Source organism: Chrysemys picta, chromosome 13 (assembly GCF_011386835.1).
Source record: "Chrysemys picta bellii isolate R12L10 chromosome 13, ASM1138683v2, whole genome shotgun sequence".
Lineage (NCBI taxonomy): Eukaryota > Metazoa > Chordata > Testudines > Emydidae > Chrysemys > Chrysemys picta.
Window position 1 is genome coordinate 41502814 of NC_088803.1, and position 72089 is coordinate 41574902.

Here is a 72089-nt window from a genome sequence, read left to right on the forward strand (position 1 = left end):
GCTCGATCAGGTTTTTCTCTTTTCTCTCTTTCTTTCTTTTTTTTTTTTCCGCCACTTGGGGCGGCAAAAAAGCTGGAGCTGGCCCTGGCTGCCACAGACTTCCTGTATAACATTGGACATGTCTTGTTAGTGTTGCCAGTTCTTACAATGTTAATGTGAGTCTCACACAATTTGGTGGTTTTCTTAAAGCCCCTGCTCTTGGAGGCAAGTGGTGAGAATCTCAGCTTTCATTTTTTAAAAAAGTGTATTGTTTCTAGCTCTCATGGGTGTGGAGAAAAGCTTGAAGACATGACCAATATGTAAAGGCTCAAACATCAGAAGGAAATAAAAAATAAGACATGTATTTTTTAAAAACATCTCATGATTTTAGGGGCCTGATTCATGTTTTTGATCACTTGGGGTTGGCAAGACTGCTCTTAATCTCTGTGCACCAGTTTCCCATTTGTAAAATTGGATAATAATACTTCCCTACCTCCCAGGGGTATTGAAATTTACTCATGTTTGTGAGGTGTTCAGATAGATACTATGATGATTATATAATTACATAGACTCTTGTGATTAAGGCTTTTGCAATGTTTTATGTACTTGTTTTTTTACCTCTCTCTTATATAAATTACTTTTTTATTTCAGCAAGGAGTAAAAGAAAAGCCAATCATGTGTCAGCTGACTTTTATGTTTTTGCCTCACACAGTAGTATGTTTACAGGAAATGCCTGCTACAGAGACAGTTTTGTAGCTAGACGTAGTGTCAGATTTGACTAACATGCTCACATGATTAGGTTTACTAAGTGAAGATACAGATGACACAGTGATGAGAGACTTGCAAGCAATCAGGTTTTTGCAACATCAATTAATCCAAGAAGCGATTTTATGCTGTACCTCCTTACTGATCGGTAACCATGCATGAGGTTACACGTCCCCTCCCCCACCAAGAATGTGCCTCCCTGCTGCATTAGTAACTATCTCTTCAACGCATATTCAGTTACCAGTCTCCCTCTATAATCAGCAGCAGCTTTTTTTTTGCATTCTAGTAGACTAAAAGGACTGCAGTCGTTCAAAATGCACTTTGTAGGTATTTTAATACTTGTCCAGAATGTGTAGGTTCAGTTACATTGTGTAGTGAATTTAACATGAATCATCTTATTTTTATCATGCAAAATAAACGTTAGTTTGTTTCTTTCAGTGAAATACACATGCTGTGAATGAAAATGCATAATTTCAAGTACAGGCAGGTATGTTTATAATACCTTTTCTGTATATTTGAAGCTTTACATTTGTCTTTGATTTTTTTTTTCTGGTTAAGCATGAACTTTATTTAACAGATTTGAAATATTCAGTGTCCTCTAACTTCCTTGTTTACTTATCACAATGTACAAGACCTATGATATAGCAAATGCAAGCAAAGGTTTGCTAAACATGTTTACTTTGCGATGGTTACAAGCTATCATATTTCTTAAAATATTTGCTATTCTAGCAAACTCAAGCTTTTGACCACCCACCTATCCCCCAAAGCTTTCTTTCTGCAATGGCAGCACTCCACTGTGTCTGCATATGTTCTGTTTTCTGCTGAGTTGTGTTTTTAAACTGTAAGATATTTGGGGCCAGGAGTCTGTTATTTATTCATCACAGAGTACCTGTGCAATTAATACAAATAAATTGGTAAAATGTAAATTATGCAAAAAAGGCTGCCTGAGGAAATATGCTAAATGGAGATTATAAAACCACAGCTATTGCCCAGAATGCATTCAGCTATCAGTACCCGAGACACTGATAACTTTTGTTATTGGTCAGATTCCAATTTTTCTTTTCTAGTATCACATGGCCTTTACTCTGGATATCAAGAGTCAGATCTGGGAACAAACTATTAATCCCGGCTCTTCCTTTTTGTCTGATTAGTTTGGGGTTTACAATCCTCTTTGTTTATAAAATCCTTTCTTTTGTCTGTAGAAAAGCAAGAACATAAACATGTTTACAATTACATACCTCCATTTCTTTAAAAAAAAATGTAATATTAAGGCCCAATTTCTGAAAACACATGCTTAACTATGGGACTACTCACATGCGTAAAGGTAAGCACATGTGTAAGTAGTTATGGGATCAGGGCCTAACACATTACTGGTTTCATGGGCCTGTACATTGAAGTTCTTTATTTGTCTGCAGAACAGAGAAAGCACAGTGCAGATTTCTTCATGACATCCCACCAATATATGTGTAACATTCATAACAAAAGTAGAAGTGAAAAAGTCCATACCAAAATTCCAGATCTGAACAACCCTGAATAATGGGGAGGTTTGCATCTGGATCCACATCTGAATTTTGCAGCTCATATCATTCTCTAAGTGAAATATAAAACTACTTAAAATCAGTTCTTTTTTCCTCTCTTATTATGTACTGGAAAATGGATTTGTTTCCATCAAAAAGAACTGTTGAGTTAAACTTGTGGAAATTTGCTTTGTTTGCATAAAGAGACTCTTTTTGTGGTCAAAATTTCATTTACATCTACAAGAATATGTACAACATAAAAGAAGAAATGATGGAAATAGTCACACAAAATTTCACAAAACTCCCCAGTTCTGGAAGAACCACCTCTGAAAATGGAAAAAAAGTGCTGTAGTTATATTTCATGGTACATTCACTCTACATTCGAAGGCTGAAAATGCCAAAAAAAGCAACAATTACTGCTAATTCTGATTGTATTTTTGTGATATGGGCTGAGATCTTTAGGAACTGGACCAAGGACACCAATTAAAACAAGCAACAAATATATATCTACTTTAAAATAGCAATAAGGGAGAGACTTAAGATTATGTAAAAAGAAGAACAGGAGTACTTGTGGCACCTTAGAGACTAACAAATTTATTAGAGCATAAGCTTTCGTGGACTACAGCCCACTTTGTTAAATTTGTTAGTCTCTAAGGTGCCACAAGTACTCCTGTTCTTCTTTTTGCGGATACAGACTAACACGGCTGTTACTCTGAAACCTTAAGATTATGTGTGCATATTAATTTAGAGTTAAGAAAGTATTCATTTTGTAAAGGTTCTTTAGGTGTAAGATTACACAAGGCTATATGAGATGCAATCCCTAGAGTTAGACTCAATGTGGTGAGGTTTTTAGTTTTACTCTAGAAAAATATTTACCTTAGAAGCTGCCCTCTTGCTCAATTGAAATGCCACTGCAGTATTTATTGATAGGATTCTAGGTCAAAGAGGATGGGATGCAAGAGGCACTTTTACCAAAAAAACCCAAAATAATAATAACTTTCACAATATAAAAAAATTAATCATCTGTCTTTCATAAACTAGAAGTGGCTATCGTGTTAATTTGTAAACTGCTCTGAGATCCCACAGAATGAAAGATATTATATAAATGTAAGATGGTATTGCTCAATCCTGAAGAGGCATTACAATTCTCATAAGCCCTCAACATTCTTTCTCCCTGTAGTCTCATAGCAGAAAGAATTCCCTGGGCTCTATCTTTAATTATTATTTTTTTCTTCTTACAGTCGCTGCTGTCCCTTCATCAGCACCTCTGTCTCAGATCTCCAATGCAGCAAAATTCCTGGTGCTTCTGAACATTTTGAATGCCTTGCAGTTGGTATGACAAAAATGTGCATTTGAAAGGATATAAAGAGATGAGTGACTGTTTAAAATGGGGCATTAGCATGACAGTTGACAAAGCCTTGGTATATTGTTGGATCCCACTGGTTTCTAATGCTTGTTAATGAGAACAAGTATTCCTTGATCAGAGTCAGAGATAGTTGCCTCAAATATTCTTCACATAGACATTGGATGTATTTCACATTTTGAAAACATTGTATATATGTTCATATACCTTTTGCTTCAGAACATTTTTGGTTGTTTTCTTTGGTGATTGACTAGTGACCTGAACCTTTTCCTGTACTTTTGTTGTGTTTACTTGATTTTTCCCACCTTCCCTGTAGTTGCAGTAATAATGCTCTGGCATGCATGTGCAATCCTGTACAGCCGGAGATCTCCAATAAAGAGCCTGACCTTGAGCAGTGCTGAGCATCGGCAATGCCATTTAGGTCAAATTACTTTATTTGGGCTCTGACCTCACTTAGCTGCTCCGGGAAGCTCTCAGCAACGTGAAAGATTAGGTTCAGTCTCTTGGCCGAAATTGCCGATTTTAGCCATAATCCCTGACAAAATCTCACTGATATGGGCCCAAATCTCCCACACAATTGTACAGAGTTGAGGCAAAATCTGCACAGATGTTGTCAGTGGTCCCAGCTGATTTCTGTTACCCCAGATCATATGCAGATACTTATGAGAGAAAGATAGCACAGGAAAATCTTGCCAAATTACAGTAAGTGTAGCATAATACTAGGTCCTGTTTACACAATAGCTAGGTCTTTGCTAGTATTTGTCTTCAAACTTCTCACCCTTACACTACCACTGGCAGAAGACAACCAGTAGTGTCAACAGTAGGAGCTCTAGTATAGACAAACAGTAGGAACAATAGTGTAGATTGGCTGCTGGCATTAAAACTCTAGAGGCCACCAGAAACTTGTCTACACTTATCTGTTCTCACTATTGCTATCAGCAGTGGCGTCAGCATGAGAACAAGGCTGGGAAATTTGCAGGGAAACGTTAGTGTAAACATGGTTGCAGTGGTGCCAGCAAGAAGCTGTATACATATATGCATGGACCAGATTTTCAGCTTTTGCAAATCAGCGCAGTGCCATTGACTTCAGTGGAGCTACACTAATTTATAGCAGCTGTGAGTCTAACTCAGGGTTCTAACATGCTTAGAGAGATTTTTTTTTTCTCATGAACATAAACCTGTGTCTGTTGTCAGGAGCCCCAATCCTGCAATGTTGGGCAGACTCCCATTGCATGGAGCCCGGACTACGCGCAACTGCAGAGATCCTCCCACGGGGAGTTCATTCCGGGACTGAGGCTTAGCATGATTCAACAAGGGTGATCTCCATTCACGTAAATAATGCTTCAGGATTGGGCCCTTAGGGTTTTGCTGCAAATATGGCAAGTATATTGAATAGGACTACATTCTGCCCTCAGCCTACTCATGTTAGGCTGTTTTTCAGAACAATCTATGGGCAAAATTTGCCTTCATTTAGCCTTTTCTGTTAAATAAACATATTTTAAATGGACACCCATGTCAAGTATTGTCCCAGATTTAGGTTTTTCTTAAGATAAGTTTTGGAGAAAACCTACCAACATTGGAAATATTTCCATGATTTCAAAAAAAAAGGAAGGAGAAAGAAAGAAATGTTTTCTAACAAGACCTTGAGGTGTTACACTAATACATGAGAGCCACAAAATTGAAATTTATCCTAGGGATTATATATTTTTGACTATATACAAAGATGAAGGTAACACATTTTCCTGTCTAACTGGTGATAAATGAAAATAAATAAATAAACAGCATGTACGGTGAGTGAGATAATATATTTTATTGAACCAACTTATGAAGATCTTGTCTGAACATTCTTGTCTGAAGAGCTCTGTGTAAGCTTGTCTCTCTCACCAACAGAAGTTGGTGCAATAAAAGATATCACCGCACCCACCTTGTCTCTTTAATATCCTAGGAACAACACTGCATACAGTATATATGGAGAAAAATACATTTAAAATGCAAACCTATTTCAGTTTATTCATCTAAAATATTGTTAGTCATAGCTTACCTTGAGATTTTAAATGTTTCTAAATGGGATTTTTTTTAGCCTACAAATGTTCCTTTGAGGTTTTGACATCAAATTTATCCCTCCACTATCATAGTCATTGGCACCATCAATCCAAACTGGATCATGGTATATGCATAAGAGGTCTAATCAGGTGCCTGATGAATCTGCTTATGGTTGACAATTCAAGAGTGACAAGCGTGTTACAAATTATACAGCTCCATGTGTTATCTGAGTTAGAGTCCAAGATTACAGAACACTGCTTTCTTCTTTCTCACTTTGCTTCCATCCTCTGGAACAAAGCCACTTCATGTTGAGCTACACCCAGTGCCACTTATTCACTCCAAATTGGATGGGATTCTGTGCACGCCTCACAGCTTTCTATATTGATGTTGAATGACTTCATATCATTTTTACATGTCGTAGTACTGCCATAAAGGGCAACCCTGCTTTCTAGAGCCATCCTGAATCTCGCTGTACAAAATATTCTTGGGGATAGACGTCTCCTCCCATTCTCCTGACATGAACGAGCCATCGCAACCTCCTCTTCTTGATAGCGGTTTCTAAGTGTGTCAGTCTTGTGCGCTCCAGCACTCTGTGTTTGGTATTTTGTCTTCTCACTTTATTTTCAGAATCTTACACAGCTATTTCATGTAGAAGCTGTTCAATCTGCTAATGTGGCAATGATATGTAGTCATTGTTTCTGAATCATAAAGCAGGGATGACAGAACACGTCTCGTAGATTCACATCTTAACCTTTGTCTATAGTTTGCTGTTACTCCATGCCCGGTTCTGTAATAACCTAACATTCTTAGCTGCTTTTCCAATTCTATTAGTCAGTTCAGTCTGAAGGTTAAGATTCCTGCTGATCGTATAACCCAAGTAGCAAAAGCTGTCAACAACACCAAGAGATTTACCCTCCAGAGTGACATCGGGCACTGGTTTTTCCACTCCTTGGTACATGATCATAGTCTTCTTGAAAGTAATTGTAAATCTGAATCTCTTGCATGATGTAGAAAATCTACCCAAGAGATTTTGCAGGGAAGATTCATGATGGGCAATCAAGGCCACACCATCTGCAAACAGGAAACTTCTCATAACCGGCTCTTTCCCCTTGGCTTTCGCTCTAAACCTTGCGATGTTGAACACGCCTCCATCTAGTCTGGTTTGAAGATAAATGCCTTAATTTCTGTCCTTAAATGCATGAAGAAGCAGGAATGAAAGGTAGATGTCAAAGAGCCCGGGGGCTAAGACACACCCAATTTTGCCCCATTGTTAATGTCAAAAGCATTTGGTTCTATATTTTCATACACTACAGTTGCCCTCATACCTTGATGTAAGGAACGAATGATGTTCAACAGTTTGCGGGGGGACAACCCAATTTCTTCAGAACAATAAAAAGGCCCTCTCTGTTGACCATGTTGAAGGCCTTTGTCAGATCGATGCAGGCTATGTACAGTGGCATTCATTTTTCCTCTACACGTCTCTTGCAGTTGCTTAACTGAAAATATTATATAAATGGTGGAGCGTCCTGAGAGAAAACTGCATTGACTTTCAGGACAGAATTAGTTATAATGTAAAAGTCAGTCAGTATTATATTCACACAGTTCTGGTGGCTGTGTCTGTATCTAGGAAGGCAAGTCATTTATAAAAATGTCCAATTCAAAGGCACCAAAGTTGGATTATATATAATACCTGGAAAGTACTTGTGCATGCATACTTAGAGGGGGAAAAAATAAAAAGCATAGTGTGTCAACTGTGTAATGCAACAGCTATTGGTATTGTTGGAAAGCAGATCTGGCCCATCGTTCTGCTAATATCAGACTTTAGTGACAATGTCCTTGACTAACAGATGCAGCTATATCTTTATCAAGGGCTTCTGGTGACATTATAAGCCATGAGAGTGAAAAAATGCTTCCTGCTTCAGACTTCCTGCTTCTTCCGCAGGAGCAGCACAGCAAAGTTTGTCACAGGCATTATACCATTTTCATATTGTATGGTAAATTTAAACCCTTTGAAGCTGCACCACAGAAGACTAGAAAAGCTGGTAAGTTGATAATATACAGGGACATTGAATAGTGTTATGTATGTACATCAGGGGTCGGCAACGTTCGGCATGCGGCTCGCCAGGGTAAGCACCCTGGTGGGCCGGACCAGTTTTATTTACCTGCTGAACCGGCAGGTTCAGCCGATTGTGGCCCCCACTGGCCGCGGTTCACCGTCCCGGGCCAATGGGGGCGGCGAGAAGCCGTGGCCAGCACATCACTCGCCTGCGCCGCTTCTCGCCACCCCCATTGGCCCGGGACAGTGAACTGCGGCCAGTGAGGCTGAGATCGGCCGAACCTGCCGGGTCAGCAGGTAAATAAAGCTGGCCCAGCCCACCAGGGTGCTTGCCCTGGCGATCCGCGTGCCGAACGTTGCCGACGTACATTTACATAACGTCACTGACAAATATTGAAAATTAACAGTAAATGTGACTGTTTTATTAAGTGTGAGAAACAAAGTAATATGTTCAAAAGTGGGAGATATCAAAACTCACGCATTGGACATGCAAGCCCGGACTTTCAAGCAAAGCTGGGAATGCAATTGAGTATTCCAGATGTATGTATACATGGGCAACTCCTTTGTCCATGTAACTCTCACAGTTGTGCATGGAAACCAGGTAATTGTACATGGAAATAACTAATTGGGTATATTTGCATGCACCATTACCTGTTCTGTACTTATGGTAATCTCGCATGCAAATCAGTGTACACCCAAACAACTAACTACGAAAATGTGGTCCTTTCTCTCCTTCATTTTGTGCCTGCACCATCTCCAAAAAGATCTAAGGTTCTATATCCTATTATTAACCCCTATACAGAACTTCCCTTTGAAGTAAGGAGATCATATAATTTTCAGACTCCCTTTGCTATGCCAGTTTTCCATGACCCCATTCTCTTTTCATGCTGCCCTTAGGGAGCACAGCTTCTCTGCAGTCCTCCTCTGTCCACTCCTACCCAGTTCTGTTGCTTTTGGAGTTTTTATAGACTTCCTTTCCACACCCTCAGTGCCTCCAGTTTGCTACTATTTGGGCCTATTTGCACCTATGCAAAAGGAAGAGAGGAAGCACGCTGTTTTTCTCTGGTTATGTATTGAGGGTAATTTTTTATCACAAGCTACAGTAAATACACTTTATTTGTATGTAGGAGTGTGTGTGTGTATACAGAATATGGGATACATGAGCATTTAATGATTGTCAATAACCATTTTATGGTAGTCTCAATTCCCATAGCCCCAACAAAATACTGGCAATAAAGAACTGCCATGTGCAGTTCTCCAGCTGTCACCGCTAAGCTCCTCATCTCCCCTCCAGAGTACAGCCTTCCTTTGGGGGTTTTTATGTGTGTGTGTGTTCTTTTTCTTTCTTTCTTTCTTTCTTTCTTTCTTTCTTTTTTTTTATGCTTTAGAAAGAAAACTACTATTTGTTAAAATTAAAAACAAAGAGAGAGAGAGAGAGAATCTTAGAAAGGAAAGTCACAAATCCCAACTGTCCTGCAGACATGTGCTCTTTTCAACACAGGAAACATGCAAAGGTTCACAGAGAGTGGCACTGGTTGGATTGCTCTGAGAAAATTAGGTTAAACCACATGCTAGTAGCGAAGGAATTGCTTCAGTAAATATATTTGAATATAATAATAATAAATGGCTATGTAAAATCCATGATCATGTACTAGTCTCAAGATACACCTACCCCAGATAGCTACACCTCAAGATACACCTACACCTACCCTAGATAGCTATCACTTAGTTTCATAAATATTTTCCTTGAATAAATTTCCTTATGAGGAAGGAAAACTTCTCTGAACTGACCTAGCCTTTGTTGATTTGGAAATCTTTCAAGGGACTAAACAGAGTTTTGTGTGTGCGCGCATAACTAAACAAGATTTGAACAGTAGGACAATAGTGACAAGTATACTTGGTTAATATTCTAGACCTATGTATTGTTTATTATTATTATTATTATTATCTCCTAGGAGTCCTAGTCATAACCCTGGACTCCATTGTGGTGGACACTGTACACACAGAGACAAAAAGAGTGTTGGATTTAAGAACAGGCCGAAAGGTAAGTGAGTTTTGTGGGGCCTTTTAGCTTTATGCAGGAGTGGCCCATTTATAGAGCCACAATTCAATTAGTGTGGGGTAAACCTTAACTAAGATACCACACCATTTAGTTAAAATTTGTGGACAACTGTAACAACAATAGAAGCACTTGTGCCTAGAGTTCAAAGGGCTTTACAAAAGGAAGGCAAGTATTTCTATCCCTGTTTTACACATGGGGAATCTAAGGCCTGGAGAGATGTGTGGCTTGAACAAGGTCTCTCATCAAATCAGTGGCAGAGCCAGTAAACCGAGCATAGAAACCCACTGAAGCACACTGCATAATCCTTGCACATTTATAACCTTCTAAGGAACCCAAGCCTCATGTCAGTTAAGCCACAGGAAGAATAGCATTTGGAGCAGCAGCACAATGGGATCATCCCTACATAAGGAAGCAAGTACTAAATAGTTTGGGGTCAGGGACATATGCATCATTTCCCCTTTACGTAGTGCAGTTTACCTAGACGATATAGTGTATCTTTTCTGCACTTCTGTGTGCAGGTATCTCCTTTTTAAGGGGCAGGGTAATATGGCTCCAATTACATTGAACTTCCAGGGAGTAGCATTACCAGGGGCCAGAAATGTTAGAGGCACAGAATCTCACTGGTCTTCTGCCGAGCCCCTGTGACCACACAGATCCATGGGATCTGTTGGCTTTAGGGGAGGGTCCCCTGGCCTTGGGGCAAACCCCGTAATCCCCAAGCAACAATCAGGCTGCAGGAGGAACCAAGCAGAGATTTCCTTCCCAGGAATGTCACCAACCCTGAGCTTCACTGCCTCTGCTTGACTGCTCTAGGCTAGCACAGAGCAGGGGATGATTCAGCTCATTCCTCTGTTTAATCCTGCAAAATGTTCCCAGTATACCAGGAAGTGCAGAGTAAGCCATTTCTTACCTGAGGGTAATCAGGGTGTAATCAAGAATTTGGCCCACTGCTCTGGCAATAGCAAAATAATTCAATTTTAAAAATAGGGTACAAAAGATGATAATATTTTAGATGGAAAATTGAGGAAGATTTAACCCACTGGGGAATTTCTCTCTTTTTGGAAGGAAAATCCATTAAAAAATGTCACCTCTCCACATTTAACAAAAAAAAAAAAAGTCCTTAGATTCTTCATTGAATTTGCAGAGACCAGCAATTTAAAAGACAAACAATCTGTACAATATCAGGGGGTAGCCGTGTTATTCTGTATCCACAAAAACAACAAGGAGTCCGGTTGCACCTTAAAGACTAAATCTGTACACTATTATTTCTAAATAAATCTGAGCTGCTAAAAGGACAGTGGATTGACCTGAATGGATATATTTATAATAGTTCAACAACAGAGCCAAATCCTGTTCACATGGCTTAGGAAATTCGTCCCAGTAAAGTGGATGGATTTGGCCATTGCTCATTTAAAACGATACAAAGTAATAAAAATCAGAAGCATAATGGTGCTTCAAAACCAGAAAGTCACTGAAACAACATATCTGTTGACCCAAGACTACGTGAAGATCGTTTTAGTTTGATTGAAATCCTAGAAATTCAAGTGCCTCAGTGCAGGTTTATTTTAAATAACACATTTTCCCAATAGACAAACTGTAAACACCACAGAAGTATTTACAAAAAAAACAAAAAAACCCACCAATCACCACCACCCAAGGTCAAATGTCTCCACAAATTGAAAAAATTCAGATCTAGTTCACTTGTAGCGTTTTCCTTTCCTTTATCTTTTAATTTGCTTAATGATCTAAGAGAAACAAACATATGCACATTTAATTAGATTTGCAAATCAAAGGTGACAGTTGTTTAGTAACCTGTATTATTTCTGCATTGTACAATAGTAAGCTAGAAAAATACAGGCAAATTTATTTATTGACTGTTTCTGTTTGCAAGGACAGCCAATGTTACATTGATCTTGCTATCAAAAATACTGTAGCAGGGGCAATAACATTCAAGTGTCAGTGTCTCCACATAATCACTATTCTTTCTCTCTCTGCCCCTGTGTGACATCCTGCATCTCTCACAGAATATGCAAATACACCCATCTCTCAACCCTTACACACACCCTTCTCATGCCATCAGGAAGGAAATTCATTGTTGTAGATTAAAGAGAGAAGAAAGAAGAGACCTTCCTTTTTACTTGACATCTAGGTTGCTTCTTTCAGGAACAGTGATAATTAGTCACTGTTGTATCTTTCATTATATTTTGAATAATATTTTCCCCCCACATCTATGAATCTTTCTTTGTACAACTGGATAATCTGGTCCTCATACCCATGCTCGTGTGAGTAATATTATTGAAGGCAGTGAGATTGACTCTTGATGTCCTTATATCCCAATTCTGCAAAGACCTATGTACATGCTTAACTATAAGTTAAGTAGTCCCTTTTGACTTCCCATGCTTATGCACATGTGGATGTCTTTGCATGATTGAGATCTTAACTTTCACTGAGGCAAACTGGACTTCAGGATTTGGTGCATTGGGATAACTCACTGGACAGTTACTCCCATGAATTAGGGTAGCAGGTTTGGGTCCCTTCTTCTGTATTCAGTTAACTGTTTTGTAATTATGAGCAGCAGCGGAAAGGAAATGATCTTCCCGAGGTAATGATGTTCCCAGACCTCAGGGCAAAGACCTTGGAGGAGGAAGGAGAAAATAATTGGTGGAAATTAAAAATTACTTTGTGAAATTTAAAATACCAACTCTCAATGCCATGATGAAAACAATAAAATCTGGGGTGCTGATTCACCTAAGTTTCACCGAACAAAATCAGTCTTGAAAGTAACACTGGACACTGTCGCTGTAATGATGGGGATCTAAGAGACTGAAATAAGCGTGGAATATTGTTCTACTCTTGATGTTTCCTGTGTTCTAATGTGCATTTTTATCTAAATATTGATTACTTCCAGACCTCCTAAAGAGCCAGATACTTAACTCCCATTAAAATCATTGGGAGCCAAGGGCACTGAGCACCTTGCAGGAAGCAGTCAGTACTGAGTAGAATCAGGGTCCTTTCTTTGTTCAGGAAAGCAATTAAGCACATGTTTAAGCCCATCCCTGTTAAGGCAGCTCCTAAGCACATGTTCAGTTTTAATATAATAATACTTTTGATCAGCAGATCTCAAAATGCTTTACAAAAGAGGTCAGTATCATTATCTCCATTTTCCAGATGGGGAAACTGAGGCAGAGAGAGAGAAAGTAACTTGCTTAAGGTCATCTAGCAGACTAGTGGCAGAGCCAGGAATAGAACTCTTGTTTGCTGAGTCCCAATCCAGTGCATGAGCTTACAGTTAACCACACTTAACGCATAAGAGCTGTCCTGAACAATCACAGCAATTGCCGGTACGTATTCTACACATATGTTTTTGTGTGTACAACTGCGTATACGCAGTCATGGAAGCACAGGCATGTATTTCTTCTCTTTTTAAGTCCTAAATTATGTGTGCTCTACAGTTTGGTAGTTGTCTCTGGAACAATGGTCTCTTTTTCTGAACATTCTATTAGTGAGATACCTCCATCCCCATAAAGAAGGATGGACATTTAAAAAATCTCAGATGTGTATTCTTAGTTTTATCATAACATTTGCTATAAGGTCTTCTTCCCACGAAGATTGTTTTAGATTAATGTACAAATACAAAAAGAGAATAAACATGAGTATGTTCTTGTACATTGACAACTAAGAAGAATAAAGGAAAGTAAAACATTACAAATCACTGCTCATACTAGTTATGTAAATACAGATAGATAATATTTTGTATCTCCTAGTGAATATGTCCCAAGCTTTGTTGCTGGAGAGAGGAATCTTTTGTCTTAAAGCTGGTGTGAAAATATAGCCACATGATCCATCACCACAAGCATCAGAAGGAAATGATTCACCACAATACTGTAACTGAAACTGTTCTAACAGCTGATTTCAAACAGCAGGCAAGGGGACTAATTAGCAACTTTACCTGCACAAAGACTTTTACAATGCACGAGACACCTCACATGTTGTTATTCCAACTGTGAATTTTCTACTAATTTGACTCATTATTATTGATGGAAATATACGCGGCACCAGGAAATATGAGGTATAGTTTAAAAGGTAGATACATTTGATAGTGATGAAAGATGTCGAATGATAATTCTTAATTCATTAAGGCGATGATTCAGAGCACAATGACTTCAATGGAACATGAGCATATGCTTAAAGTGAAGCATGTATTTAAGTCCTGTTCTGAGTAGGGCTGCTTTTGGCCTTAGGGTCTTCCATTGACTTCCATTAGATCATCTAGTCTGACCTTCTGTATAGCACAGGCCTTAAATTTTCCCTAGTTACCCTTGTATTGAGCCCAATAACTAAAGCACTGTATATGTTTATTATTATTATTTATTAAACTATCAAGTGTTAAAAACAAATTAATATATTCCTAGCAAAGCTTTTATATATACTGATTACAAGTGATAGGAAGAAAGTCTATGCATATATTTTTAAGAAAACAAAGTTTCACTGTAGCGATATAACAAATTTTATTAATAACCTTTTGCCTTACCCTGATGATAGTTATATGGCTGCAGGTGAATGAACTAAAATGGAGATTTTATAGAGTCTTGCAAGTTTTTTGTTCTCATTTACCATATGGAAGACGCTAATTGTCACAGATATTCTAAATGGAGGCAGTGTTGCCAAATGTCAACGAATTTGCCAAAAGTTATAAATTTAAAGTGTTTTCCAACCAAGTGTTTGCATGTGTTTAAAACAAATATTTGATCATTAACTACACCCAGCCAGGGTTCTTCCCCTCCCTCCAGTTCATTTTAGAAAATATTTACAAATGCCAGTTCTTGGGAGAAATATATCAGTATAATTTATTTCAAAGAATCCCCTAAAATTTTGCCTTAGTATAGAATTTATTTTTACCTTTATTCTTGTTTTCCAAATGATTCTAATCAACTGAGCTGATCAGAAGCAATTGGTGAGATATGCTCAGAAAAGTAATATAAAAAGTCATAAATGTGTGTGTCACTTAATGACACCAGTTTGATATTCCTAGAAATAAACATGGGAAAGTCTCTACACATTCACAGATCTCACTAGGAATTCTTCCTTGGGCATAAACGATGTAAATTTTTTGCTTACCATATTTTATTTGTATTTCACTAAAAATATGGGGTCCAACTGAGTCATCACTTACCATATGCACACAGAGCTCCAGTTAACTGAGATCCATGGGTGCATCTGGGATCAAATCTGGGATCATATTTATTATCTGTATTACAGAATCATCTTTTTTTTTAATCCTATATCTCTGCCATCTGTAGTGATATTCTCCAAAACTGCTAAATGTTGATGACTTTTTTGTTATTTGTATTTATTATAACCAGCTTTATAGCTGCGGAAAGATAGGATTAATTTTTCATGAACATTTTTGCTAAAAATTCATCCCTTTTGTTTATCAAAATGTTGACAAAAAATTTCACTGAAAAAAATCAAAATTCTGAAAATTTCAACCAGCTGTAGGTGTTACTAACTAACTCAACCATGGTGAAACACAAGACATACTGATCTGAGTTAAAAAGTGTGTTAACCTTAACTGGGAATGTCACAACTTTGTTAGCACTGGTTTCAGTGTGTGCTTGTAATTAATTAAATATGTATAGAGGGCCCAGCATCAAGTAGCAAAGTTGCTGTCATTCCCAGATTTAAGATCTATTTAGGCAAACCCTTACTCGGGTAACTAATCCCGCATGAAAAACTGGACTAGTGGAGTTGGTATTCACAGAGTTTTTAACTTGTGATAGCTCATGTGCATTAGTTTCCCCAAAGTTAAAAACAGGGTTTTTTTTAGCAGTGAAGGCAATCCTTTAATGTAAATGAGATTCAGACCCATTGAGACTATTTACCTACCAGAAGGATAACTTATCTAAGTAAGTAGTATAGGATAAGGCTTGTACAGAAAATAATTGAAAGAGAAAACATGAACCTCCCTGAAAGGAAACCAGAAAGAAAACCATCCAATAGAAAAGCTGTAACCAGTAAATCAAGTGTGAAATATGGGAAGCTGGTTGTATGGCTTGAACCATACTGGAAATATGAACTGCCTGCCAGCAGCCCAGATGGAGATTGGTAATGGACTAAAAATAAAATAGGGCACTAACAAAAAAAAACAAAAACAAAAAAAAGGCAACCAAAACTTTTCTTAGTTACTGTAAAACAGTAACAGAAGCAGATTTTTGGAAAGAAAATGGTGTAAGTGTCTTTTGATATAAAAAATTTCATTATAACCACCTGCAGTACTGTCAGAATCTGCCCACTTCACTTCTTCATTTCCTCCCACCATGAAGTTAATCTCATTTCCACCTCAGGTTGCTTTCACACCTCGCAGATTTAAGACAGCGGTTGTAGTACAACTACAGTGTTCCACCGAGAAGAGACACCTTCAAACTCCTTATCCAACCCATCATAGCACACTTCTCCCCCCTCCCCACCCAATACCTTTATTTTGTTACAGCCACACTTAACACTTACAGCTCCAGTTGGCGCCATATGACTATAGATAGATAGATAGATTAGATATAAATACCACTTTTCATTCCAAAGCAACTCATAATTCTTTACTGACCAAGTTTGGTCCAAATCCTGGTCACTTCTTACTCAGTCAAATCTCTGAGTCAGGATTAAGTAGAAAGGTAAAAAAAGACTGCAGGTGCATAACACATATAGAGATGATTTTATTTATCACTGAAATGCAGATACTTCTGGAATGGAATTCTGCAGCTGTTTAATAGTAGATAGAAACAGATTAACATTTTTTATTAAAGCTAATGTTAAAAAAAATTATATAATACATAGATTGAGAAAAGAGTGTCTGTACATCTGGGGATAATGCTTAGATTATCCACAACTACAAAGTTTGTTTTTAAAAGTCATATGATATGTAGAGTACATAATCAGCATTGCTACAAAACAATGTAGAACAAAACTGCAGGGGGAATTGTAAGGAAGTGAAATGTAATTGGTCGGTTGAAACATTCTCTCTTGACTGTTTGTCTGTGTTAGTGGTTTTCACTTTTGAGAGTCCTCCTGTCCAAAATATGTTTATTTTATGGTTCAAATGAACATATAGGATGACCACAGGAAAGCACAAGAGAACATGCCACAGGAAACCACAGAAGTACAATTTTGCACATCAGTAAGTATCTGCAGAGGTGCAAAGGGGTAATGAAAAGGGAATAATTTCAAAACAAAGAGGATGGTCCAAAGGGATGTTGATCCATTTCTGCTTCTTAGTTTAAGGAATTGTCAGCGTCCTCCTCTTCCCTTATTTCTAACCTTTGATTAAATAGACAATAATTCCTAATAACATATAAAAATAATACTTATATTACTGAAGTACTATTAAGAAATTAATAGGACTCAAGCATGTACTTAACCTTAACCATGTACTCAGGTGCTTTGTTGAACAAGAACAAACATAAGCACATGGCTTTAGAGATGGCCTGAATCAGGGCCAAAGAGTTTTATGAAGGTGGGCAAAGATTATTATTATCACTTTCCCTATGAGGAAACTGAGGCACATCTGATGTAAGTGACTTGCCCAAGATCAGAAAATGAATCAGTGGCAAAGCTGAAAATAAAATGCCAGTCTTCTGACTCCCAGTCAGATGTCTATAATAGGCTATATGCATTCCAGCTAATTGCACCCATAATGTATCTGTGTATTTTGCTAAAATTCACTAGTATAAAAGGGAGGGCAAGCTTTTGAAAATGGATGTCTTCATCACAAGATTTACTGTGCTACTAATATCACCTCCCACCCAAGGAGCTCAATGCACTTTTCAAGGGTTCATTAATTAAACCTCACAATACTCCTGGTAAATAAATATTAATATCCCAGTTTTACAGATGAAGGAACTAAGATACAGAGAGGTGAACTGATTTATCAAGCTACACAGCAAGCTAGTGTCTGAGCAGGGATTGGAGTCTAGAGTGCCCGATTGTTAGTCACATGCTTTCTGTATTTTTTCAATGTTTTAACAAAAAACAAACCTAAACCACTTTAGCTGTACCATAACCTTAGCTCCAAGGATTCAGGCTGTGTTGTTTAAGGGCTAGGTTATCATCTCTCCAGCTGAGCAAGTTTAATATATAATGCACCCATTATACAACAAATCCACAATTATTCTATACAATCTGATACATGTCTTCTACAGTGAACTCCCTGAACTCTTAAATTTCAGAATGGTGTATTTTTATTTTTAATTTAAAAAAAGCATAGGATCACAAGATAGCACAACAGGAAAAATGTTTCTCAGAGTGTTGCCAGCTCTCGCAATATTATTGTGTGACAATATTTGGTGTTTTTTTAAAGCACCACCTCCTGGAGGCATGTGCTCTGGCTGCTTTCATTTAAAAATAATTAAGTTTTGCCCTCAGGTTGCAGAGAAAAGCTTGAAAATATGAACTGAGTATAACCTCGAGGCTCAGGAATCACAAGGCAAATAAAAATGACCCACAATCTCATGATTTTTAAACCATTTTTCAAGGGGCGGCATTCCGGCTTTTTTTTTTTGCTTGGTGCTTCAAAAAACCTGGAGCCGGCCCTGATTCCAGTTGACTTCCGTGGGCTTTGGATCAAATCCAAGTTATGCAGTGAGCTCACATATAGCAAAACCTCACTTACAGGGCCAAATCCAGAGAGCCATTTCCCATCCTAAATAGGAGGGTATGCATGATGTAGAGGAGAAGGAATCCTTTCCTCATGGCTGAAAACACTCGAAGCAACTGCACAGCTGTACCAAATGACTTAAGCAATCTTCTAGGCGCTTATGCAAATCTTGCAGGAGAGAGCACTAGAGGACCTACACAGTGAAGGGTATTCTGGCCACACAACTGCCCTGTCCATATCCTGCCCTTAGAGCTGGATCTGCATTCTTCATGGTGTTTGCAACCCCCGTATTCTCCCCTCCCCAAACTCAGTCATTCCTTGGTACAGCAGAACAGCACTACTGCAGTCAAGGACCCTCCACAGCTGCTCTACATCAGAGTGAAATGAAACGAAAGACTCTTTCCATACACAACTCCACATGCTCAGCATCATGATCAGTGGAACCAAAGTCAGAGGGCCAGTGTTCTCTGTGGGACTGTTATTGATGGGACACCAGTGGAACAGGGACTATGGGGAGTTTAGGCTGGAAGCAACTCGGCCACATGGACTTCAGTGCACGGGGTTTCACTTGTTCAACTTAAACTGCATTTGTCTTCATACTGTGTGAATGAAACATAGTGGCAGTGTCAGAGGTGTCAGTGAGCCGTGGAACTCAATCTGAAGCCCTGAATTTTGCAGACACAAACCAGCCCAGTGATAGACCTAGTGGAAGAAGAATTCAAGCTGTACACAGACCTGGTCATGCAGGAGGATGACAACAGCAGGAAAGTAAAACTATTATTTTACTTTATTGGGGAACAAGACAGACAGAACTGCACTGCTCTGAAGCTCCACTACCTCAAGCCTCACAACAGGCCTAGGAGCTGTGGGGAACTATTGCTACCCAAAGCAGAACAAAACTGTGGAGCAACACACTAGAGACCAATCTGAAGGGGAGAGTGTGACGTTCCCCTGGTGTTATCTGGACCAGTGATCTGCTAGGTCACTCCAATCCTCGACTCTGGGAGTCAGCCTTGCCCTGCTCTGTTCGCACACAGCTTCTAGCATGTAAGCTGCTCCCAGCAACGTGAGTTAGCACTTTTGGCCAGCCGCTCAGGGCCGGTGCTACCATTAAGGCAAAGTAGGTGGTTGCCTAGGGTGCCAAGATTTGGGGGTGCCAAAAAGCGGTGCCCCCCCATTTTTTTTGTACAGCGTTCCGGGGCCGCTCCACTTCTCCCGCCTCCCAGCGCCAATCAGCTGTTTGGCGCTGCAAGCCTGGGAGAGGAGGAGAATTAGAGCAGGGGTGGTGTGCTCGGGGAGGAGGCGGAGCAGAGGTGAGCTGGGGTGGGGAGCTGCTGCACGGATACCACACAATCATATAAGGATGAAAATGGGGCTGCAGGGTGTTCCCCCAAGGTACAGAGTATCACAGAGAGGATAGACTCCGATGTTATGGCTGCACTGGCTGCTACGTGCAATTTTGGGAGCTTGACCAGACTACCTGATCCAGGACAGGATAGTCAGCTACACCTAGGAACACCACCTGCAGGAGTGCCTTCCCGGAGCAGCCAATCTCACATTAGAAAGGTGCTTAGACATGGGGCTTGCAGCAGAAGCCTCAACAGAACCTATAAAAGCCCAAGGAGGCACAACACCGCCCAGAAGTACATGCAGTGAGATATCAGCTAAGGTGATCAGGGTTCCATGCCCATAGTGAGAGGCATTTATTATGGCAGACAGGCTGAGCAGGCAAAGAATCATGCCCTGCACTAGGACAGCATTGCAAGGAATGTGGCAAGTTGAACCATTTTAGCAGTGTGTGCAAGAGCAGAGTCACATCCCAGAAAGATTCAGTTATACTCGTACAAAATCGGCAGGCCACACAAGACAGCCTTGGTGACATTTTCACTCTCTCCTTGAGTGTGAGGACATATGAGGTTCAGGATGTTGGGACAGCTAAGCAATAAGGGACAATACCAATCTTTATGTATGCAACAATGTTAATAGGGAAATGCCCTGTGCTATTTCAGCAGGTTGGGGTGGAGCTCTTGCAGTGTGATTCCTTGTGCTTCAACACACCCATTACAAAGCGCAGGCACAATCTAAAAATGAACAATCAGAGCATAATGCAGCCCATGGGAAAATGCGACTGCATGGTAACTACCCTGAAAATTTAAGAGATGCTACTCGGTGAAGTTTTTGGTCATGGATGATAAGCACCACCGACTCCTCTTGGGAGATTGGCCATACGAACCATGGATCTGATCAGAGTAAAGCATCAGAATTTTAGAGCTGCAGTGCAAGAAGTAAAATAGGAAGTCCCATGGACAATGGGGACAACTTTAAAAGCATATGGGGATGTTTTCAAAGGTGATGGTGCAAGCAGGGCCGGCTCCAGGTACCAGCTTGCCAAGCAGGTGCTTGGGGCGGCCACTCCGGAGAGGGGCAGCAGGTCCAGCTATTCGGCAGCAATTCGGCAGATGGTCCCTCACTCCGCCTGGGAGCGAAGGACCTCCTGCCGAATTGCCACTGCAGATCGTGATCGCGGCTTTTTTTTTTTTTTTTTGCGCCGCTTGGGGAGGCAAAAACCCTGGAGCCGGCCCTGGGTGCAAGCGATCTGAAGGAACAGGAGACACTTGTGAACCAGGAGACACAACACCCAGAAAGAGTCTATACAGATCATCACAGAACCAAGAGACAGAGAAGGGGGGAGGGATAGCTCAGTGGTTTGAGCATTGGCCTGCTAAACCCAGGGTTGTGAGTTTGATCCTTGAGGGGGCCACTTGGGGATCTGGGGCAAAAATCAGTACTTGGTCCTGCTAGTGAAGGCAGGGGGCTGGACTCGATGACCTTTCAAGGTCCCTTCCAGTTCTAGGAGATGGGATGGGAATCACCTGGAAGGCCAACCTCACAGGAAGGGAGGGGACTCCACAGAGAGAGTTTGCTAAATTTGGAGACAGGTGACAGGGAGACAGAGATAGTCTGATCTTCTCCACAGGTTTGGCAGTGACCTATCTCAAAGGCTATTTAATCAGCTGAGTCTGTGGTGAGAATGAGATTCCAACTCAGCTATGTGCTAGCAACCTCTGGCCAAAGGGAAACGGAGTGGAGGTTTGGCCATCACTTATTTGCTTTTTTATTTTAATTTATTTTTTATGTATCATGATCCGTGGAACTGGAGTCAGAAGGCCAATGTTCCCTGGAAGGGCTGGCAACTCAGCCTCATGGACAGAGCAGCTCACAGGCTTTAACGAGGTTTCAATTGTTCAATTTAAACCCTGTTACTTCAATATGGACTTTCAGACCTTTTAGAGTAGAGCTTTATTTCGTTATAGTGAGGTTTCACTCCGTTGTAATTAGATTCCACAGATCTAATCCTCTGGGAATGCAGTAATTACCATATACCTGACAAGTGTTAAATGCTGCATTCCTAAGGGATTATCACCTCTGGTTGAGCAAAGGAGGAAGGGGAGGGAAAGAGAAATTTCCACTCCCCCATGGGGAGGAGAGTAGTAAGGTTAGGTTCCCTGATTTGCTGCAGCTGCTGGTTCACTGCAGGGAATGAAGAGGAGGCATTCTTGAGAAGGACCAGATGAAATATTTATCTGCAATAAAGAGAATAAGGGTTACACTGTACAAGAGTGTCACTTCACCCTCTCATTGACGTGCTTGCTCCAGCTGGTGTGTGTTTATAGAGGGATTTTTATTAATACTGTTATTACACAGTGCAAACGCCATTGCAGGGTAAGTGAGTTTAAGATAATTGGTTTAATAGGCTTCAGGGATAAATAAGATTAAATCGAAATCACATATACAAAAAAGTATAGTATGGTGAGGAACAAACATCAATCTATTATTTTGGGGTCCGAGTGTAATTCAACTATATTATATAAAAAGCTATTGCACTAAAGTCAAGCGTCTCTCAGACTTTGACATAATCTTATCCCAGTGTTACTTGCCTACTTTACAGTGATGTTGTGAGACATAACTATTTTTTCATAAATAGATCATAAGATTAAGGCAGGATACAACAATATAATAATAGTAGCTAGGAAGAATACACTGCACTTATATTATATACTAATTTTCACACTGACAGAGCCCAAATTGCTTTACAAACTTAGCAAATTGAAATAAAGGGCCACATTCTCTGCCTGTATAAACTGGGGCTGCTGTTGGTAGAGTTGCACAAGATCTTTTCCAGTTGTAGCTATAGGTAATCAAAGTACAGGAATTTGGCTAGGATAACAAGTTAACACCCTACTCTTGCAAAAAGTGTTGCAAGGGCTTTAATAATCAGAGTGGCCAGGCTCAACTTTATGTCTCATCTGAACAACACATTCCCTAGCAGCATGTTGTACGTTGGCTCAGTACTGTTGGAAGTGAAGGGGATCCACCCACTGATTGACTTATACTTCCTGTCACACTTGGTAACCTAGACCTGCTCTACACTAAAAAGCTATATTGCTCAGGACTGAAAAATCCACACTCCTGAAGGCTGTTGTTAAGCTGATCTAACCCTGGTGCAGACAGTGCAAGGTTGATGGTACAATTTTTCTGTTGACCTATCTACTGCCTCTTGAGGAAGTGGATTAACTACACTGATGGGAGAACCCCTTCTGTCAACATAGGAAGAGTCTACACTGAAGCACAACAGCAGTGTAGCTGCAGCATTTCATGTGTAGTGTACACTAGAAATGGTTTGCCAGTGTAGCTATACTAGGAGAGCTATATTGGCAAAACTGCCTAGCTCATACCAGCAAGAGAGTGCTTTTTATTTTATGTATTTAGTTATTAACAAAAGAGTAATGCTGTCTTCAATTTTAAAATAGTTCCATTATAAACTGATTTTCTAATAAGGAGAAGCAAGTATAAAGCAACAAAAAACAGAACAGAAATGTGAGAATTAATCAGTTCAGTGAGAGAGAAAATAATTGTCAGAGGCCTTGTTTACACAACAGTTGTACCACTTTAACTTGTTGCTAAGCCAAGTTCACACTGGGAGTGCTTTGCCTGTATAGCTATACCAATACCAAAACTGAGCTTTTGAGATTATAGTTCATTCCAGAACCCATGATCAAAATAAGCTATATTGGTAAAAGTGAAGTATAACTGCCAATATAACTGCATCTACACGAGGGGCCGGCACAGCCATGTCAGTCAGGGACCATACCTCTTTACTCCTCTGACCAACAGCAGAATTTTGTAGCATGCACCTGACCATAGAAAAAATGTACAATCATCCTTGTGCAGATGCAGTTACACTGGTATACATTTCCTTATATCAGTATAGCTTATTCCCGTATGGGAAGGGGGAATAAGCTATACCAGTATAAGGCACCTTTATACCAATATGATTGTCTCCACACTTAGGGGGATACCTGTCTAACTGTCTTAGTAACTGATTAGTACAAAATCTGTGCATATGCCAGCCCTTAGTTTAGCATTATGACCCATGTAAGGTCAGATCTCTTAAAAGTGAAATGTTGCTTTTGCCCTTCACTGCTTCTTTCTGATGTATAACGGCTGTTTCAATGTTTGGGGATGAGGGAGGGAACTATTGTTTGTGTTGTTTTTTCTTTTAAGTTTTAGGGCCTGTTTATATTAGGGAAATTTGCACTACTCTCTGCTTTCTCTCTCCTGGAGATTTTAATAAATTGTTCTTTCTTTGTTGTTTTCCTTAATCCAAAATAAAAGTCATCTGGACTGAAAGAACATGCTTAGCTCAGTCTGTACTGAGTCAGTTAGGTTTTTCATAGATTTATAGATTTTTTTTTTTTTTTTTTAAGATCAAAAGGAATCTGGTCCTCTGGATAACACAGTTCAGAGAAATTCACCCACTAATTTCTCCATTGGGCCTACCAACTTGTGTTTGATTTAGAGTAGGGGTTCTCAAACTTTTTCTTTCTGAGGCCCCCCCAACATGCTATAAAAACTCCATGTCCCACCTGTGCCAGAACAACTATTTTTCTGCATATAAAAGCCAGGGCCAGCATTGGGGAGTAGTAAGCAGGGCAATTGCCTGGGAGCTCATGCCACAAGGGGACATGCAAAGCTAAGTTGCTCAGAGTTCAGCATCAGCCCCATGTGGTGGGGCTTGGGTCCCCAGGCTTCAGCCCCGTGCAGTGGAGCTTCGTCTTTTTGCCCAGGGCCCCAGCAAGTCTAATGCTGGCCCTGCTTGGTGGATCCCCTGAACCAGCTTGCGGCCCCGCAGCGGGCGTCAGACCCCTGGTTGAGAACCACCGATTTAGAGCATATCTTTTAAAAAGACATCCAGTCTTGATATAAAGATTCCAAGTGATGAGGACTCGTTTACAGCAATTGGATATGCAAACTGAATACAGTTTTGCAAGCATTTTTCAGAAAATGTATGCTCCTAAGTGAAATTTATGCTGTGTTGGAGGGCCAGCTCAAGGCCTATGAACCAATGAAGTCCCATAATCATATTTTGAATACTTCAGCGGTTCATAGGCTTTGTGTTGGTCCTCCACATAGGACAGTGAATTTCACCCGTAGTGTCAAAATGTGTATGTGCTTCACACTAGCAGGAACAACTGTGGGTTTTTAATATGGCACCATCTGTGGGCTTCCATCCCATGCAAATCCACAGTATGATGGCAGTGAATCCAGTTCAGGGTGTGGTATTTATGGGTTTCCTAACTCGTTAGCTAGGATTCTAAGACTATTGAAGCCCTGATTTCTGAAGCCCGGTAAACCCATTTTAGAAAGATAATCAAAATGACAACAACAGTCATCAATTTGCACACAGAAGGGGAAATTTTCAAAAAATCCCTGAGTCAGACGCATTTAATAGTAAATGAGATCTGTGGTCCTAATTCATGTAGGTGCTTTTGAAAATCCCTATTAGTGGTGCCAATAAAACCTCTGCCAGTTCTTCTGATACCTTCCCCCGATTCATAAGGGGCTTAGGTTGTTGTGTTTCGTGTGTGGGTGCTGGGTAGTGCTGTGTTATACAGGAGATCTGACTAGATGACTAGTGGTCCCTTCTGGCCTTAAACTCTATATGAATCCTCTTACTCTTATCTGTGTTGAGATGCAATCAGATAGCTTTCATCCTTTTGCCAATCTCTGCTAGACCTTAGGCAAATTACTCAGTCTTTCATGATCAAGAGAAATAGAACTAGAATCCTGAATGCAATCTACATACTAACTAAGCACACTACAGTCCATATTTTCTCACTAACTCAAGCTGGGCAAATTTTTTAAACTGAAAAAAAAAAAAATCCCAAAGAAAATACAGATTTGGTGATGCCAAAACATTTTGCAAATGTGTGTCAATTTTGCACAATTACTTCAATTGAAAATCCCCTAAAATAAAACCTGAAAAAATCAAAACAAAATGTTTTGACATTTTTGAAGAGAAATATTTTGATTTGTTTCAATTGTAAATGGCTTTTCATTTTTAAATTTCCATTATTATTTTATTTATTTAAAAATTAACACCCCCAAATTAAAGACAATCTTTTGTTTGGCCCTAAACTAATTTTTTTTTCAAACTTTCCGATTTTTTTTTAATTATTTTTCAGCATTGTCGGTGAAATGAAAAATCTGTTATTGCCAGAGCTGTATTCTTTGCTACTATACATACCCAGATGGGCTGATGGAAAGGCTGATAGAAGAAAGGGCTAAACTCTTCCCTACCATAACCCCACTGCATTGAGCTGAGAACACTGGACATGTATTTGCTGGTATATCACAAAACCTCTTATATTTTTTCACTATGGTTGAAATCCTGTGCCACTGTATAACTCCCGTGTACTTAAATGGATCCAAGATTTCACCCTAGGTATTTTACTCCCTTCTCGTTTCAGAAAGAAATAAAATGTAGGAATAAGCTCTTGTCTCATCATTATCCATTGACAGGTTAACCTTTTCTGTTACTTTGAGCTGACACTAAAATTGGTGCTACCCACCTAAAGGCAGGAAGTTAACTTTTCCTTACCCCTGGCTGCCCTAGGATTCTCGCAAATGGGCAAAAAGTCTATATATATGAATTCAACATAGAGTCCAAGTGATCAGGAAGCATCATTTTAATCCACGTAAAAAAAACAACAGATTCAAAACAATCTGAAGATGAAAACATGTTAAGAGCCTTCACCTGTGTTCCCTCATCTCTTTCTTTTGACCACTGGCTATTGCCCTCTTAACTCTTATGCCAGTTTTTGCCTCATCTGGCTAATGTGTTACTAAGCCACTTGCATTACCTGTGGTGTCCCAAATGGGCACCTGTTCTTACACTGTTTCTGAATTAATGTAATATCCAAAGCTTCTACGGGAAGGAGAATGTTTGCTGAATGCCAGTTCCTGCTGAATGCCAGTTTCTTCTAATTGGCTTGAAAACAACTGTCAGGCAAACACGTGTTTCCACTTAGATAACTGAGCTTACTACAATTGAAGCTGTTTTGTGTTGGTTTCTGCCATTTTAATTAAGTGTTTTGTCTCTGACATACTTGATGTGGCTTTAAGAAGCTGCACTCCCTCCTTCCCCCTATGGATCTTAATGTTTGACTAGATTTGTTTGTCACAACAGATCAAAGACTTTGCCATGTAGGTCTTGAAACATAGGTTTTATGTGAAAAATCAGTAGAGATTATTTAAACCACTTTTGAGTTATTTGAGAAGTTTGTGTTTTAGGAAGGAAAAACATGATTTTAATGGAACATTAATACTTTGTTTGCTTCTTAAGGGTTCTTTCAATTCTTGAAAAGGTTATTTTGTTTTACCCCTTTTTCTACGTCCTCCGGTGAATCTGCTATGCTGCAAGATGAGTCAGCCTTGGAGCGGTCACATTACACAGCTGTGTGTTAGCATTTGAGGAGAGTATAGACATGAGTTCATATTTTACATGGTGAAGTGAAAAGGAATGGTGCAAAACATGACGCTGGCTGTGTATTTTACCTACCATTCAACAACAAGAAAGCAACCTCATTAGTGTATCGGGACAAATCTCGTAATGAAACCAATGAGAGTTTTTTATTGACTTCAGTGGGACCAGGAATTGGCCTGTAGCGGACAGGAACTGATGATAGCAAGGCTTGGAGAACAGTTTCTATGCAGTCTACCCATGCTGATGTTCCCAATGGTGCCATGTTTCAGGTCTTGAAAAAAGGTGGATGCCTGCCCATCTTCTCCATACTGCCATATGTATATTCTTTGCAGGCCTTCCACCTGCACAAGGTACCTTGCATGATGCATTTTTATATGTCAAGGTATGGATGATCAACTTCAGTTTCATTCTGTAATACATTTATTATTAGAAAAGAACAACAAACACTGCTAATTGCACTGCTGTACTGGAGATGGGCAATCAAGTTGCATAGATACTTTGTACCATAAAAGAAATGTTCTAATGGTAATTACACTTTGTGTTTGCCAGGTCACATTTTCAAAACTTAGACCCACAAAAAAGAATGTTGATAAAACCTGTGTTTGCACACTCAAAGCTGGGTCATTAAGCAGGCAAATGGTGTGTGTTTTTGTTTATTTTTGCAAGCACAGGTGCTCTTTCAGTTGTGCTACGTAAACTATCCACTTTTTGTGTGTCAAAGTAGACCCTTAGCTGGTATAACTTGATATTGCATCCGATAGACCTATGCTGACTTATACCAGCTCAGGATCTAACTCTCAGTATGAACACATATTTTATGTGACTGCCATTAAGGACATATGAGATTTTGAAAATGTCTTGCCCAAGTTAAACAGCAAGACAGTGGCATCATCTGAAGTAGATCTCAAACACTCAATTCCCAGTTCCTCCATCTCTCACCACTGAACCACACAGGAATTTAAACAATAGAAAGGTGGGATTTTTTTCCTTTCAGTTTGTTCAACGTATATGTTTGTCCAAGGTTCACTATTGGGAGAAATCTAAAAATTAGCCTACAGTGATGGGCAGAATTCACCTCAGGCAGGAGTGGGCATAATTGCAATGGGAGCTATACACATTTGTGTCAGAGATGAATTTGGTGACTAGGGACTCAGAAGACCTGGGTTCAATTCCTAGCTCTACCATAGACCTCCTGGGTGACCTTGAGTAAGTAATGTCTTGCCCATGCCTCAGTTTCCCCATAAAAGGAAGTTCTTCTTCACGCAGCGCACAGTCAACTTGTGGAACTCCTTACCTGAGGAGGTTGTGAAGGCTAGGACTATAACAGAGTTTAAAAGAGAACTGGATAAATTCATGGTGGTTAAGTCCATTAAGGGCTATTAGCCAGGACAGGTAAGGAATGGTGTCCCTAGCCTCTGTCTGTCAGAGGGTGGAGATGGATGGCAGGAGAGAGATCACTTGATCATTGCCTGTTAGGTTCACTCCCTCTGGGGCACCTGGCATTGGCCATTGTCGGTAGACAGGATACTGGGCTAGATGGACCTTTGGTCTGACCCGGTATGGCCTTTCTTATGTTCTTATCTGTAAAACGAGAATAACAATACATACCTCCTTTGTAAAGCACTTGGAGAACTACAGATGAAAAGTGCTATATAAGAGATGAATGTTATTATTGTATAGGTGTCTTACTTTAAGGACTGAAACCACATTTTCTTCTACAGCATAGTTAAGGTTCCAGATTTCAGTTTAACAGGAGTTGTAAACCTTTATTTCATACTATTTTTAAGTGTTAATTATTAACAGCACAAAACTGAATAAAAAACATTCCATTTGGTATATGAGCCCATTGCAAACACACCATATTACTAAAGCTGTGATGGATGATAGAACCTATTTACAACAAGATGCCAGTATGTAATCCTGAAAGTAAAATCTAGAATATGGGACACACAACCAAGGTAGGTCAATTATAAGCTAATAAATGTCACATATGTCATTTTAAACAATGGCAGGTGAAAAGGGAAGACCTAAATGCCTGAGGTTTCAGAAAAGCCTGTTTGTATTAATTACACAGGAGAGCACAATTTATTTGTGTAGCATAATGGCATTTGTGTAATACTGCAAATGTCAGTGAGATTTATAGAGTTTTGCCCAGAATATACTTCCCTTACAAGGGAAAGCAGATCTAACTTATGCACCCAATTTACCATGAGAGGCAGGAAAACATGATTCTCCCTTCTAAGTATCTCTTTGGTCTTGTTCTACTCTCCTCCTCTTATACTTTCCTTCTGCTCCCTTCGTGTACCTGGCCCCTTTCTCAAAAGGCACACCAACATTCAAGAGGGTAGAATACTATCTCTGTATAATTTGAATAAATGAGCCATGCATGTATTGCCACTTTTAGTTCAAGTTATGCAAAAATCCAAGATAAATGAGGCTGAGCATAAAAACCCCTTCGTGTGTAATTATAAGTACTAAAACTTCAGTGTATTTTTTCCAAAACAAGAACCATTTTTTATTTGCACACTCTGTTGACTTTTGACCTGCAATAAAAAAGTAACACAAGTTGGTAAGTGACTGAGTCAGAACGGGACCTTCTGTTTGCATCATTCTTCCTGCCTTCTGGAGTTTCATGTCTTTAGCAATTTACTCAGATTTACAGTCCTATATTAAGCAGATACAGTGCTCAGCATAAAGTGTTACCAAAAGCTGTTGTCTTTAAACATGCACAACTGTTAGATTACAATAGACCTCAGGGGCCCCTGGGAGTCTATAGAGTGAATTATAGGTACTTTGTATAGGCCAGATCCTGAAATCCTTACTCATGACTTGATTATGCCTTGTAGACACAACTGTAATAAACAAGCAGCAGGCCTCCCAGAGCACTTGGTTTCCTGATGTATGCCCACTGCTATACTCCTTTTGGGGATTCAGCTTACTGTTAGCTCCACTGGCCAGTGCATGGAGGTGTAGAGCAATAGCCTTGGATAAACTCCAGCCTGCAGTATTTACTTAGCCCTTACTTAGGTTAATTCCCATTGACATCAACCTATTAGAAAACCAAGGGGTTATAATTAGAGAAATGGGATTTAGAGACTTTAGAACCTTCAGCTGGCTGGTTTGAATACAGACTACTACTGCTGCTGCTGTTAATAAACTTCATAGTCTATAATACCTGACACCGTACACCTTTGAAGCACTGCAGAAATGTGAATTAATGTGGTAGTGACTAAACTGGTATCACCTGAGGTTTATTCAATTAAATGAATTGGCATTCTCAGTCCTGTGTATACATGACAAATACCCTACAGTTGGCACTAATAGGCAGTCTCACCCAAGGCCAAGGACTGAATAGGCATTGGCCCAGATCCTCAAAAGGTATTTAGGTATCTAATTCCCATTGATTTCACCTAAATACCTTTGAGGAGCTGGGCCATTGACTGCACTCTCACTGGTTCAAGTCAGCATCAAGACCCATTAGCAGTGCAGGCAAGGGGAAGCTTGCTGGGCAGCTGTTCCAGATCTACCAGTTCTGTAACTAAATAGCTAATTTCAGTCTCCAGAACAATCCTTGTTACACCTTTCCCCAGTGTTAAATCCACCCCAAAAAAGAGACCAATAAATAAATAAATAACAGAGTGGGTTTTCTTTAAACCCCTAATGTCCTAGTTGTAGATCTCTTACTCATTGAGGAGAGCACTGAGTCACACAAGTAGTTCTATCTGTTGACTTCAGTGTGTCCCTTTCAGAAGTGTGTGCTCATGTGGCCTCATGATGGTAATCTTGGGCCTGTTCTTACTCATTTAAAAACTCCCATTCAGCCAGGTCATGGAGATCTATATTGCTGCACCTAGCAAATCTCAGAGGATGAAAAGGGGAAAATGGTGGCCCAGAAAGGTGGCAGTAAAACACTTTTGTAGCTTCCTAATCCTCAGCCCACTGTGCATTGTTTCGGTTATAGGGCACAGCTTTGTGCAACCTCAGTGCTGCTCTATGTTGCATCACTGTAATGGCTGCCAAGAGGCTATTCCATCAGGTGTGCTCTGGCTACACCTCCTTTCCCTGGCCCAACCTCTGACATATCCCCTCAGATGGGGTTGGGATGGAGAGTGGCATAAAACCAGCTCTGGAGATTCTCCCGCACTTTACACCTAGCCAGGTAAGTCAGCTTTTCTCCTGCTTTATACTGACAGGGTAGAATAAACCAAGCGTAATAGGTGCCAAGATTTGACCTATTCACTTGAGTGCAAAATGAAGTTCCTCAGTACAGGAATTCCACGATGGAAAAAAAATCAGAAGGTTAGGAACATATTGGACTAAGTGAATTCTTGATGTAACTCCATTGACTGTAGTGGAGTTAGAGGAGAGATGAACTTGGTCCCTCCATTTTCATATCACGTGAATAAATTGACTAGGATTTGGCTATATTTGTTATAACATGGGTACATATTCTATAAAGTGTTACATCTTCTTTTTCATATTTTATTCTGTGCTGGATATTAGTAACTAATACTGAAATGCTGCTGCTTTTTAATTATCTATAATTTTACTTCTATGATTAATACAGAATGCATAGTTACTATTTGGTCTGGCCTTATGCTCTGCATTTAATTTTAGAAAGATCAATTCATTTATATTTGCAGGAAAAAGAGTTTATAGCCAATGTGTTCTGATGTTTTCCTCATCTTATTCCTTAATAAGCAAGCTTTGCATTTGAAAATAAATCTCCATTGAACGTCCACTGAGAGACTTTGCTTTTGAGAGATTGAATAAAAGTATAATTAACAATATTAAGCAAATAGCAGACATTGCATGTAAAATTTGGATGTTGCTGAGTCTTCCAAAAAAATGAAACTTGAATGGAAATGTTTAAAAAAACTGTGTGCACTCCTGGGATTATTAAAGACATATTGCACCAACAGGAAATGGACGAGAGATACACATGACCTTTAAACAGAGTAGCTAGTTCTTCTTGGTTGACTTCAAAGGTTTCTGAAAGCAGGGGTGCAGTTAAGTTGTTTCAACTGACTTTCTTAATTCTGAATTGTCTTTCTCTTCTGAATCCTGACATTATTAGTTAGATTGCTTTTCAGACAATGCAGTAGCACATTCTTACCTTGCACAAACATTTTTTGACAGTATTTTGAAAGGTTTTCAAATAAAGTAACAGCTCTGTTGCATAAAACAATTTCCTCTAAATTTCCAACTGCATCAGAAGTAGAACTTCCTCCTTCCCAGGTTAGACACACAGATATAATTTAGAAAAAGATATTATGACAGATTTTATCGGCTGCTATTTTAAAATATTTCCTTTCTGCTTGCAGTGCAGCTGTTCAAAAATCTCTCTTTCTCTCTCCCCCACACGCACACAACTGTTAAACTTACATGATTATGTTAAAGTTACATGGAATGCTTACTAGTTCATACAGTAAATCAGCTTTCAGTTCCAAGTTGAATTGTTTTCTTTGTTCAGGCTGGATTAGATACTGATAGGTTATCTAGTTTAATACTGTTCAGCTGATGCTTAATTGCATCTCATATTCAAATGTAGAAGAAAATAAAATGATTGTTAATTCATACAACTTCCATTTTAAAAAATCAGAACATATTATTCACATGCCATGGTTAAAAATTAACAAGTGATACAACTGGACTTTTAACTCACTGGTCATACACCACATAGGCTTTAAAGTTGGGATATCTTTTTTTTTTTTTTTTAATGATCTAGAATATGTGTATATGAAACATGTTCTTTGAAGCACGCTACCTTTTATTATTGTTGATTTTATTTATATATGGGCACATTATATGCAGATAAATGTACTCTATAAAACAGGATTTGCAAACATTTTGTTTGAATTTCAAAAAACTATGCTTTACATCCATGTTTGTACCTCCTTTTTATTTATTTACAAATAAATACATGAATGAGTCTTTATTCCCACAGATATTTGGGGGATGGGAGTCTTTGTATGAATATCTGTTCCCGCATGCTGCCAAACGTATTCTACATTCATTATGTACTATGCATGATTTTCCACTTTCAAGTTCCAGTCATCCAATCAGGGAACAGAGACAATGCCACATGACGTGGAGGACAAATCACTAGCTTTTTGTTTCGACTATTCATTGTGGTGTGTGAACGACCAATAGGCTGAAACTTGTTTGAAGAAACGCTTGGTTAAGGTCTAGATTGTGATTTGGACTATGCATAAGCACAGGATTCTGGAGAGGGAGTAAGAACCACTCTAAGGGTATGTCTACGCTACCCGCCAGATCGGCGGGCAGCAATCGATCCAGTGGGAGTCGATTTTTCACGTCTAGTCTAGACATGATAAATCGATCCCCGAGCGCTCTCCCGTCGACTCCTGTACTCCCCTGCCATGAGAAGTGCAGGCAGAGTTGACGGGGGAGTGGCAGCAGTGAAGACACCACGGTAAGTTGATTCAAGTACGTCAACTTCAGCTATGTTATTCACATTGCTGAAGTTGCGTAACTTAGATCAGTTCTCCCCCCCCCCCCCCCCCCCCCCCCCCCCCCCCCAGTGTAGACCAGGCCTAAGACCCCAGTGTAGTTTATTCAGACCATGGGGTCAGGAGTAAGCAGCCACTGTGTCCCTGGGGGAGGTTTATTTTTGTTTTTGTATATCATAATATTTAGCACTTCAGACCATAGTGATTTATGTTTTCAAAATGTTCCACCAATATTAACTAACTATGTTGGTTTTGCGAGCCCCAACAAAATAACCCAATACACTTCGTGTCCTTTTTATTTGTCTTTTGGTGATTGGGCCTCTAGGCTGCACTCAGGTCATGTTTTCAAGCTTTTCTCTGTAACCATAAGAAACTTCAATTCTTTTCAACAATGAAAGTTGAGATTCTCACTGAATCACAAAAACAACAAGGAGTCTGGTGGCACCTTAAAGACTCAGGCCCTGTCTACACTTGCGAGTTACAGCACTGTAAAGCCATCCCCAGCACTGTAACTCACTCCCTGTCCACACTGGCAAGGCATTTGCAGCGCTGTATCTCCGTGGTTGCAGCGTTGCATGTACTCCACCTCTCCGAGAGGAATAGCAAGTATTGCGCTGCCATTTAAAGATGGTGCCAAAGGTGGACGGAAACAAAGGGATTTCTGGGATGCGAAGCGATGCATCATGGGGCATTGGGACGGGACCCAGAATGTCCCGCACCTACGCCCCCTTCCCACAATCCACTGCGCCAGAATGGGAAGAGGTGCTCTGTGGGATAGCTGCCCATAATGCACCACTCCCAATAGCGCTGCAATTGCCACAAATGTGGCCACGACAGTGCGCTGGGCAGCTGTCAGTGTGGACAGACTGCAGCGCTTTCCCTACTCAGCTGCACGAAGTCAGATTTAACTCACAGCGCTGTACATCTGCAAGTGTAGGCAAGGCCTAACCGACTCCTTGCTGTTTTCGTGGATACAGACTAACACGGCTACCCCCTGATACTTGTCACTGAATCACAGGTTTCCTGCAGCTGGAGCTGTGGGGAAGAGGACAACAACCTCCCAACCCCACCCAGCAAATTTCACAAGATTGCAAGGTGCTAAGAGTCTCACCTGCAAAAGAGACCTGTCAGGCTTGGACCTTAAGCCTGACTACACCTGTGTGCTACTGTAAATCAACATTATCATCCTCATTTTACAAGATGAGAAAACTGAGTGACAGAGTTAAGACTGGAATGCAGGAGTTTCTGGCTCATAATCCTATCCTCAGTCTCCTAGACTACACTAGACTGTCTGTTACTGTCTCTCTATAATTACGTATCGAAATAATATTAGACAGTGGCACAAACCAAAACCCCTAATAGAGACTGAAACCGGAGCTGGATGTGAATTTTGCGGATAGTCTTTATTCCTATGCTGAGCTGAAGCAATACCATGAGTCTTGTGGCATCCAAAGTCTAGACAGAGGGCCAAGCAGGGAAATTGTTATCCCATGCTGAGCTTCCTCTCCATGGGTTTCTCACAGCCAGCCCTTTGAGGGGATTATTCCTCCGATACCACATTCATAGGTGTTATATAAAAATCTATAATGGACAGGGATAGGACAGGGCCTAGGATGGTAGGACAGCCCAAACCTCACATGCAAATAATTTTGGCATCTGGCAGGAGTAATCGCATGGTGGGTAGCATGTGGGTCAGAATGTGGACCCACATTAATGCTATTTTTGCCATATTAAAGCCCAATGCTACTCCCACTGAAATCTGTTCTATGCCACGTGCCCATCTTTACTCAAAGATCAAAGAGGCTCTGGATTTAGTTCCAAAAGGTCCGCCCCTCACCCCCCCACCCCCAAAAGTAATAATTAAGTCTTTTTTTTCCAGTTGTGGTTGTGCCCAAATTTGCTGATCTCATGTAATTCCTAATTTGACGAGCTGGCTTTTGGGGCTATTTTTGTCATAACAAGTTTGAAACAGAACAGTCTGTCTTTAGGAGCCTTTAGGGGAGGAATGTTGGGACATTTCACACAACACAACAACAACACAGAGGAAGCGGGGCTTTGTGTCCATGAAAATAAATGCTTACAAAGACTGCAAAACAACAGGAGGGAAAGCTGCCTTCTCTTTGTTCCAAACAATTGGCCAAGAGCAGAAAAATAAAAGCACCTTGGGGAATAAGAGATGAACTTGTTAATAAGAGAGAAGTGTTTGGCTTCGCATTTCAGAGGAATCCAGGAATCTTCCCTCTTCCTTTTATTTCTTTAGCTAAATTATTTCCCCCTAAGATATGCTTCATAGAGTCAGACATTTGTTAGCAGGACTAACTTGAATGCTGATATGTTTCTTTTTATTTTTAAGCAGACAATGTTTTCTGTGGAATGTGGTTTTTAAATAATTCTTTTGGCACAGCTGGAGTTGGCTGGCCTCTTAATTTTTTTTTTTTTTTTTTTTAGTATTCCATCATTTGCCCCTTTTATAGGTTGGGTGTGCTATAGTTCCATAGGGGAGCATGCGCCTTGTGGCCTATTCAACTGAATGGGATATTTACTATTGCTTTCAATTGAAGAACAGTTTTTGCCAGGATAGGTGCATCTGTACTAGGGGCTGTACTGATACAATGATTGTGTACTTTTATTAAAAAATGTAGTAGGGATCTCAGGATTCAGTACATAGGGCCAGATGCATAGGAGACCGAATTTTGTCTCTGAGGCCTTGGCTACACTGGCAATTCACAGTGCTGCACTCGCTGTGCTCAGGGGTGTGAAAAAACACACCCCCTGAGCGCAGCGAGTGCAGCGCTGTAAAGCGCCAGTGTAATCAGCGCCTGCAGCGCTGCACGTTTGCTCGCAGCGCTGCAAGCTACTCCCCTCGGAGAGGTGGAGTACTTGCAGCTCCGGCGCGACTACACTCGTGCTTCACAGCGCTGCCGCGGCAGCGCTGTGAATCCGCGAGTGTAGCCAAGGCCTGAGCCTCCTTCCCACTGCCCTGATCCAGGGGCTGACTGCAGCCTCTGGCACAAGAAACTCGGAGGATCCCTTACGATGCTGTAATATTTGTAATACCAGTCCCTCAAGGATCTTTGCACAAGCTAGGGAGCATTGGAGCACAAAGTTTCTGTAGGGGGTTAATGAGAGCAGCATGTGCTCAGCGCCTCTAAAAATCGGCTCTTTGCTATCTGGTTGTCCTGGAGGTTGCTCAGGAGGGCACCTACTACAGTCCCGTAAGGCGCTGGGAAACTAGGTATTGTTTCTATTTCCTGAATAAGGATAAAGTAAAAGCATAGGGCTTGAGCATCCATTGGATTACTGTGCTGCCAAAGACAGGGCTGTCCCTAGCCATTTTGGTGCCCTACGCAGCCCAACTGTGGGGGAGGGGGGAGGAGGGGTATGGCCCTAGGCCTGTGCGGGGGTGGGGGGACTGATCCCAGGCCTCCACGGGAGGGCAGGAGCAGGCTTGGGGGACGGGGGGAAACCACCCCCCAGCACAAGCCGGCGGAGCGGAGCGGGTTGGGGCCAGGTTGCTCCACTTCCTGCCGCCTGGTCAGGGCCAGCTCCAGTGTTTCTGCCACCCCAGGCGGAGGGGAAAAAAGCAACAACCTGCGATCAGTGGCACTTCGGCGGGAGCTCCACCGCGCCACTTCATTCTTCGGCGGCAATTCGGCGGCAGGTCCTTCCCTCTGAGAGGGACTGAGGGACCCACCACCGAAGAGCCGGGCCTGCCGCCCCCTTCCATGGGCCACCCCAAGCACCAGCTTGCTGCATTGGTGCCTGGAGCCGGCCCTGCGCCTGGTGAGTGCAGGGTGGACCCGATCCCACACTCCCGGGGTGGTGGGAAGTGGAGTGACCCAGCCCTAGCCTGCTTCACTCTGCTCCCCTGGCTCCCAGCCTTGGGGTTGGGGGGAGGGGGACAGGGAGGATCCGCCCCCAGCACTCACCGGCGGCGCGGCTGGGAGCTGGCGGTGCAAAGCAGGCTGGGGCCGGGTCGCTGCACTTATCGCCACCCGGTGAGTGCAGGCCCCACCCCTGCTGCAGTCCTCAGGGGAAGGGGTGGAGTGGGGGCGTGGCAGGGATGGGGCAGGAAGAGGTGGGGCAAGGGCAGAGCAGGGGCGGGGGCTTTGTGGAAGGGGTAGAGTGGGGGCAGGGCTGGGGTCAAGCAGGGTGGGAAGAGGCGGGGCTGGGGCAGAGCACAGGGGCCATGGGGAAGAGGCGGAGCAACATGCAGCTGTGTATGGCACCAGGAAATGTGGTGGCCCAAATTTCCTGATGCCCTACGCAGCTGCATACTTTGCGTATGGGTAAGGATAGCCCTGGCCAAAGAGCGTTAGTAGCATTAGGGTCCCAGGAGGCATAGAGATTGTAATTACCCTTGGCTCCTGCAAAAATCCCAGGATCTGCAGGATGGATTTGCAGCCTGTTTCATCTGGGAGTGAACGCCACCCCCTGATGGGACTGTTTGGGATGAGCTCATAAGGAGCTGATGATGCTTTCCTCATCCACAGCCCCTTTCCATGGGTTTTCCTGGGGAAAGAGGTGAACTGGCTTTGGGTGGGCAACAGGGGATCTATATAGTTTATCTCCTGCATGGATGGATGAAAAAAATGGTGCAAGAATGGAATAATAAGGGAGAGCAGGGAAAAGAGGAAACTTTGGCATTCCTTTGTCACTTTTATAATAGAGAGCTACACAGATTTAATGGGCACTGAACCAGAGAATTGACACCTTGTTGCATGGATGCTAGGCTGCAAAATGCAAAACAACTCTCATTCAATATTTTTGCACAGTATTTTGTACTTGAAAATGTGCCCAGTTTCTGTACAAGCTGTTCTAGTGAAAACTGGCCAATGTTTAACGGTTTACAAGAGAAAATGGGCCTATTTTTTGAGTGAAAGAGGCTTTTATATCCAAAATTTGAGCAAATTCTCCCCCTTTCTAAAGATTTGCAGTTGCTAACATTACAAATGGCACACAGTGTTGGTGCTACAAGACAACATGAAACAAACTGGCAAAAATATTGTGCTAAGTCCCCTGAAAAAAAAATAACTTCACTCTTTGGCACAACTTTAGTAGTCTCATGTTTATAACTCAGGCTTCTGTGATTGTTTCTTCCGACATTGTTCCAGGGCATATTAAAACTCATAAATCAAAGGCCATGATAGCTCCTGAAATTCATCAAAACTTCTACTTCCTTGCCACTGTTAAAAACAGGTTATTAGTGTTTTTAACTTGCAGATAAATAACTTAGGACCTGATCCTTCTTTCTTCACTCACCAAAAGAGTTCTGTTAAAGACAATAGGGCTACTGGCATGAGTAAAGTTTACTCATTCCCCACATTTAAGGCCACTTTGGGTGGGAGGGACAGTTTGCCCTGGGTCCCCATTTGAGAGCACTCCCAACTCAAATGGAAATGCAACCTATGACATGGGATCACAGAATCTCTCAGGTTTAGCTCTTCTGCCCCTCCATCTCCATCTATGGAGGGTAGATGGGCCAGACCTGAGGTGGGCTGCATCCTGCTTTAGCCACTTGAAATGTGGAGAGGTGTGACTTTACTTCAGGGGAGGAGGAAATTTCACTGACTGGGTGAGTAAGGCTGGTAGCACCTGGCTCAAAGTACTTAGAACTGAGTGACTAGTTTACTACAAACAATGCCTGCATTGATTTAACCTCTGTCTCATTGAAGCATATCCATCTGGAGATCATGATTTCCTATAATTTATTAATTTGTATTTTACTAGGATTTTTTTAAATTTTTTTATACTAAAATATGATACCAGCAAGAGGTATTTGATATTTCAACTCTTAGTGGTGACAGGTTAGCTCCCTGGCATTGTTGCCAACTCTTACAATTGTATCACAAGTCACCTAATATTCGGTGTTTTCTCTTAAAGCCTCAGGTCCTGGAGACATGTAACTACCTGAGAATCTCAGTTTTCATTTAAAAAATAAAGTAAGTTTCTAGCCCTACTGCTTGGGGAGGTGTGGGTAGAGACTGGAAAATGTGAACCACAAAGGTTCCGAAAATCAAAAGTAAATTAAAAAGATCCCACATTTATTTATTTTTTATTTCATTATTTTTAAAGGCACCCCAATGAATGGGGCCTGGCTCATTATTTTTGAATGCTTGGGGTTTGTAGTACTGGAGATGAGTTACACAGTACATTTTCTGTTTCCCAATTGAGGGCCTGATCCAAAGCCCATTGAAATTAATGTAACTTTCCATTGACTTCAGTGGGGACTTCATTCAGGCTTGAGGCACTTAAGAAGCACTTAAATCCATGGGTGAAATCCAGGGGTGAAAGTAACTTAAAGGACTTACCAGTACCCTGGAGTCCTGAACGGGGGCGTGGCCTCAACCGGAAGAGGTGTGGCCTCAACCGGAAGAGGCGGGGCCTTTCCAGATTTAAAGGCCCTGGGGCTCCGGTTGTGGCTGGTAGCCCCAGGGCCTTTAAATCACCCCGGAGCTACCAGCTGCAGAGGCGGCTGGGAGCCCCGGGGCTCAGGGATGAAGTAAAGGGCCCGGAGCTCCGGGTCCTTTAAATCACCGCGGGAGCTCGGCTGCTGGAGCTCCAGCAGGGATTTAAAGGGCCCCGGGGCTCCCCGCAGCGGCTGGAGCCCTGGGCCCGTTAAATCACCACCGCCGGCATAGCGTACTGGTTTCACCTCTGGTCAAATCCCTGCTTCATTGAAGTACATAGCAAAGGTCCTATTGACTTCAGTGTGGATAGGATTCCACTAGGGTTACCATATTTTGTGCCTCCAAATGGAGGACACTCCACGGCCCATGGCCCCGCCCCCAGCCCCGCCCACACCCCCGCCCAACCCCGCCCCCTCCCCAAAGTCTCCGCCCCCTCCCCTGCTTCCCGCGAATATTTGATTCGCGGGAAGCCTGAAGCAGGTAAGGGGCGTGTGGGGGGAGGAGGCGCGGCCCAGGCTGGCCCCCCGGCGTTTCCAGCCTGGGTCAGCTCGGGCCCTGGGGTGCCGGCCCCGGCCGACCACCCCCGGCCCGCCCAGCACTGCCGGCCCCCGGCGGCCCGGCGCACCCCCCGGCTCCCAGCCCCGCCGGCCCGGCTGACCCGGCTCCCCGCCGGCCCGGCTGACCCGGCTCCCCGCCGGCCCGGCTCCCCGCCGGCCCGGCTGACCCGGCTCCCCGCCGGCCCGGCTCCCCGCCGGCCCGGCTGACCCGGCTCCCCGCCGGCCCGGCTCCCCGCCGGCCCGGCTGACCCGGCTCCCCGCCGGCCCGGCTCCCCGCCGGCCCGGCTGACCCGGCTCCCCGCCGGCCCGGCTCCCCGGCTCCCCGCCGGCCCGGCTCCCCGCGGGCCCGGCCGACCGGCTCCCCGCCGGCCGACCGGCTCCCCGCGGGCCCGGCTCCCCGCGGGCCCGGCCGACCCGGCTCCCCGCCGGACCGGCTCCCCGCCGGCCTGGCTGACCGGCTCCCCGCCGGCCCGGCTGACTTCCCGATTTTCCCGGACATGCCCGGCTTTTGGGGATTTCCCCCCGGACGGGGATTTGAGCCCCCAAAAGCCGGACATGTCCGGGAAAATCCGGACGTATGGTAACCCTAGATTCCACCTGATCTGTTTAAGTGCTTTTCTGAATCAGGGTTTGAGTGCTTAAGTACTTATGAGAAAAACATTCAAGACAGTTTAAAACTAGCTGAAATCCTTGCTCATAGAACTTCAGAATTTACTTTCCCGAAACATTATGCCACTAACCCAGTCACATGTGTTCTGAGAAAAGGGACACCAGAATGACCAAAGGGAATTCATTCAAAAATTTCAGCGAATATTAGCACAACTATTTTTTTTATCCCCCCCCCTCCCCTTTTTGCAGTTCTTGTCTTTGTCTAGTGTTAATATCAACAATCAGGACACATTTTAACCGTAGCCAGGCCCTGCTAACACATCTGCTTCCTGCAGCATTTATTGTTTTCCATCCTTTTCAACTTAAATTTGTTCAGTGTAAATAAGGCATAATGCAATCAAAACCTACTATATACATCTCCAATAATATATAGATTTAAAACTCTAACTGATATTTTAGGTGCTGTTTTCTAACAAGATAAATATTTCAGGGAATGATGTAGATGTTGTATATGTTCCATTTTGTTCTGGTTTGAATCACAAACAAAACATGATGAAGTTGTTCTTTAAAACTAATTTATTTTATTAACTAGAAGAAAATGACTCCTGTCAATTCCGTGCTATTTTCAAGATTTGACACCTCTTGTAGCTTTTTTGTGCATATTTAAGTTTTAATCTTCCTGTTTTATCTGATGCCTAATCTGCTAGACAGAGCTTTTTATTGATTGGTCATATTGTTGCTTGCAAACTTCATTGTTTGGCTACATCTATTATTTTATGTATAAACTGTTAATCCTCCATAATTAACTCATTAAGAGACTGATTCTATGAGATGTAGAGTGCCTTTAATTTATTGGGATGTGATGTAGGGTGACTAGATAGCAAGTATGAACAATTGGGACATTTTTTTTGTTTGTTTAGGGGGTGGGGTGTAGAGTTGCATATATGACAAAGCCCCAAATATCGGGATGTCTGGTCACCCTAATTTGATGGGGGACACTATGCCTTGCAGGCAGCACTCAGCGCTATGCAGGATTGAACCCTCATAGGGGGGGTCCATTACTATATTTGAAATATTGTATTGGGCTTATTGGAGTTGAACCTAAAATCATAGGTAGTCAGATGTGATTAATCATCTCTTAATTGAGCCATGTGTGCAGTATCTAAAAGATTCAAGTGGTAACCTAGATTCAAGAGGCAACCTAATGCTATTACTGAGAGCAACAAGTTGATCATTTGAAAAGGCCCCCTGACCTCCCCCACCAATACAAATGAAAACAGAGATTGTAACCTAGTTTGGATTAAATAGATTTCATTTCTGTGGGCGAGATGGCCAAACAGCAGGGCCATCCAAAAGCTACACCTGCAAAATAAATTTTTGCATATGTAAGGAGTATAGGATTGGGCCCTCCCTGTGTACACAGGAAACTGTGTCCATTCAACCCCACAGATCTGAGAGCAAATTGTTTAATAGCCTGCCCCCAGTGGCACTTGTATGTGTGGAAGGAGTATGTGGAACTGGTATTTGGGGGTGATGTATGTATATTGTAATAGGCATTGATTTATTGATCACTCTCAAAGTAAGAGCTCTAGGGGTGCCTTGAAGATGCAGCCTTGATTGTGAGTCAGGCCATGCTAACACTGCAGGGACACTGAGAGGCATGCTGTTGCAGCATTGTACAATGCCTATAGGAACTTCCCTGAGAACTAGCTTCATGACATTTTCTGTGGGGTCAGGGTTTGCCCGTTTCCCCCATGTCACACCAATCAGGGTGGTTAGGACCCCCCTGCCCCCAACCTGCTGTTCTCAGGGGATGCAGTGGAATCAAGGGCCCTGTACGACCACCTGATATGCCGTGTCACATAGCAGAGTGGCTCCAGTGGAGCCCTGGCGTCAAAGATTTCCTGCACATCTTTCCACCCGGAACCCCTCAGTCAGGGACAGAGGAGGTCCTATAAAATGGATGTGGAAGAAACATAAGCCTACTGACTCCCTCGGTACGTTGGGTGGCGGTTTCCTATGGATTTGGTGGAGGGGAAAAAAAATACAAAGTTCCTATATATCTCTGTCTTGCCTCTTCCCACAGCACAGGCTCCCGTACCTCAGGACAGGCTATGCTGTGAAGTCCGGGGAAATGATTTTACAGAAGATTCACTCCCTCATTCCATGCTGCCGGGGGTGGGAGGCTCCACAGTAGAGGCTGAGGGGACTATTTGAACCATTGCTTTTTGGAAGATTGTAAAAGCTTCAGGAAAGTCTGAACGTCTGGTTTCCTTATCTTAGACTTGATTGGCTTGCATAGTCAGATGTCCCCCTGCCTGGGATCTCACTGAGGTGAACTGCTGTCCACAATTATCCTGATGGCTAACATTTAGCAGGCAGACTAAGGATTGATAATGGGTATCTGTCCTAAAAAGAATGGAACTTGATTCTTCACATCCTGTGGTTATGTCATTTTACATACATGGCAGATGAAGCATTGCTCTCCATGATGTAATTCACATCTCATTATGTGGTGTTAACCTCAGAGTCTGAGATGAGCCACAATGTAGCATGACACGGAGATACAGGATAGAATCGGGCAATCATAAATATGAATGGATTTAGCAGAATGGTCAGGGTCTGGGATTAGGCATGCCCTGCTCATGGGAGTAGGAAGCCACTGTTTGTAATGGGAATAAGTAGTAACTTGTGGGAACACGCTTATGTTGTTTTCAGCTAATGCATATCACCACAGTGAGCATTGCACACCATAAACCTCTTTTCCATACTTAATGAATTTATAGCTGTACGATTTATCTTTCGGTTAATATAATACCACACTGGTTGGGAAGATATTCAGCCCACCTGATAGCTGCAAAAGCAACTCATCAGACTTGCCATATGGTGTCAGGTGTAACATGCATATAGTATAGATTACAGATAATGGGACGGATCCTCATCTGGTGTAAAGCAGCTCCACTGAGTTCTAAGGAGCTACACTGATTTACAGCAGCCCACTGAAATTAGACAGTTCAAGATAAAACATAGTCTCCCATAAAATAACAAAGGGACATAGCAAAGCACAGTGGAAGAAAAAACATTTCCAAGTTCCAAGGGACTTCAGTGTAGTCTTCACTAGGAACAAATGCAGCCTTTTCCTTCACTGCCAGGGCTTCAGTGAGCTTTGGATCAGGCTCCACGAACACACGGAAGCTTTTTTTCGTGTGCCCTGTACAAAGACCACAATTGCTATTCCTGCACTCAGGAGAAGTTCAAAAATCCGCCCTCTGTGCACCACAAAGGAGATGGGAGGGGCACAGAATAGGCTTTTGGGCCCAAACTCAATTTGCAGTGCCAGCTGGGTACAGTGGTGGGGAACACTATCCTAGAAAAAAGCAACAGAGGGTCCTGTGGCACCTTTAAGACTAACAGAAGTATTGGAGCATAAGCTTTCGTGGGTGAACGCCCACTTCATCAGACGCAAGTAATGGAAATTTCCAGAGGCAGGTATAAATCAGTATGGAGATAACGAGGTTAGTTCAATCAGGGAGGGTGAGGTGCTCTGCTAGCAGTTGAGGTGTGAACACCAAGGGAGGAGAAACTGCTTCTGTAGTTGGATAGCCATTCAGAGTCTTTGTTTAATCCTGATCTGATGGTGTCAATTTGCAGTGCCAGCTGAGTACAGTGGTGGGGAACACTATCCTAGAAGTGCATCAGGAGAAGAGCAAGGGAAGAAGAGTAGGTATCAGCCAGCTGGAGAAGGGAAGGGAAGGAGGGATGGACCTGAGGAGATCCGATGTTGTTGCTCTTGGCTCAGATTACAGGACTCTTAACAACAGGGAAAGGTACATCTTGCACATATTCCTAACCGCTCCCTCTCCTAAATACCACTCTGGTCCCAGCACTGGTAAAAGTGCTTTTTTAAAAAAAAAAGCCGTAAAGCCCTTAAAGTCTATCATAACGCACACCTCATTGTACATGAAAAGCCATGCTTGCAAACAGAGGCCACGCTTTGAGAAATTGGCCTTTAATATGGAGGTGATACCTGCTTTCATTTTTGAAAGCTAGGACCTGATCCAAATATGTTGCAACAAATGGAACTACAGCAAAAAAAGAGAGGGAGGACAGTTTTCAGGCTAGCTGTCAGAAGGGTGACTCATCATGTCTGTCAGTGCAATAAACATTAATGCAGTTTAATAAGATACAGGATTTGCAAATATGAGGCAATGTGAGGTCATGGACTGTAGCTCGGTGCAGTACAGATCAACAGATAAAGAGCAATTTGTGTAAAATCATAGGTTGTTGCTAAAATTTGATCCCACCAAACCATAACAGCAAACCTGCAGCATCATTCAGGCTGGACTTTTATCACAGCTGTAATGAATGCTAAGATTTTCATCGTTACAAATATGAATGTGACATTGGGCAGGATTTTTGTATTTTCTGCAGTGTGTGGGTTGATGGGTAGGTGGATTAGACACTAATCAGTTGAATACACTTGACAGAATTGAAAAGTTACATTTTGAGTTACACAGGGAGTTGTGAGGTAGAGACAAAAGACAGTAATTCAGAATTGTACCAGGCATGATTTTTTATCCATATAAACTTGCTTTATACAAGAAGCAATACATTTGTACTTTATCTTTTGAAAAAGATAGCAAGCATGCTTCATAAACATATGCAAGACCTTATAATATGCCCAGGAAACTGGTAAATATATTTAGAGGGAAACTGAGGCACGGGGATATTTAAAGGTTTCAGAGTAGCATGCTTATTCCCTCCCTCCCCCACACACAGTCCCTCATATTTCCTTGTCAATTGCTGGAAATGGGCCATTTTCATTACCACTACAAACAGTTTTTTTCTCTCCTGCTGATAAAAGCTCACCTTAACTGATCACTCTCCTTATAGTGTGTATAGTAACACCCATTGTTTCATGTTCTCTGTGTGTGTATATATATATCTCCCTACTGTATTTTCCACTACATGCATCTGATGAAGTAGACTGTAGCCCATGAAAGCTTATGCTCAAATAAATTTGTTAGTCTCTAAGGTGCCACAAGTACTCCTGTTCTTTTTAGGGATATTTAAAAACTTTACCAAGGCCACACACTAGTGTTAAAGTGAGAATATGGTTAATTGCCACTCCTCTCTAACCACTAGAAAACATTTCCTCCCTACCACTTCCCACCCCCCCCAAAAATATACAAACAAAACATGTAGTCATGTGTGTTCAGATATTTATGCTATATGTAATCTTATATCAAACTTTTGTCTGTATGTCTCTAGCCATACAGACATCCAGTCAGTAATATGTAAAGAAAAAACAACATATTATTGAGGGAAAAGTGTTCCCTTAGAGAAGACCGTTTCCCTTCAGTGATATTAACAAAACCTCTAAGTTCCCACCCATAGTTTCATCTCATTGCTTTTACTAGGTATGTGCTTAAATCCCAACACAGAGAAATGCGATTGAACAGTGCACTTTAGTTTATTTGCATTGAGCATATACAAAGTATGCAATTTACATCTAAAATTGTGGTTCCATAATTTTGCAAACTCAGTTGTTCAGAGTGAAACTTATTAGGCCACAGCTCATTAAGAAATTCTTTGTTTTTGAATATTTATAGTAGGAATTTTACATATGTTACAGCTCACTTCATCACATTCATATCAATTTATTCTTGAGGATGCATCCCTGCCACTGATGCTTAATCAGGCTTGGTAGAAGCTTCTTTAGTGGAAACAAAAGTATTTCAGGAATCTTAAACATTCAGTTTAAAGATACAGTAAAAGAGCTACTAATAACAGTGAAAGAGTGTGCTGTGCTAGGCATTTCCAGTGAAATAAAAAAACATGTTTATACTGAATGCAAGCAATGCATTTCCTTAGTAGCACAGCCTGAGCTCTAGGTAGTGTTTTAAGTTCTCCAGATGTTGCAGATCTTTACAAAATCTTGCATCACGCTGTTATAAAACCATGCTTGTGTTAACTTGTTGTGTTTGAAAGCAAATTTGCAAGCAAGTGGAACTTGTATCCTTTTGTGTCAATAAGTCCTCATCACACTCACCAAAAAGCCCCCACGTTCCTATTTTCCCATCCCTTGGATGTGAAATTGCAGTAAATCAGTCAACATCAGTGTTTCGCATATAAAGCAGAAAACTTCAAAGCAAAGCAACCTTCTTTCTCCACCTATGAAATTCCAGACCAGGCTCCTAAATTCAGTGAAATCTAGTTACCATTCTACTTACCAGTCAGAGAACCTTGGAGATGCTCAAGGATGTTGTCACCTTTCTTTCTTTTTTCTTTTTTTAATGGACTGATTTAAAAAAAGACTTTTGGATAAACCATCCTTTCACTACTATGTGTGAGATCATCAGCTGGTGTAAACCAATATGCTGTAGCCCCATTGAAGCCAACAGAACTACACTGAATTACATCAGCTGAGGATTCAGACCAAATGCTGAATTTTTTTTTAAACTTCCTTTTCAATGTTTTTGAGAAGAGATTTTTTTTCTTTTGCTCTTCTGCTGTTTTCTTTTGGCTGGCCTTGAGAGCAATAACTACGCTTGATTTTAGTTTATACTAAATGTACTCAGGTCCATCCCCTTTCTCTGTGAACATGCTTATCTGCTACCTCATCTTCTTCAGTTTTACTGATGCTGTGTTTATTGGGAAACACTTTCATGGTCTGGGGAAGTCAGTGAGGGAATAATAACTTCAGTAGGGCTTTGAAGTATAGCTTCTCATTGGCTAGGCTAGGCTAGTGTGGGTCACCATCATTCAAATTAACTCTGCAATGAATGCCCCTTGAAGCTCATCTAAACTCAGAAAAGTTAAAACAAATTAACTAAAAGTGTAAAGTTAAAGTGTATTAAACTCCTGTGTGGACGTTCTCATTTGGAAGTAAGAGTGGCCTTAGTTTGCTGTGGCTTAATCTTCTTTGTGCTTTAACTTCATAGCTCTAGTTAATTTGTCATGACTTTAGTGAGTCACCCTGTGTGTGTAAATCAATATGAAAACGAGTAACAAAGTTGCAAATCAGATCCAGGAAATGCAAGTAACCACTGATAAAACAGCGAAACTTACTGCACACAAAGTGCTGTCAAATGCAGATTTAAACAGACTGGAGAAGAATGTTTGCAGTATTTTTGAAGCTATGTTGGTCCCAGGATATTAGAGAGACAAGGTGTGTGAGGTAATATCTTTTATTGGACCAACTTCTGCTGATGAAAGAGAGAAGTTTTTGAGCTTACACTTTAGCTGTGTGTAAGCTTGAAAACTTGTCTTTCTTTTACCAGTAGAAGTTGGTCCAATAAAAGATATTGAGAGACAAGGTGAGGTAATAAGAATGGTCACAAAATGTCTCCCTCACCCCAGGAAAACTTCTGCTTCTTGTCATAAATAAGTAAAACAAAAAAAGTCAATCCAAGTCAAAAATTCCCATCAAACGTATCAGGGGGTAGCCGTGTTAGTCTGTATCTACAAAAACAACAAGGAGTCTGGTGGCACCTTAAAGACTAACAGATTTATTTGGGCATAAGCTTTCGTGGGTAAAGAAGTAAGGTTTTACCCACGAAAGCTTATGCCCAAATAAATCTGTTAGTCTTTAAGGTGCCACCAGACTCCTTGTTGTTTTCATCAAACGTAGACTCTTTTCATGAAAAAAATTGTCACCAATCCAAGTTTTCATTGAAAAATAGCATGATCATTCCTAACAAATATAAATGTTAGATAAATATTATTCCTCCCCTCTCCTTCAATTAGAGTAATCTTACTTCACCAATTAATGATCATGAGTGATTTTTTGTAGTGTGTGTAACAAGATCATTAAGTAAACATATCAACAGCACATGCAGTGAGTGTACATCTGTTATGCCTCATGTTTCTGAGGTACTACTAGTGATGTATGTAACTATGAGCTTTATTTTTACATTGCATGGGGATTTACACAGCTCTCACTACACTCCCAAAGTCCTGTGTCAGCATTTGCTGAGTTCAGTGTACCCCATGGATGAGGCAGCAAATCTTTAGCCAATTCAAACAGCTGGTCAGGTATTTAGATACACAATTCGACTTTTTTGTAGGATCTGTGATGCAACTCTTCAGAGACCAAGCAGATTTTGGATCAGGCCTATACAATCAAGGGAAAGGCTCTCCTTGGTCTCAAGGGGCTTTGGAACAAGCTCTTGGGAGGGGTCAAGGATATTGAAAATGGAATGAACGCTACATGGGAGGGAGCATAGCTCTAACAAAAGCACCAAAGTTTAATGTATGGTCTTTGAAATGTTGAAAGACTTACTAAAGCACAGTACCTGGAATCAGATATTTGGCAGGGGCTAGGCTTATTCACAAATCTACCTAATACACACTCAGTGGTTTTAATCTTAACACAAGTACCAATGTTCCACCACTCAGTATTATTAAGTCAGTGTAAGAGTACACTGCTTATCAGGACTACTAGTACAAGTGAGGATACTTGTCTGTCACCCACACCACTGCACACAGTACCTTCTCTCTGAACTTTGCCTAAATTGGCAGCTCCCTGAAAGCCATAAACGGAAGTTTCAGTATGAGTACTATTGAGCAGTCTAATTCTATCTGTATTTTAAATTGTGAAAGTGAACTTCAGTGAGGGTGAAAGGTGTTAGATTTACAGGACTGGGAACAAGTACAAGTTTCCCACACTGTCAGATCTATGTGCTTTAATCACAACTAAGAGAGACCATCCCCAGAGAGAACAGTTTGTTTTTGGAGAATCACGAGAACAGTGGTGACACCATTAACACAAGCTACATCAAAGCATTCAATTTCCAAAAGTCAGCAGACCAAGTAATCTAAAGTCTAGAAGTCCAGAATCTTTTTCCTTGATGAAAATAAACTGTCCAATGATTCACTTTTTGTCATCCCCAAAAATTTGCCATCAGTGCAGTCATAATCTACATAGAGGTATCCGCACACTGTACTATGATTCATCATGTCTGCAAAGGAAGGCAAGTAGTGTGTGGGTGTGCATACATGGAGACAGAAGTTTAAAACAAAGAAAAATATTTAAGATTATTTCTTGGAGAGCCATCATTGTTGCATCTATTCCAAATATATTTAGGTTATTATTTTATGATTCCATGTGTCCTGTGTCAGTATATCTACCTTCCTTTTCAGTCTGACTACATGAATTAATTTGGAGAGCTCCTGACCTTTTTCTTTTACAGTGTTAATCAGAGAATTTACAAACATTCATCAGTAGAACTACAGAACATAATTCTCCACTTATCTTTATTCACCCAGTAGTTTATTATAAATCAGAAATTCCTGAACTGTATTTTTTGTTTTTCCCATTTTGGGTCCTTGGTGGATGGTTTACTTGAATTCATTATTGCCAATCCCAGGAATTAAAAATAAAATATAAGAATAATGGACAAGGAATCATAAGATTATATTAACCAGGATTTTTTTTTTTATTAAAATGCATACATAAAGGGAGTGTGAGCTAAAGGTTTAGACAGAAATCTGGGAACCAGAGTTCCTGGGTTTTCTTTCTGGCTGTGCCAGTGACTTGCTAGCACAAGTTTCAGAGTAGCAGCCGTGTTAGTCTGTATCCGCAAAAAGAAGAACAGGAGTACTTGTGGCACCTTTTTCGTGGACTACAGCCCACTTCTTCGGATGCATATAGAATGGAACATATATTGAGGATATATATATATATATATATATATATATATATATATATATATACACACATACAGAGAGCATAAACAGGTGGGAGTTGTCTTACCAACTCTGAGAGGCCAATTAATTAAGAGAAAAAAAACTTTTGAAGTTCACTTCAAAAGTTTTTTTTCTCTTAATTAATTGGCCTCTCAGAGTTGGTAAGACAACTCCCACCTGTTTATGCTCTCTGTGTGTGTGTGTATGTATGTATGTATGTATATATATATATATATATATATATATATCCTCAATATATGTTCCATTCTATATGCATCCGAAGAAGTGGGCTGTAGTCCACGAAAGCTTATGCTCTAATAAATTTGTTAGTCTCTAAGGTGCCACAAGTACTCCTGTTCTTCTTTTTGCTAGCACAAGATACTGAACCTCTCCAAGCCTCTGTTTGCCTATCTGCAAAATGGGGACTTGGGAGGTTAATGAGCCTTCAGCAGTGCATATTTCTAAAGTTATTTAAAATTCACAAATGAAATTGCAAACATTATTTTGACATCAATAGTTCTTCGTGTCTGTCTAACCAAATTAGGCCAGATCCTCAACTGTTGTAAACACCAGCTGAGAATCTGATCCAGTATTTTTGATGTGGATGTGGAAATAATGACACACCTACTCCATAATATAGTTAGATGTGGAGACCACAAATTTGACAACTAATTCCAACTGAGATTAAGTCATCCTTACTATGCAGCAATTGTCCCCATTGTCAATGTCGGAGACATGAGGAGGGCAGCCACAGGCTGTGCCAAACAAAGCCTCACCATGGCATGTGACTGCCCAGAACCAACGTCCAAGCATCCTTCAATTGGACTCTTCCTAACCTACAAGCCATACTGGAACCCCAAGTTGCAATAGTTGTCAATTAAACCTCCACCCCAAAAAATCAGACCTCCTGGCTCTTGAGTGGAAGGGGAGGGGAACCACTCACATCTTAAAGGTAAACATATTTACCTAGAGTGTATTTTGTACAGTACTCAGTCCATACCGAATGGCTAGGTCAACGGAAGAATTCTTCTATTGGCCTACCGCCGTCCACACCAGAGAGTTAGGTCAGTTTAACTACATCTTGCCGGATGTGGATTTTTCACAACCCTGAGTGATGCAGCTGATTTGACATAACTTTTTAGTGTAAGTCTTTGAAGGATTAGGGCATAAAGTTTACCAGTTTTCAGTTCAATGAAGACTTTGACCGAGGATATTATCAGTAATTTACAATATTCAATCTATTCAACACATAGATACTTTGGATGGAGGGTGTTCAAAGACTTCAGTTACTTTGCTTATCTTATGTACTTGCTCATTTGTGTCCCTATAGGAAATGGAGTTTACATACATGAGTTTTGTTTGTTTTTTAACTTGACAGATGATAATGATGGTTTGTGAAATCCAATTTTACTTCAAAGCATTTTATTTCATAAGCTCCTGGAGCTTTTTGTATTGATCCCAGTTAAGGTCAGCTATCTGCCAGTTTTCACTAGTCTTTTGTGTATTGCCTATAGTGGCAGGTCTGCCACTGAGCAGAATATGAGAACTGACAGATATGTCCAAAGCACTTCCAAAATACAGCTGATTTCTGTCCCTATCCAAGTGTGTATAGCTGCATACTGTGTATCTATGTATAGACAGCTGCAGAACATTTAATATATAATCAAATACTAGATACAAAAATGAATATACATACTATTTAATATGCATTACAAAACGTTATTTGTACTATGCGTATTATATTATTACTTTTTTGGTCAAATAGATAATTTAGACAAATGAACATACAGATAATTATCAGACCAAAGGGAAAATTCTAATTGAAGCAGAATGTTTCCGAATCATACAAATAGGAATATTTTAAGTATCTCTCCAAAGACATTTGCTGGCATCTGGAGAAAAAAACATTTATATATATACATGATTGCCCTTATCACAAGAGTTACTGAATGACCATATCAATTTGTTCTGGCTCCCCAACAAATCAGGACTAGAGGGTAATCCATTAATTGGAATTCTGAATTAGAGCTACAACTTGCGAGTTCAGAAGAACTTCAAACCCAGTTAAGTAGCCTTCAGAAGATGGGTGTAATCCCTGTTCTCACGTGCAGCATGTGCAATAATGTGTGGGTTATTTCTTTTGCTTTGTTCCCATGTGTCATAAATTATCCAGAGGAAAGAGAACCTCCAGCACATTGGTTTGTTTAGGTCACGTTGCAGATAGGAAATCAGCTCCTTACAAAATGGCACAACTACAAATCAGCCTCCAAGCCAAGTCTCCTGCACAGTAGATAGGTGACACCATTGTCATTCTTGGGCCTAAGATCCAAAGGTCAAATGTGGGTCTGGATTAAAATCTGATTCTTCCCCTAGTTTGGAGTTGTTAAGGTCTAGAGTTTTGACTCAGATGCAACTCTAGTGATTGGACAATTCTCCTCACTCTCTCATATTGTCTGTTCCTTCAACTGGGAAGACAGGAAGTGGGAAATGGTAAGCAACAGCATAAAAGTATACAAGGGAGCAGATCATAGCATCTTCTCCATTGACTACTAATCCTGTTTTAGTGGCACCATTGCCAACTTTGGTTCTCAAAGGTTTTGTACTTAACTCTGTTTCCAAACACAATCTGCTTAGTTAGTGTGGACCAGAGACCAGATCAAACTGTGTACTAGACCATTTATCAGTCAGTCTGGGCATTTGCACCATTCTTGTCCTTGTGTTACACTTAAACTTAGTTGTTTCATATATGTCTACGCTGCAGCAGGGAGCACGCTTCTCTGCATGGATAGACACACCTTGCTAAAAATGGCGGCCGCTCAGGTTAGCCACCCCAGAAGAAGCCCACACAACTCGTGGGTATGTACTCTAGCTGCTAGCCCAAGCTGCTGGGGCTACCCTATTTTGAGTGTGCTAGCTCAAGTGGAGCTAGTGTATGTCTGTGCTTCCCAGCATGGGTAGATAATCTCAGCTGCAGTGTAGACATACCCTGAGCTGCATTAGCAGGAATTTAAGAAGTGCTCCTGAACTGCAAATGGTGTTACTAGCACAGCTTAAACTGTAGTTTGGTAGATAGGGCCTGGAAGTAGAAAGTGTATGGGTTTTTTGTTTTGTTTAGTTGTTTTTTTTAAAGGATCAGGAAGATGAGAAGAACATTCCCAGTTAGTCTGTTGTGGCTGGAAAACTCCTAGAAAAGGGCTATATTGGTAGGAACTGAAGAAGTGCCTGCTAATCCTGATTGTTGGGAAATGAAAATGGCATGGGCTTTGTAAGCAAATGCTTAGAAGTTCTGAGACTGCTGTGAATCAGAAAAGGACAGTGAAAAATATCTTAGGCCTTGATCTTGCATCAGGATCCCCTTGTTCTAACCTCAGGGCCCATACAATAATGCAGGACTGGGCACTTGCTTCTCATTAGGAAGCTCTCACAGCTCTGGTACTAATATACTGTAACACCTTCCAACTGTTCTGGGTCAAATCAACCCGGAACCCCTCTGATGTCAAAATGGGCTCTTATGGATAGGGTTGGTGTCCAGTATTTTGTTTGTTTATCATAACCCTTAAATCCTTGCTCATTTGACTCCATCTGACATGTCAATTGCTAAGAATAATATAAGCAGATTAAAGCATTGGGGGGGAGGCATACAATGTAGTCAAACTCTGTTTTACATTTTTTATTTGTTTAATATACGATAGCATTAAAATTTAAAAGAAAATGAGAACTTAAACTTAGATTTTGTTCTTAGTGTAGACATTCATTTGTATTCACTATTAACTGGGCTTTCCAAAGAAAAAAAACTTTTGATAAAAAAACAAAATCAAATTGAATCTGTTAGAATTGTTTTGTTTGCCACAGACTGTTCTACTAAACACACACTCCCAGACAGGTTACAGCTTTGGTGGCTTCCATCTTTAGACAGTCTTTGCCTGTGGTGTTTTTCTTTTAAGCTGATATTTTTCCACTATTTAAGTTTTGTAATGCTGCATTCTTTTAAGACCACTCATAGGTGAGTCATACACTGTCCCATTAGCAGAACTTTCGGAAAATAGCTTAGTTAAAAAGTAAAAGATGGTTTATGTCATTTCATCCAAGATGAACTATTGAATGAAAGAATGAGATGTTGGGAGATGGCAAGAGAGATGAACAACAACAGCAAAAACCCACATGCCATTTCAGAAGGGGAAAAAAAAATCCATATGTTATCCCAAATTAGACACTGACTGTACCCTTCTTGTAGGACTGCAGGGAAGAATGATCTTGGAAGTATTTTAAGAATATTGTGAACGTGCCTATCACTTCCTGCAAGTAGAAGATCTAAACAAAGACCAAGACGTGTGTGTATATATATATATTGACCCTTTAAAACATAAGTGTCATAACATTAGTCCTGAATGTTCCACAATCCAACTTTTGCCAACTATCTTATAGTGCAACTGATTATTCATAAGCTGTACTGAAACAACAAATTTATTGAGTTTTTTTTTCTCTACTGTTATCAAGTTCTAAAGAATCATTACTGGTGTAATAGTTAGCCAAGTTGTTATGAGAATTGTAAGCCCCTTTGGTTAATGCATGGCATATGTCTGAGGCATTCAGCTAATTCACATATCTGTCTGCACTATTAATAGAGAAGGTTACATGCCAATTATCCAGGGTTCAATCAGCCTGTTAGGATACAATAGCTGCAGTGTTCATACACTTGATGTGCCACATTCCTCACAGACATTATAAGCAGCTGGTCCAGATAAGACCACTGGGATTTTAATATTTAGGAATCACTCCTTCATTCAACCTGGATTGTGATTTTTATTGTTACATTAACTGAACTTCCTTTGTTACCAGTGCTCTCTTTCAGAGGTATTGAAACTGGCTGATACTACTACTGATACCAGTTATGGGGAAAACAGACAATTGTAAATGGTGTAAGTGATAAAGTAGAGGACAGGTTCTGGATTTCCAAATAGCTCCCCCAAACTTCAGCTGAATGATGTTAGAGACACGTTAGAACTTTATTAATAATCACTAAACTAATAAACTGGAAGAAGAAACATGCCAAATGATTTTGTTGCATGCTAATTCTCAGTCCTATGTTTCAGCAGCTTTGTTCAAAGAGCAAAATTAACAAACAGAGCTAAAAAAATGAGTACTTTTGAGTAGGTTTCTGTTGTTGGGATCTCTGAATGGGGAGTGGTTTTTTTTGTTTTGTTTTTTAAATGTTTCCCCATTCATTTAATTTGGCTAAACATAAAAAGAGAATGAAAACAGCCAACATAAAGTGCTGTGTTAGTGAAGCCACTGTGGGCTCGATTGGGGATTTCACCACATGAAAACCAGACATTCATCTGTTCCCATGGAGATGTTCCTTCTACTAGTCAATCAGTGAGCTGTTCAGGTCAAACAATAGGCAGTGATTCCTTTTCTCATCTTTACAAATAGATTCTCTCGTCACCCCTCCCCCAACCCCCGCTTTTAGTAATGTATATTCTTGGTAACATTTAAACTAAATTTCAAATAATCCAAATGAGCGCTCTCTGGATTATACCAAATACCCACAAAACAAAACACTTAAAAATATAATTGCTTGAGAAAAGTATTTTTAGATTAAACAAACTTACAGGAAAACTGGTGGCTTTTAATAATAATAATAATTAATAATTAATAAATAAATACCCTGCTGTGGTTTCAGGCCCAAAGACTTACACACATGCTTAAGTTTATTCACTGTGAGCAATCACATTCACTACTCAGCAGGGGTAAATTAAGCACGTCTTTGCAGAATTGGAGACTTAATTTGCACATGTTGGCACCAAACCACCCCCCAAAGCGAGTAAACCATCTCAATTAAATTATAAATTTATCATTTTAAATTCCTGAAACAGCTGTTCTAGAGCAAACAAAACACAATGGATACAGAACAGTACATTTGAGAAATGAACACCTAGATGTACAAAATAACTGATCACTTACTGAGCTATTAGTATTTGAAAGACAACTCCTGTACAATATATAGTACATGGAGGAATCAAAGATTATTCTAAATAACGTTGGCACCATTTAGTTAGGATAGCCTTAGGGCTAAAGGACATTGAGTCAGGAGATCTGCTCTTATTTTGTGGTTCTGTCAGATTTCCTCACTGATGCTGGTAAATTGTGAGAGGCGAATTTGTAATGGAACTCTAATGTCCAGTCACAGGAACTTGCACTCTGCAGATGCAAATTCCTGCATACCTACTTTTAAAAGTTCTATAGCTGCACGTACTGATGTATTAGAGTTTTCTACTTTGTAATACATTTGTCCCACTGGGCTTTGCAAATGCACGAACACTTGTTTACACCACACAGACATTAAACCTTTTTTTTATTTTTAAGTTCACGCACAGGTGTTTGTACATGAAAAGTGTGCACACAATTGTACATGTACATGTAAAAGCTGGGGGCGGGAAACATGCCCATTGACCTCTGCGCCTCAGTTTGGCTATTTGTAACATGGCAAAAATAGTATCTGACCATCTGACAAGTATTTATGCGGGAAGGAGCTCCCCAAATAAGTATGCAAAACCATGACAAACCTTCCTTAAAACTCATCTCAGCTGTAATGTCTACAACGGCTAGGCAGCAGATACGCTGGGACTGTTTTACACTAATGATAATAACCTCACAGTTAACATGTGCTGCCCTGTCTATTGTATTCACCTATTGTCTCTTCTCTTATACTTGCATTATAAATCTTTGGAGTAGCAAATTTTTTTTTTTTTTTTTTTTTTTTTTTTTGCGGGGGAGGAGGGCAGAGAACTATGAGACACTGTTTGCAGCCTCTTGGTGTTACTGTAGTACTACTAATAAACAATAATAAGCAACCTCACAGGTATGTTTTGAGACTTAATCCATCACTTGTAAAATGTGCTGAAGTTCCTGAATGCAAGAGGTTATAATATTTCAAAGTATTATTTAATTTAATTGAAGAGGTTTTCAACTGGAGACATACTAAAGCATGTCCTGCTCCAAGACTGATACATTCTTAAGAAAATGCTAATTTAAAAAAAATGATATCTAACAGAACTTTATAAAACTCATATTCAACTCACTGAATAAAAAGGGAACAGGAAACTGCAAATGACACTAGTAGTTTGGATTGTATGATTAAGTAACTGCCTTCCTTTTTAATGAAGTCACTCAAGTGCAACTAAACAGCAAAGCAGTAAAGTCAATCAAGTTAAACTCTTTTGGCTTGAAACAAGCCCAGCTTGTTATACAGCGTCTTAGAAAATTGCATTTACATCCCCGCATAGAGAGATTTCGTTTCTCTGAGTTGCTGTCCTAGAATAAAGAAATTTGATCTTTGATTCTATTCTGGAACCAATCCAGCAAAAAAACTCAAAACCCACCAGCACTTTGGGGGGGAGGGGGGAAGACAGTTAATAAACAAGTTAATTAAATTTCACACTATAAATGTAATTTGTATTAAGTACACTTTGTCACCTTGGTGAGAATGCCTTGACTACCTAGTCTTTTCTACCATTTCTCACCCTTTGAAAGAATACATTTGCAAGCAGCTTATCTTTTGAAACACACAATATTTTTGCAAAGGGGTCAATAGCTCAGCACCTGTCTTGAAGCTCTTTTATCTGTTGAATAATAATTGATTGAATTCACCACTTTAAAGAAGGGCTTTATGTTTTAATGTACTGTAGTTAACCCATTAAAGGAACAATACAATCTCTCAAGACACTCCCTGCTGTTTTTCCATCCTTCCTCTCTGTACTGGACTGACGGTCCTGCAGAAAACTAAATTATTGTTCATAAGTGCTCAGTAATGCTGATATCCCATTTCAGCTTATTAAAAATGAGTTCTTCATACTGAGTAATTTTCCATCTACTCCTTTTATACTGTGCCTTAATGCTCAAAATTAGATAGTGAGCTTCCACATTAGAGGTATACAGCTCCCATATGTTTGTACTTAGTACCCATGCCTTTAGGGACATAAATGAAGAATCAGATAACTTTAGAAAACTATGTTTGTATGCACACATGCATGCAATGAAGATATTTTATGATTAAAATCACTGTTTAAATCATAATGACCGAGCATGGAAAATTATATTCATGACTTTTTTTTTTTTACTCTGAGGTTTTCATATATTGTGCAGTTTTATAGGCAGAAGAAGCCATTTAACAGGGTACAGAAAGGCAGAAGGCTCACGAAAAGGAAATTCTATATAATATTTTACACTGACTCAGAATATCAAACACAGGGGAACTTTAAGGGCTAAATCCTCATCTTCTGGAACTACCTTAGACAAGACAAGGGAGGTTGAATTAATTGATTCTGTGAAAGTAAAACATCTACAAATAAACTCGCAACTGAAATCCTATTTAGGATTTATATGCCATCCCATATAATTTCAGTGCCTGTCAAAGAAGAACGACAAGAAGAACAATCAGTGCCAAAAGGCAAAACACCAGGAATTAGAAAGCTATAACATTAGGGGTGAAATACTGGCCCCACTGAAGTCAGCAGCAAAACTCCCATTGACTTCAATAGCCTGGATGATGGGGGAAATTTTCACCCTGCATAAGATGGACTCCTGTAGCAATGTGGCATTGGCTACAGGGTATCACTTGCCAGCATGCATTTCTAAGACTGGGTTAAGGAATTAACATTGAAATGCCTTTTTTTTTTTTTTTTTGGTGGTGTGGGGGGGGAAGGAATTGATGTTGTATCTAGTTTTCTTTTTTTCTTGTGTGCCTGCACTCTTTTTGAAGGAATTTCAGAAGTGTGCTCTAAACTGCTTGGCGTAACTCTGTATGAAACAGATATTCAGACTGTTTGACCATTTTGCCTTGAAATGTTATACATATAAACTTACTTCAAATTGTATTACAAATGACCAAAAGAAAGCACTTAAGACAGATGGAAAACAAGTAGACGCCCATTTGCCATGAGGAGCAACAGCATAAAAACATTTTACAGAAAAGAAAGTATTAGTATCTTACTGTTGTTACTATTTGCTATTTGTATTGTGATACTGCATTGGAGTCCCAGTATGGACTAGGGCCCCCCACTGTATTAAACGCTGTACACACACAAACAGCAACAAAAACTTGCAATCTATAATAATGCTATTATTATTTATTTTAATATTTACTGTAGTCTGCTGTGCTACTAGCAGATTGTCTTTCTAAGAAACATGGAATCGGGACAGTTGAATCTATGGGAGTGTATAATATATTTACGTATAATAACATTGCGCTTGCACTCTCTGTCAATTACAGGTTTAAAAGTATCCACTAATTTTGGGTGCATCCATTTTTGGTTGATCCAGCGGAGACATCAGGTAGTCTCAAGTTGAGCACCCCAAATTGTTCTGTCTAAAATGAGTGAACTCCACTGGAAATGCAGACCTCTATATGGCAGTTGACACATACATTATTCATGCCACATTGCATTATGTTTGTGCAATCTAGCTATGGAAATTTTGTCAGTAATTCTGAATTTACTGGAATAGTGAAGAAATGTGTACTGTGATGCTAACCATGAATAAATAAGAGGAACCTTACAGGAGTGTTCTCTTTGGCCATTTTGAATACATAAACTCTTCCTCAAAGGAGATCTGTACATGTCATAATTTTAATTGGGCACAACTATACTGCGGCAGACTCTTACTTTAGTGTTGCTCCTAACCCGCTTTCTGTCCGCACACAAAACCCCCTCACCCGAATTAAGTGGTACTTTCAACACAGGCTGGGGGTGTGGGTTAGAATCTGGGTTCTACTTTAACTCAGGCTGGTAACCTGTTCACTATGAAGTGAGGATGCAGGTTAAATTACTCACTTGCAGATAGTTCTGTGGTACCTTCCCACAATCCCCCCTCTGTATGCCCAAAGGACAGACAAGTTCTCCCACATCTTACTGGGAAAGAATCAGAGTAGTTCAGCTTACTGCAAAACAAAGAACCATGGGACGTACCCCAAAGTCTTAGCAACATGTGGGGGAGCGCAGCATCAGAGAGGACACAGTAACTCAGGTAGGGCTTTGCACTGTGGCTGCTCACACCCAGGCTAGGCTAACCTGGTTCTCAGACATGGCTGCCAATCACTAGAGTTAACTCTGCAGTGAAGACCCTAATAACTATGTCTAATAGCAGGAGGAAATAGAATAACTCTATACTGTTCTATACTGATTCGTTTTCTTCAACACATACAGAATTGGTGTCTTCAGTATTTCCTTCAACAGAATTTTATGACAAACCCATTCATTCAAAAGCCCTTTTATTTTCAGACGTAAATGCAGTAAGCTTGACAGGTGGCTAATTGATGTGTCCAATTGTAAGGCAAGTGCTAGCTGGTTATTCAGTGACACGTTCACCCAAATGGAAAAAGTTTTACAAGAAGCAAGAAATGCCATTATTATTATTTTTTAAACTCCGGATAATAGCTTGAAGAAATTGAGTATATTAAACAGAAATTAAACAAAACAACATTGAAAAACTTCCTTTTAGAATTGTCTCTGTTTTTACATGAATAAAATGTATTTCTAAGATGAATCCTTCCTGTGCTGCTATAGTGAACTTTGTTGTTACTATAGTTACAAGAGAAAAACCACAGTGTTAAAAGTAAACATTTGTTCTGATTTCCATTATATGTAGGGAATTAGCATCTGTTTGTATTAGATGTTTCACAGAAAATACCTGGTTATCAGTTAATCATTGCAGGGTTGAATTAAAAGTGCCAAAGTTATACTACAAGAGACAAGGTGGGTGAGGTAATATCTTGTATTTCTGGTCAAGCCTTAAAGCACAAACCATGTAGTTAGTAAAACATAATAATCACATATCATTTGTATGAACGTATCAGGCCTTAAGAGGCCTGTTGAGTAAAGAGAAACTGAAAAGGGAAATAACAAACCTTCTGAGTCTCACTTATTTTGAAGGGAGAGGGCCATCATTTTTGGTTTAATCTTTAGGCAGTTTTAAAAAGTTTCCATTCTCCACTTGTGATTAAGGATTTTCCTGTGTATTTCACTGGAATGCTTAGGATCTCTTTCATTTAGAGGGTCACAGCTTGATGCCCCCAGGAAAGGCAAGATCCAGATAAAGGAGGGGCATAACACTTAAAGAGAACATTGAATTCATGGGAGGAAGTGGAGAGAGGGAATTAGATACTGTAAACCAGATTGCAAAATATTGAGACAACTATACATAATAGGAATAGAAAGACATAAAAAGGAAGAAAATTAGCAACATAAGACAGAAAAAATGAATTCAACTGACATAAGTTATATATAATTGTAATAGGCAGTGGTTTAAGCTACAGCTGGTCGAAAAAAATTTCTTGGTATTCTTTTTTAGGTAAAATAAACAATTTTGGCACAATTTTCATGTAAAATTTTCCCATTTTCTGACCAGCACTTGGTCACACCTTTGTAGAATACAGTGCTAGAGACAATGGTCAATGATATAGCTTTACCCTATAGCATTTCCCAAATATGTCAGCCTATGAAGTCTCTGACTACTCTGGGCTATTCCTGTTTATCTTTTTACCTCTGCTTCCACCAGTGGAGCTGACCTGGGAAAAGAAGAGTGGGAAATTGTCATAAAATTTTTAGAGCAGACAAGGCCTTAGACATATTCCACTAAACTCCACTGAACCTCTGAAACCATGTGCTTAAAGTTAAGCACATGCTTAAGTGCTTAGCTGAACAAGAATGGTTTGCTGAATAAGGGCCTAAACTCTTAGAGAAACAGATTTGATAAAAGAAGAAATTATTGTGTACTAATGCAGAACTGATGCAAAAATGTAATGAAGTGATTTTAAACCAGAACAAATGCACAAGCTTTGTCTACATTGCAGAATTCTGGCATGCTAAATTAATATCATTAGCTTCTACCACAATGGGTGTTTACACACACATTTCTGACAAACAGCCCTGGTCTACACTACGGGGTTAGGTCGAATTTAGCCGCAGTAGGTTGATTTAAAAATGAATGCGTCCACATAACCAACCCCATTCCGTTGACCTACAGTGCTCTTAAAATTGACTTCTGTACTCTTCACCGGTGAGGGGAGTAGCGCTAAAATCGACTTTGGGTCGAATTTGGGGTAGTGCGAAAGCAAATCGACAGTATTAGCCTCCAGGAGCTACCCCAGAGTGCTCCATTGTGACTGCTCTGGACAGCACTTTGAACGCCGATGCACTAGCCAGGTACACAGGAAAAGCCCCGGGAACTTTTGAATTTCATTTCCTGTTTGGTCAGCATGGTGACCTCAGCAGCACAGGTGACCATTCAGTCCCCCCAGAATCGTAGAGCGTAGAATGTTGCTACGCTCTCCCTATCCTCTCTGTCCCTGAGGTTATCGCAGATTAGAATGTGGAAAAAATGCACTCGCGATGACATGTTTTCCAAGCTCATGCAGTCCTCCCACACTGATAGGGCACAGCTTAATGCATGAAGGCATTCAGTGGCACAGGCCAGGAAAGAATTAAGTGAGCGTGAAGAGTGGAGGCAGGACGCGATGCTGAGGCTAATGGGGGAGCAAACAGACATGATGAAGCATCTATTCGGGGAGCAAATGGACATGAAGAAGCGTCTTTTGGAGCTGCAGGAAAGCCAACGAGCACAGACACCCGCTGCGTCCACTGTATAACCGCCTCCCCTGCTACCCATGTTCCATAGCCTCCTCACCCAGATGCCCAAGAACGCAGGGAGGAGGCTCTGGGAACCCAGCCACTCCACTGCAGAGGATGGCCCAAGCAACAGAAGTCTGTCATTCAAACAATTTGATTTTTAGTGTGGCTACAAGAAGCAATGTGGCCTTGTCCTTCCCTCCTCTCCCACCGCACCCGGGTTACCTTGTCCGTTATCTCTTTTTTAAATTTTTTTTTAATTAATAAAGAAAGAATGCATGGTTTCAAAACAATAGTTACTTTATTTCGAAGGGGGGAGGGTGGTTGGTTTACAGGGAATTAAAATCAACAAAGGGGGTGGGTTTGCATCAAGGAGAAACACACACAAGCCTGGCCAGTCATGAAACTGGTTTTCAGAGCCTCTTTGATGCACAGCACACCTTGCTGTGCTCTTCTAATCGCCCTGGTGTCTGGTGCAAAACGATTGTCTGCCGTTGCTTTCACGGAGGGAGGGGCAACTGACGACATGTACCCCAAACCACCTGTGACCATGTTTTTGCCCCATCAGGCATTGGGAGCTTAACCCAGAATTCCAATGGGCGGCGGAGACTGTGGGATAGTTACCCACAGTGCACTGCTCTGTAAGTCGATGCTAGCCATGGTAGTGAGGACACACTCCGCCAACTTAATACGCTTAGTGTGGACATACACAATTGACAGTATAAAATCTATTTCTAAAAATCAACTTCTATAAAATCAACCTAATTTCATAGTGTAAACATACCCACAGTCTAAAGGTGACCTCATCCCATTTTTGTTAGTCCTATTGAGAACAAGCCTAAAGCCTCATCTACATAGGAAAGTTTTTCAGTATAACCTAGGATGCAAATTTAATTTGATGTAGTTATACCCATAAAACCCCATGTGTGGGCATCCTTATTTTCCATCAAGAATGTCTACATTCTGGAGGCTATACCAGTATAGATATACCTGTATAAGCATGTCAGAACAAATGGTAAATGTTGACATGTAGACAAGCTCCAAATAACTTGTATTCCTGGCTTAGAACATAACAGTGCTACTGTATAGATGATGACGTGCTGGCAAACTAAGCTCTTTGGGCAGATATTTGTGTGTGTGTGTGTGTGTGTGCAGTGTCTAGCACAATGAGATCCGATCTCTGACCTCTAGATAGTATTGCAATACAAATGTCAAATAATAATTAGTTGGCACATTACAACTAGTCCTTCCAACACCAGTCACTCTCTTATAATCTCCTCCCAGAAGACACTATGCAGAGCAATTGTGCTGGGAACTATGTGATAGGTTCCCAGGGGGTAAACTACCCATTGATTTATCATGTTGCTGTGTGTGGATGTGGAAAATAAATTCAAGTGTAATAGGACTGAGGAAGTGGACAGTTCGTAGTAGGCCAGTTTCACATGGGCCGATCCTAATGTTTTTAATTATACCCAGTTTAATTCTCCAGTGCAGATGAGGTCATGGAAAATAATCTTCCAGAAATTGCAGTGAAAAGTAAAAATCAGTTGAAAATTAACCCAATAAAAGATTAGGGGCCAAACTGGTATATCTGTTGTCTTTAACAGACTTGCATTAGGGATGAATTTAACCCTATATCTGATCAATAGAAACCCATAGTTTTTTTTGCTCCTTAGTCAAAACATTGCTGATAGCAATACAGTCTGCTTCACTGAAGAGTAGGTAAGTAGAACTGTTTAAAGAGAAGAATTGTATGCTGGTTTTGATTAGCTTGTTTAAAACACTTCTAAATTTCTTCACTGCAAAAGACCCCAATATAGGGTCTGTCCTCGCTACAGATTTATCCCAGGTCATTGGGTATAAGCAGCCCTACCCAAGTTACTGTGTCCTTGCTGATTCTGCACAGCCCTGTCTCTCACTGGGACTTTTGAGCATATCCCATGATTCTTTTATGCTGCAGTAAGCTGAGCCACTCTATGGTTCTTTCTCAGTGAATTATGGGAGACCTTGTAGGAAGGCACTGGGGGAATATCAGGATATGAGTGATTTAACCTGCAAAACAGACAGATTAATGTTTTTAATTATACCCAGTTTAATTCTCCAGTACAAATGAGGTCATGGGAATGAAAGTGAAACCCAGGTTCAAACCCACACTTGCAACCAGGCCACCTAGCCTGGGCTGAAAGCACCACTAAACTGAAGTGAGAGAGAGAGAATGTGTGGGAGGGTGGGTGCATAGAAAATAGGTAGAAGCAACACCTAAGTAAGAGTTTGGACTAACTCTGCAGTGAAGACATATCCATAGAAGGAAAAAATTGTGACGGCAAAAGAAATTCTAAGGTGCCTCTAGAAGAACATAGATTTTCTAAAGGACTAGTACTGCATTCCTTATTCAGAAAAAAACTCACCTGGCATCATTAGGAGACTTCCCAGACTGAGGACAGAGTAAGGACTGCAGGACATATATTGGCAGAGCATGGTGCTGAATGGGACACCCTCCTCTGTTGCCATTCCATCCCATAGAATATAAATTATGGCACTATTACTGTAATGTCTTGGAGTCCCAGTAATGGACCAGGACCCTGTACAACACAGAACAAAAGAAGGTCTCTGCCCAAAGACTGCTCTTCCTTATCCCTCACTGTCAGTTTCCAGACAATGGATACCATAAGGACTTTTCTGTCACAGGCCTATTTGGAGCTGGCATGCTGGAATCCCTCTCTGGGATATTGAGGTGGTGTGAAATATGTCTGTATAGCACTTAGCCCTCTTCACTAGAGAGAATTTCACCCTTTAATAATAATAATAATAATAATAATACATTTAAAAAATCATGCAGATGAGGTTGCACAACCTGGCTCAATGTATTTCTGTCCTTGAAGGAACTGATCTCCATTGGAAGGGCTGTTGTGTAACATCTTACAAAGTAGCAGCCGTGTTAGTTTGTATCCGCAAAAAGAACAGGAGTACTTGTGGCACCTTAGAGACTAACAAATTTATTTCAGCATAAGCTTTCAGATGTGTAACATCTATCATTCTCTCTGCTAGCCTGTACAGTGGTAAACAGCAGTTCATTCAGCTGATAGAAGACATAATAGCTGTGTAACTGTAAATGTTCGGCAGCTGTAAACACTGATGCAAATCATACTTAAATGATTAAAAGAATAGACCGAGCGTATTAGGTATCCTGGAAGCAAAACTGCTCCATCCTGATGACATTTCATTTTTATTAAGCAGTGACAAGTCTGGTTATGCTCAAAGAAAGGGAAGGAAGAACATTTTTAATGAGATCTAAGAAGCTGTAACACCTTGTTGTTACTGTGGTTAAAGTTTTAAGTCCATCGCTGTGTAAAAGTTACTGTGCTCCGGCTCCAGCCCCAATTTTGCTTAATGCTAGAAAATAAGTTGAGGGGGGGGGGGGGTGAAAGGGGAAAGAGAAGCATGAAACTGCCAGTATTAATAGAAGATGACATTGGTTTTGAGAACTATTGTGGTAATACGGTTTAGACAAATCACTTTCACAACCAGGCTCATGCATCCACAGTGTGCCTCCGGGAAGCCTTGGGCTGTACAGCACAGAGTGTTCCAAAGGAGCAGGGAACAACGCTGGCTAGAATCATGCTCAAGATCCCATCCCCAGTTGCAGTAGGGCTCCAACATGCTTCTGTAACTTACACAAAAGTCTAGCAGGGTATGGGAGGCAATGCTGCCTAAGTGACAGAGCACTGGGCTAAGACTCAGGAGACCTGGGTCCTATTCCTGGCTCTGCCACAGGCCTTCTGGATGATTTTCAGCAAGTCCCTTTGTCCCTCAGTTTCCCCCTGTCTAAAATGGGAATAATGATATTGATCTTCTTGGTAAAAGTGCTTTGTCCCAGATCTTCAAAAGGTATTTAAAATCAATGGGATTTAGGCGCCCGACCATCTTTGAGAATCTGAGCCTTTGGGATCTACTGCTGAAAAATACCGTGATGTTTGTATTATTCTTATAGCATTAGGCAGGCATGAATCACATTAAAAATCTTCTAATGGAGTCAGAAATGACCATGGACTCTCATATACTTCAAGTTTTTGAATAATAATTGGTATTACTTAGCATTTTGGGGGTCAGTTGTGAGCTGCCTTATCTGCCTGCCCAAGAGAGTAGGGGACATAGGGCAGGTTATGTACATCACAGGTGCCAGATCAGGGAAGAATAGGTGGTGGGGTCTCAGACAGGGGTGGTGGGGTCTCAGTTCCCTCCTATCTATGCACTGACCAGCATAGCTGCGCTGGCACAGCAGAGGAGTAAATTTTGCATCAGGCCTTAGCATAGGGCTAGTAAAAGTTACGCCACTCCTGGCCCCCACACCAGAGCAAGGAGCAGACCTAGGAACCCAGTTGTGATTCTCTGAGTCACAACTGGGTTCTGGGTCTGCCCATCAGTGTGCTTCCCTCACAGGAGGCCACAAAATGAGCCTCTAGATAACATCTCAAGGCCAGGCCTACAATAGAACAGGTTTGCCACACACAGAGATATGCCAGTGTAGCTACACTGACCAAACCTCCTAGCAGAGGTTCAGCAAGAGTTCTTTTGCCAGTATAGCTTATACCACTACCCCAAAAGAAATAATCTATTCCAGCTAAAACACTTGAATGTCAGGATAACCACATCTGCCTTCAGGGCTTTTGCTGGCATAAAATGATGCTGGCTAGGAGTGTGACTTTTTTTTATTTTATTTTATTTTGTTGACATTACTATACTAGCAAAAGTTTCTATTATAAACTTGGCTTATCTCTAAGCACCTTACATACATTAATCTAGGGGTCGGCAGCCTTTCAGAAGTGGTGTGCCGAGTCTTCATTTATTCACTCTAATTTAAGGTTTCACATACCAGTAATACATTTTGACATTTTTAGATGGTCTCTTTCTATAAGGCCTTGGCTACACTGGCGCTGTACAGCGCTGCAACTTGCTGCGCTCAGGGGTGTGAAAATGCCTCCCCCCCCCCGAGCGCAGCGAGTGCAGCGCTGTAAAGCGCCAGTGTAATCAGTGCCTGCAGCGCTGCACGCTCGCTCGCAGCACTGCAAGCTATTCCCCTCGGAGAGGTGGAGTACTTGCAGCGCTGCGAGAGAGCTCTCGCAGTGCTGGCGGCGCGACTACACCCCCGCTTCACAGTGCTGCCGCAGCAGTGCTGTTAATCCCCAAGTGTAGCCAAGGCCAAAGTCTATAATATATTACTAAACTACTGTTGTATGTAAAGTAAATAAGGTTTTTAAAATGTTTAAGAAGCTTCATTTAAAATTAAATTAAAATGCAGAGCTCCCCGGACCAGTGGCCAGGACCCGGGCAGTGTGAGTGCCACTGAAAATCAGCTCGCATGCTGCCTTTGGCACCCGTGCCATCGGTTGCCTACCCTTGCATTAATCCATAAATAGAGTAAAAGGTTCAGGTACAGGAACATATTTAAATTGTGTGTCTTTTATTTCCCTGACACATAAAAAGTGGCCCCTACAACTATTTTATTAGTTTTTGTGTGCTTATAAAAATGTCTATTTTGATTTTTTTAAATCACCTTTTTAGTAGGACTTATACAGTGGTCATCAATAAAGTCTCTATAATTTCACCTTTTGCCTAGTTAATGTTACCATGATATCTAAGACACTGCAGAAGTGTAATCGTTTGCAAAACAACAGTGGTGACAATTTTTTGGCAATCACTCGTCCAGCAAAATACTTATTTAATCTTCTCACAACAAAAAAATAACTACTCCTATTATAAATAAACATATACTTCACTAGCTTTAAGCTATATAGCTTCTTTCTTTTCTCCCCCTCTCACTCTTGTACTGCACTAGTGTCAAATTGCATTGAAATCAGTTAGGAGCTGCTCATATATTAAAGCAAGACTCACCATTAAATGCTAAGAACCTCTTTCCTTAATGTCCATGATTTAGAGAAACATGATCGGTAGTACGGGCTTTTTGAGATTAGATTGTCTTTAAATAGATGTATAGATTTTTGTGAAAAAATGGCCCTATTGTAATCAGGCCTGTCTCTTTGGTTTTAACTTATAGAAGTTTGCATTCGCCAGTGCTTTTCTTTCTCCTTCTTCATCTTTTTAAAAGGCCTGTAAGTGAAAGGTTTCATTGGAGGAGGAGTGGCAAAGGCAAAAGACAGCTGGGGAGTGAACGATGAGCAGGCACCATTTCGTTTCAACACTAGAATTGCTGCAAAATGGTGGCTATTGCTAATACTGTTTCAGTACAATGAATATCCCATGATGCATTAAAAAGACAAAGTATCTCAGACAGTTTCTTAGTGGTCCTGGCTTTTAATATCAGATAGGTGAATTAACTATGTATGCGGAATGAGAAATAAACCTCTAACTCTTTTATGCACAGATTATTAAGATTTTTTCAATACACTTATTCTACAGATATGAATATTTACTAAAAGAGTGAAAGGGAGTGCATTGTTTCCAGTACACTGAAAATTACGTTTTGTCTCAGAATCTGGCCTATTATGATTAATCATGCCAATGCATACTAGGTGTGTAAGTCTGCTTTAGTCACCTGCCCCATAGGAAAATCTTGAATTTCCTACAACCCTCTTGCCATACCTTGAGTGATTTAAAAGTGAAATAAAGGAATACATTTTCAGAAGGGTGACTGACCTCCATTTTGTTCACATTTTACACCTGTAATTCAATTGCAGGCACAAATCTGGGTAGTCAACCCTTTAGCTGCTACAATGTGGGTGTAAATCAGATAAAATAAGGTTCAGTTACTGAAATTTTAATCCACAAAGTATTCCCACAACCAGGGAAGCCATGCTTCAACTCAGCCAAAAAATGTCACTTTCAGATGTTCCTTTTTTATAAGAGACCAAACAAGTTCATCAAGTCAGTTATTTAATAAATGTTTCTATACAATTTTTCCATCCAAATACATATGGTCAAATTCAATTCCACCATTATTATTTATTAGTTGAACACACTGGCCCAGATCCTCAAGGAATTTAGGTACTAAACTCCCATTAAAATCAATGGAAGTTTAGTGCCTAACTACCTTGGGGACTTTGGCCCAGAGCCTCAAATCAAGATTGGAAAAACAATCCCCAGCGTGAAGAGTTTACAGTGGAGTCACTCCAGATTTATTCTGGTGTTACTGAGAGCAAAATATGTTCCTCAGACTTTAAAATGTTAATTATCACATGTAGTAAAAAATCCTCATGGAAAAAAGTTGCCACATATGCAAAGTAACATATTAAATATCTTGGCCATTTTCTGTCCAAATACAAAGCTAATGATTCTCCAAATGTCTTGTTTTGTTGCTTTGTCCGGAAGGGCTCTACCTATCACATCTGACCTGACCAAGGGCAGATGATAAAGGGGATATATCTGATCAGGAGACGTGAATCAGAATTCTCCACCACAGTGTTTCCAGGGCAATAATGGTGTTAATCAAACAATAATAGAAACAATTAAAAAGATGCTGCTGTCCACACTTTAATGAAGACCATAACTATGTTCCTCACCCCAACAACACTCCTTCCTGAGCAGGCAGAGTAGTTTTCAGCATGAAAGTCTTCAAATGGTTAATTTTCTGTTTTCCAACCAATATGTTAATTACATCAGGCAAACCCTTTAGCACTCTGCTGAAACAATGAACTTGAGCACTGTGTATTTAGCAGATCCTATAAAGTGACCACAGCTCAGGATGAGTTTGCAATAAACCTCCCAAAAAAACAAAACAAAACTAATCCTCTACAATGTACTCAGGAATCCAGTTGGTCTATAATCATAGATTTGCAAGGGTTTGGATGAAGAAGGAAACACTGGCTTGGGTTTTATTTGTAAGGATTTTTAAAACACAAAATGGAAACAAAAGATAACGAGGAAAAAAATCATAATATACTTACCCATTCCTTTGGCACGGGGACATTACATGTTCATTTTAAACACACACACACAAACCCCCAATGAAGATTGGCCACACAAATGGATGACTCCAAAGTTAAACAGCAAACTCCTGCCCTGCTGCAACAGGGTGATATATTAAAAGACCAGAACAAACATGGGAGATTCAGATTAGGAAACGTTGAACTACTTTGATGTCATTACACCGATATAGAACCTAAATGCAGATATACTGCACAAGTGCAAAACAGGGTTTACTCTGTTGTGTTGTATCTACATTAGGGCTTTGCATTAGTGCAATTGTGTCAATGTAATGTAATTTCAGTGCCAATTTTACTAATCTAGACAAGTTTCAGAGTGGTAGCCGTGTTAGTCTGTATCAGCAACAAGAACAGGAGTACTTATGGCACCTTAGAGGCTAACAAATTTATTTGAGCATAAGCTTTTGTGGGCTAAAACCCACTTCATCAGATGCATGCAGTGGAAGATACAGTAGGAAAATATATATACACAGAGAACATGAAAAAATGGGTGTTGCCATACCAACTGTAAGGAGGGTAATTAATTAA

At 40.7% G+C, this 72089-nt stretch overlaps 1 long non-coding RNA gene across 3 annotated transcripts; it reads left to right on the plus strand.

Moving 5' to 3' along the window:
• Positions 1 to 690: 690 nt before the first annotated feature.
• On the plus strand, positions 691 to 33633 carry LOC101937033 (uncharacterized). 3 transcript variants are annotated; one of them, XR_010592305.1, is made up of 6 exons: positions 691 to 1067; positions 1183 to 1231; positions 3503 to 3594; positions 9679 to 9767; positions 16891 to 16956; positions 25959 to 33633. It is a non-coding gene; the product is annotated as an uncharacterized LOC101937033 (long non-coding RNA). The 3 variants fall into 3 exon arrangements; XR_010592307.1 differs by lacking the exon at positions 16891 to 16956 and having other exon boundaries at positions 710 to 1067; XR_010592306.1 differs by lacking the exons at positions 16891 to 16956; positions 25959 to 33633 and having other exon boundaries at positions 710 to 1067; positions 9679 to 15346.
• Positions 33634 to 72089: the final 38456 nt, after the last annotated feature.